Source organism: Botryllus schlosseri, chromosome 14 (assembly GCF_051294905.1).
Source record: "Botryllus schlosseri isolate E-star chromosome 14, Bs_hap1, whole genome shotgun sequence".
Taxonomy (NCBI): Eukaryota; Metazoa; Chordata; class Ascidiacea; order Stolidobranchia; family Styelidae; genus Botryllus; species Botryllus schlosseri.
This window is the reverse complement of record NC_137249.1, coordinates 11,495,314-11,556,261: the sequence shown is the minus strand read 5'-3', so window position 1 is coordinate 11,556,261 and position 60,948 is coordinate 11,495,314. Positions and strand designations below refer to the sequence as shown.

General features: G+C 40.8%; 4 protein-coding genes across 4 annotated transcripts in view; 1 reads left to right on the top strand and 3 right to left on the bottom strand.

Annotated features, from left to right (window-relative positions):
• Window positions 1-4,555: 4,555 nt before the first annotated feature.
• Window positions 4,556-15,268, bottom strand: LOC145455494 (pineal opsin-like). The gene is made up of 5 exons (XM_080333476.1): window positions 15,162-15,268; window positions 14,865-15,088; window positions 10,748-10,894; window positions 10,592-10,681; window positions 4,556-5,225 (listed from the first exon to the last, which is right to left on the bottom strand). Exons 1-5 carry the CDS (start codon window positions 15,250-15,252, stop codon window positions 5,112-5,114), a joined length of 666 nt encoding a protein of 221 aa, XP_080189602.1. The 5' UTR covers window positions 15,253-15,268; the 3' UTR covers window positions 4,556-5,111.
• Window positions 15,269-15,359: 91 nt separating this feature from the next.
• Window positions 15,360-16,037, bottom strand: LOC145455497 (red-sensitive opsin-like). The gene is made up of 2 exons (XM_080333481.1): window positions 15,840-16,037; window positions 15,360-15,705 (listed from the first exon to the last, which is right to left on the bottom strand). The coding sequence occupies exons 1-2, from the start codon at window positions 16,020-16,022 to the stop codon at window positions 15,520-15,522; spliced, it is 369 nt and encodes a 122-aa protein (XP_080189607.1). The 5' UTR covers window positions 16,023-16,037; the 3' UTR covers window positions 15,360-15,519.
• Window positions 16,038-30,952: 14,915 nt separating this feature from the next.
• LOC145456272 (pinopsin-like) lies at window positions 30,953-38,288 on the bottom strand. Its single transcript, XM_080334351.1, has 8 exons — window positions 38,069-38,288; window positions 34,702-34,904; window positions 33,455-33,617; window positions 33,078-33,182; window positions 32,789-33,012; window positions 32,543-32,689; window positions 32,389-32,478; window positions 30,953-31,448 (listed from the first exon to the last, which is right to left on the bottom strand). Exons 1-8 carry the CDS (start codon window positions 38,208-38,210, stop codon window positions 31,335-31,337), a joined length of 1,188 nt encoding a protein of 395 aa, XP_080190477.1. The 5' UTR covers window positions 38,211-38,288; the 3' UTR covers window positions 30,953-31,334.
• Window positions 38,289-58,612: 20,324 nt separating this feature from the next.
• Window positions 58,613-60,948, top strand: part of LOC145455487 (uncharacterized) — a 16,611-nt gene continuing 14,275 nt past the window's right edge. Inside the window, exons 1-2 of the mRNA XM_080333468.1 lie at window positions 58,613-58,872; window positions 58,953-59,093. Of these exons, the coding sequence (XP_080189594.1) occupies window positions 58,830-58,872; window positions 58,953-59,093 (184 nt within the window). The 5' untranslated portion in view covers window positions 58,613-58,829. The remainder of the gene's footprint in view (window positions 58,873-58,952; window positions 59,094-60,948) is intronic.

Genomic DNA, 60,948 nt, shown 5'->3' with positions numbered 1-60,948 from the left:
CCCATATGACATACGTCATCACAGTAAATATGGCCCATCATAACCTTTGAAACTACCGTTTCGTAATCTAGTATTTATCCATCATATCTTATTCTAGCAGCCCAATGGCGTGTCATAATCTGGAAAAGTGGGCTCTAACTTTTTTGAGCGTTAGACCTGTTTTAGCAGACCACCGTCAAAATTGTCTCTACAAAAGACATGAAATACATTTTCCGCATTTCTGAACTAGTATTGGTGTTTCTCGTTCAATTCGCAGCATCATTACTCGGAGTTCTAATTAGTTCCAGTTCATTTGTCCGGAGAACATACATGTTGAAGTGTAAAAGCAAGTGTAGTAGTAATGCATTTTTACGATATTTTATTAAATTTTACCAAACGCGCAAATATTAACACCGAATCCGATACAACTTCTCCGTATTGCTCTTCGACTAATCTACGGGCCTCATAATACGGGGAGGGCGCCAACCATGATCTTTTCTAAAACGGGCTGTTAAGAGTAAACAGAGGATTAGTATCGCATTTCCATATCGATACTATAATTTTCATCCCATGATGCGAACGAATGATTATGCTGTCGAAAATTGGATAACTCCTGGTATGCATCAATATGAATCAAGCTCTGCTACTTTGACATAGGCCAATTTGCAGCTTTTGACAATCCATGCGAACGAATGACGATCGTTTTCACAACTACTTACTTACTTGAGAAGAGTTAAAATCAGTCAATTCTACTTCTACTTCAAGTAGTCTTAAGTTGCTTATGAAAGAATAGTTCTAATCGTACTTGAGTAGATTTTTTTCGTCGCTACTTCCACTTCTACTCGAGTAGCTTTCTGGACTACTTTGATCACCTCTGCCAGACACACACTATGTACAGTACACTGTACAGTGCGATAAGACACAAACAATGCGATGTAATGAACAGATAGGAGGATGCCGAACCATCAGTTGCGGTGGCAGTTGCGGTCTCTGCCTAGTGTAGGGTTGCCATACGTCGAATATTTGTCGGACATGTCCGGAATTTCACTGTTAAAACTGCGTCCGGGAGGAATTTCCAAAATATGCCTAAATGTTCGGAATTTTGAAGGCTTGAAGTAAGCTCATAATTTTTTCGTAAACCAACATAAACAATATTATTTTTGGGCAGAATAATGCTACATTAAATTTTTTCTTCGCGCCGGGCGCGATTTAGTATCATATTGGTATCAATATGGGGACTACCACCCGCGCAAAGACTGCGATCAAAAATAAATAAAAAATAACATTCATTTACAAAAATAAGTCAAATTGTAATTGCAATTACAAGATGACGGTAAATTTATAGAGTTGGTTTTTAGGCCGTTTGGATGCTTTATTCAAAGATAGTGGTTCTAAACCTGGGGGTTATTTGCCTCTATTCTGGGGTTCGCGAAGATGTTGAACGTAATCAGCTTCCAAAAAAGGCCGTGAGTGAGTCTGGACAAATGTGCCGACCTTGAATTAGTAATCAGCTCATCAAATTTTGAGCTGGGCCACGGAACATTTTCAAATCGGAAATGGAGTCGCGACCATGGAATGTTGGAAACCACCGGATATGCACTGTTTATATATCTCAGTGGTGTAGTGCGTACCGGCATTAGGCGGATAAATATTATTATCTGTGTGACATGAACATGACTTAATTAACGATGTACAATTGCGCTCCTTGCATTTTCGAAGTCATCATCCTCCACCAGCTCTACCGCTAACTCTGATCATGTGGGCGGAGAGACGATCAAAATTATATGGTAATATATTGAAGAACCCATATTATTGACACAATTCAATTAAATCTTTTAACGACTAGATGCATATAGAAATCAGATTCATATAGCAACCCCCCATAAGTTGCATCGATTACCCTACGGTGAGCCCAAGATCAGTGTATTTATGGGCGGAAGGAGGCTGAAAGAATGTGGCTTCGACCCTGGTTACAACTTATAACACACAACCACATACTCCTGAACCGGATCGTGGCCAACTCCAGTCGATAAACAAAGCTTTGCTGGTGTGACGTCATATTGATCGACAATGTTCTCATGACTAATTTTGAAATCCGCTTGTGGGCTCTAAAGAGCGTCCGGAATTGTGCCGCAAAAATATGGTGACGCTAGCCTCGTGCCCGATGTCGCAGTTCTTTCTTCGATGTTTGTCTCTTTTCCGCGGCTCTTTGTTGTTCTTTCGATTTCTTGTAAGTGCGCTTTTTTCATCAGGTCTTTTTCTGGGCGTTTTGTGGCCGTAAGAACAGCGAAGCGGGGAAAACGAGCGCAGAATAATTTCCGTCGCGGAAGCAAATCCAGGACACCTATTATTATCATGCAAGCAGGACCGTAACAGCACTTCGTCCGTCAGCCCCCTACTACCCCACCCCCAAAAGAACGTTGGTCATGGTCCCCCATAGGGTGACGAACCGGCCCCCCTCAGGCTATACGCCTTTTTGCCGCTACTTTGGGTTCCGTTTAGTGGGTCAGCTCGTTTCGCCTAATCGTGCGAAGGGCGAAAAATTTCTGTAATTCATGATTGCATCGGTCATTATCATCGAGAATTCTTTATATATATATTGCTATCAATTTTTTATTCCCTCTCTGCTCACGTAATCAGATTTACCGGTAGAACTGACGAGGGTGTGTTGGAAAAGGTTGGACCCCGAAATAATATTTAAACATCTTCGGGTAGACCCGTTGGTAAAATGACTTCGTAACATAATTATATTTCATAAACTCCTATCTGCTATGTCATACGATATTGAAATCGCCCATACGTACTAAACCAGTGGTTCTTAACCTTTTTTCCTCCAGCGCCCCCTTTCAAAAATTATCGTGCTCCAGCGCCCCCCAACCTCATTGTAAGGAATGTAATAAAGACAATGAGTAAGAGGGAGGGCCGTAACAGTACTTCGTCAACCCCTAAAAACGATTGCCTTGCGCACCCATAGCGTGATAAACCAAACTTTTGAGGGCTTCGCCCACAAGAATCCCGTAGCGTGATTTCGATGGTCAGCAAAGTTTGTGTGGCCTGGTCGCCCTAGGTACCAAAATTTTCTATAATGCATGAATGAATAGGTGGCAGTTACATATATAAGCCGCTATAAATTTTTTATCCTCTCAGCCCACGAAATCAGATTTACCAGTAGCGCTAAGTGAGCTGTTGTATGGGAAAATGAAGGGCACCTAATTAATAATTAAACATATTCGGACGTGCCCGTAGGTAGCCTACAATTAGTTCGTTACCAGGGACGTAACAGCACTTCATCAGCCCCCCCAAAAACGTTGGTCTTGGGCCCCCATCGGGTGATAAACCAAACTTCCGGAGGGCTTTGCCCCCAGACCCCCATTCTGCTATCCGCTATTTGCTGATACTAGTCATCTACATTGGGTGTCCACTGTCCATTTACTGAGCCAGCTATGCTCATCTAGACGCGCGAAGCGCGAAAAGTTTCAATAATTAATGATTGAATTGGTCAATATAATCGGGAATTGCATGTATATTGATATCAATTTTTATGCTCTCTCTTCTCACGTAAACAGATTTACTGGTAGAGCTGAGTGATGTGTGATTGAAAAGGTAGGACCCCTCAATAATAATCATACATCTTCGCCCCCTATTTTGCCCCCTGAGCGTTTCCGCCCCCTTCAAAATCGCCAGCGCCCCTAGGGGGGCGCTGGAGGCAAGGTTAAGAACCACTATACCAAACGAAAAGAAGCACGCGATTTGAAATTGATATTTCTTAACTGGCAAATAATGTTCCCAGTGGGAAGGCAATTGACTTGAGGGACTCAGATTGCCAGGACAGGAACATTCGGCGCCAGCCATTTAGGCGCCTACGAACAATTAAACATATATGTATTGTGTATATATATTATTATATATAATTCACGAAAAAACTTTGGGCCCTCTTCGAGCTCGCCCCCCCCTCCATCGGGGGTTTGCGGTATGGCAGTTACCGTCCTGCATGCATGATCCTATGAACGGAGCGATGGCGAAAGTTTGGTGCGGCATTAAGGTTACCGCGGAATCGTTAGGCTTAACTCTTGCAACAGGTAACGCTAAGTAGGGTTAGAGCGCCCCTGGTCCAGCTGTTTCTTATTACCTGTTATGCTACACTAGACTTGCCATACTTACGCACACTCTACCAGTACCCTGATGTCACGTGACCGTGTAAGGCACTAAACGCCTATCTCTAATGTGACTTATACGCTATTCTGCTTACCATTATTGACTTGACTTATCCGAATATATCTCTCCGAGGAAATACTGTGAGTCATATGAATCGCGGACTGTTAGATCAATTGCAAACACTAGAGTATAGACCCAATCGACCTAGCTACTGTCAGTCGATAAATATCCGTAAGGATCCGGCTTCGTTAAACTGTTGCTGGTTATCGGACCTGACGACCTCTGTTGCAGTGGCCATATCATGATCGCCTGACTTGGACGTTGCCCATCTTCCCCTCTCCACCCAGTAATGCTTCGAACTTTGTTCAGGTGTTGGGAGCATGCGATGCGTAATGTAGAAATGTGTATATATTTTCAAGACGCATATTGTTAGAGACAGATTAATAAAACAATAACTTTTAATCAATAATCAAGTCACGACATAGTTTTGCTATATCTATATTCTAGTATATATTCTATAAACAAATCCACCAAAAGCAAACCGATCTATAAATTATGTTTCTGGTAAATTGTCAGTAGTGTGTCGTTTGTAAGGGTAGAGTTCCAGTTGCCATCCGTCAACGAGTCCAGTTAGTCTTGTATGAGGGCCGTATCCAGGGCTCAAAGAGGATCATGTCGCCCTTAAACTCAAGGTTTAGGCATTATGACCGAGTCATGCCCCATCACACGTGTCATTTAACTCATTTTTTACTAGGGCCAATCTTCATTTCCCCGCGCAACCAACGCCTACCCATCGCGCGGTGAACTTATGATCTAATGAAATCAAGCCCAAATGAAATATATAGTATCTGAGTATGTATAGCAACAGTACAGACATAGTTATAATAACTCTTTGCAATCACTTCTCCTCAGCTTGAGACTGCATTTAATAAATACTTTACTGAAGACCGATATCCATTAAACATATCATCTGGATATCACGATGCAGGTGCGGTTTTATTTGAGCTCGCTGCTGACGATAGCATGCTAGCATTGGCTTCCTCTTTTGGCAGTATACCTTTGAAGACCGTTTTCATGACGCAGTCTCGAAACTGAAGATTCAAAAGTATTTGTCAATGGTCTCATTGAAACATGCTGCATTTGTGACCTGCTATAATAATCGACTCAGTCATTAAAAGTTACAGTATTTTGAGTGCAACATTGTCAAGTTAGAGTAACAGAATTTGTGGCGTAATTGAGTCAGCTGCTATGCCTCTGCAATCTGATATTTGACATGATTGAAAGGATTGTATCACTGGAACTCGTATATTTCTAGCAACGAGTACAATAGCATAAGGAAGTCACGGGAATTCCACAATTTTACAGCAATCCTGGGACATTTGTTCTGATCTGGCATTCCATGAGCAAATCGAAGGGGTACCGTTGGAGGTCAAGACGAACACTTAACGCATAGCCAGGACCGTAACTGCTGCACCCAAACCCCCCACTTGGGGAGAAACAAGCTCGAAGGGGGTCCCAAATGTTTTTCGTGAATTAACATAAATTAGTATTTTATGTTGGTATCTGTCTCTTTTAAATCATTGTGCAAAGTGCATGGAAACTTATTAACAGAAATCCAGGTCAGGGGTTCTTAAACTTTTTTGATCGCCGAACCCTTCAAGTTTTTGGGTGACTGCGTGTACCCCTAACATTTCAAAAGCCGATGACTAAAATAAAAGAAACAATGTCATCACATCAAGCCCACAGCCAGGGCTATCGAGTCGGTAAATTTTACCACCGACTCCAACTCCGACTCTGACTACAGATATTTTGATTATACCGACTCCGACTCCGACTATTTTCTAAAGAGAACTCCGACTCCAACTGTATTACCAATTTACTTCGAAAATTATATGGCACACCGACGTTTAAATGACTATCATATAACCAATCAATATCAGACGAGATAGTAATGGTTATGCGTCCGGCTTCACGATCGGTAGGTCGTGGGTTCGATCCCCGGCCGGGTCATACCAAAGACTCTAAAATTGGTATCCGCAGCTATCCTACTAGGCGCTCAGCAATCACGGATAGCAAGGTGGAGAAAAAAAACGGGGGCGCAGACTAGATGACCTCATGGCCGTATCGCAACTCCGTCGTCAAAGCATCTCAATGGTGCAGGCGAAAAAGAATATCGTATATCTCTCTCTATCAGTGTTGGGATCACGTCACTACCTTTGAGTCACGAGTCATCTCGAGTCATTGCCCATTTTGACTCGAGTCAAGTCAGGTCAATCGATTTTCAAAGGTGACTCGAGTCAAGTCAAGTCACTCGTTTTTTGGATGTCACTCGAGTCAAGTCAAGCCAAGTCGAGTCGCGAGTCAAGTCACAATTCAAGTCAAATTGAATTTTCGAAGTGTCAGTGACGATTCAAAGTCATTACATTTTGCTAGCTGTGTGAAAGACAGAATAATTTGCAATTTATCTCGCATCAAATAAGTAATATAAAGCTTAATATACATGCAAGAAGGCGTCTATCACGCACACGTAGAACCACAAATATAATACGCGACTAACTGTATAGCTATGCTACAGTCTGTTATAATATCAGTAGGGATGGCGTGAACCTCTGAAAGGTTCAGGTTCGTGTGAACACGAACCTTTTTGAAAGGTTATGTGTGAACGCGAACGTGAACCTCATGACGTCACGTGACGTCATATTGCTAACTCCAACCCTACAATTCAGTGAAGTGATAGCCACGATACCTAGCCACGACTCGCCCCACATAATGCCACAATGCTGAAGTACATATTGACGTTTTAAACGTAACCAAATGTATCAACTGGGGCAATCAAATGATATATTAATCCCATAAAATCAAGATCTTCCGTCGCTTTGACAGCAATTTCGACGAGGATTTGCAAGGGAATATGAGCTTACGCCTTAACGGTGTATAGGCCAGACCATACAATGTATTCGGCGTTTGAGTACTGCTACCAGTGCTACGTCGGGGCCTACGAATATTGCAGGCCCCGGCTATGTTGATATTAAGCGGAGTGTAAAACGGGTTTCTATACTCGCTACCGATAATACCCCATTAACAAGTTATACAGCAGTAGCCAACACCGCAATCCCACGGATTTGGTTTTTATGATACAATAAACATATCAATTCATTGATTGGTTGAATAAGCGTCACTCGCTGACTACCTACATGTAATGTATTTCTCTCATGATGTTGTGTGATTGCGGGTCAAGCTCACAGCAGAGTGTCACTAAATATTCACAAACGGAAAGCTGGATATTTCGAGCCACCGTTTGTAACAAAGCAAGTAAAATTTCTGAGATTGCATGCTCGTTTAGTGTTGATTTTTTTTAATGCTGCCAGCGCCATGCATAGAGTAGCCCGCAGTTGAAATGCAATAAATTGCAACCAGAGATGTTATAATGAAGTGGAAATTGTAATATATGAAAAAGGTTCACAGTGCAGAACCTACCAAGGTTCGTTTGTGAACGTGAACCTTTAAATTTCGGAGGTTCACACACAGAACGCGAACGTGAACCTCACGTTCACACCATCCCTAAATATCAGCCAATAGGATCGAATACGAAGCCTCGAGAAGTTGTAAAAAATTGATATGAATTTGAATCCTTCAAGAGGGTTGGTAAAGGTGATCACTGCGCAATGTTAGCACTGAGGCGTCCAAGAAACATAGCTACGGTAATTGCTGTTGTATTCTAATTCTTCTTCCACTACTACTATACTACTACGACTACGTAACCTGTGATCATCTCGTCTGTGGTCAATATATTTGTGATGCAATAATGGAGGATCATTCAAACGTACATTCAGTGAATGCCTGGTTACTCTCACAAGTGGCACAGGCGTATCGCGAACAATACGAACATATGCACAAAATACACTGATTTGATTGATACCGTTTACTTGATGACTTGAAACTGACTCGTAAATTTTGGTGCGAGTCACGAGTCAATCCGCATTTTTGAAGCGCCGAGTCAAGTCAAGTCATTTTTGCAAAGTGACTCGAGTCAAGTCAAGTCAAACGAAAAAGTGACTCGAGTCTGACTCGAGTCAAGTCATGACTCGAGTCATCCCATCACTGTTAAACATATGCAAACATATGATTAACGGTGGCATGCAAAATTGTTTCATTGTGGCACAGCTCGAATTATCAACTATGCAATTAACATGGAAGAATGCCTTTATAAATATCCTTCCCTATTTCATATTTTAAAAGTTTTTATAATATGGACCTAATCCTAATCCTAATGTGTATAAATTGTTCAAACCTGACATATATCCATTCCTGTATAATTAAAATGTAGATAAAACAATCGAAGTGTAGCTAACTTTAACTGTATATGAGTCAGCAACTGATACAGAGATGCAATTTACTAATTTTCTCATTACACACTATACTCAATACAAGCACACACACATACACTCTCACTGCTAATAAACATTGGTCAGAAACGACATTTATGAAGTATTAAAATAGAATATAGCTAGTCCACATGCACTTACTCAAGTATTTAAGGACTAGGACCCAGTGTTGGGATGACTCGAGTTACCTTTTTCGTATGAATTGACTTGACTCGAGTCACTTTGCTAAAATGACTTGACTCGACTTGACTCGGCGTATCAAAAATGTGGTTTGAATCGTGCCTCGGAGCAAAATTCACGAGTCAATTTCAAGTCATCAAGTAATCGTGTCGATAAAAATCACTGTATCATTCGTATGTTGGGATTGTTCACGAAACGCTGCTGTAACCCGCGAGAGCGACCAATCATTCAATGATCGTGCGTTTTACTGAGCCTCCATTGTTCTCTCACTTTAACAAATATATTGACCGCAAACGAAGTCGAAGCTTACAGCTTACTTTGTCGTAAACTAGTATTATAAAGTAATTTAATAGCAAAATGTATAGTTCTCTTCTCTGTTCTTACCTTAACCAAACCTCTTGTTTTATTGAAATTGAATTCGAATATAGTTTACATATAGTCCTCACCAATTGGCGCAGGCTCGAACTGTATCATATCAATTTGTAAATGGGTGATGTATTGCATCCTATCAATCCGTTTCTCTATTCTCTATTCTCTATTTTGGATGGTAACTATGAACTGAGGCTATGCAATTACTTACGTAGTTTAGCAGTTCTATTTAGCCTATATGTGAGCGATGCAGCGCCTTCTTGCGTGTATATTTAACTGCGTGTATATTAGTTCATCGGTTCGAAATCAATGAAAACTCAACCTGTATTTCAGACAGCTAGCAAAATGCAATGACGTTATCATGCCCCATACTTGGAAAAGGCAACTTAACTTGAATTTTGACTTGACTCGTGACTTGACTTGACTTGACTTGACTCGACTTGACTCGAGTCACCTCCGAAAATCGATTGACTTGACTTGACTCGAGTCAAAATGTGCAATGACTCGAAATGACTCGTGGCTCGAAGGTAGTGACTTGATCCCAACACTGCTAGGACCCAAGCAGCTAAGCTACACTACAGATATTTTTAATTTTGTCAAGTGAGAGGCAGCGTTTGATTATATTTACATCAATTTTACAATTTCACAAAACCAGATGATGTATTCTTCTCTGTCACAGTATCATCGTAAAATCTAAAAAATCGCATCAATTTACGACTGCATGGCGAAGATGCATATTGCGATTTTCTTTCTGTGTGCAACTGAATTGTAATTTGCAAATAATGTTCAATTTTATCAATATCGTTACTAATGACAGTGATTGATGGCACATAAAATCCTATTTTAGTTATTAATATTAATTTAATGATATCTTCGAAAGAAATTGTTTTCATAATAAAGAAGTTGGAGTCGGAGTTGAGTCAGGGTCATTTTCACAAACTACGACCCCAAATCCGGTTAGCATTTTTCACGACTCTGACGCCGACTCTAAGGCGTGCTAAAAAGAGACTCCGACTCCATTAAGCAAAAATTAGCGAAACTTCGACTCCGACTCCACAGTATTGATCTCAGCTCTATCATTACGAACGCGAGCTAATGATTAAGGTAGCCGCAGTCCTAATCACGACGCGGTTATAATCTGGTTTTGTAGTTCCGTGATATGTAGTTCGACATTACCCTCTAAAACTTGTTCGTGGACCCCAGTTTAAGAAACCCTATTCTAGGCCAGGGTGCGGTGGATGATTGAAAGACTATAGGCTACTCCAAGTCGTTTCGATTACTTTCAATCTTTACATTTCATCTTCTGGTGTTTTAAAATTATGTAATAAACTGAGTTGAACGGCGCCTCGCTTTGCAGCGTCGCTTTACCATAACTGGTGGGTTAGTACGAGTGGGCGAGCCAGGTGGCATCACTAGAAAAATATTGCAAATAACTATCAAATCGCAGTCTACCCCACACCTGGGGGTCACTATAACATAACTTCGAAATCTATATGGACTGAAAAATGTACATGTCGAATCACCTGCTTATTGAGTCCAATATAAATCAGTGGGTTGTAGACAGCAGCTGACTTCGCAAAAAATGCAGGTATCGCTCCCATCTCGTAGATTTTCTGAAGAAAGTAATTCATTTCATGATTCAATGATATTCCTGGAACTTTGGACATCATGTATAGTACCTCAGTCAGAAAAACGTTAGTCATTGAAACAACAGCATAAGGAAGCCAGCACACCACAAACGCGACGACAAGAATTACAACCATCTTGGTGACTTCCTGGTCCGCACTGACATTGCTAGTACTTGTCACCATACTCGCCTTTTTCATCTGCAGTCCAAGAATGACACGTGGATAATAGTTAAGAAAAACGACTCATGGTACAACTATCGAATTCAAGAATAGTTTGAATCAGAGTTGGATCAATTACTTTAATTCAGTTCAATTACAATTACAATTACAAGTAGGCTACTCCCTTGCATGCTTCAATTACATTACAATTACAATATCAAATTACAATTACAATTTCTGGTAAACGTGTAATTCAGAGATGGGCAACTTTTTTGCTAAGCAGGGCAACATTTCGATTAGCCTACTTATGTAGCCTACGGCCGCATTCCAGTTCATAGCCGTAATGACAAACTGGACGCAAAATATGTTAAACTGTCTAATGTCCATGTCCATTTCCAGGGAACTCCGGACTAATCTACTTTTCATATCGGCCTATAATACGCACAAAAATCGTGAGTGGTAATGTTCTGACTAGTTGCTTGGAACGGGTATGGTCGCGCGGAGCGCGAGCATTTTTCAGGTTCACTAATGAATTCCGTCATTGGGTGGATACCGTCACCGGTAGAGTTGATAGAGGGAGTGCTTTCGACAATTTGGGGCAAGTTATAAATGATGAATGAATCTTCGGGTGGGCCAATTGTTATTAGTCACTTTGTAGCATGCTGTTGTTTCTTGATGCTACATCAGAATTGTCGGTATAGTGCAGTGGTCCTCAAACTTTTTTATTTAGACATGCCCCCCTTTATGCTAGTGAAAAAATTCGCGCCACCCTCCTCGTCATATGACAAAATGCAACCAGAATACTGGCAATCCCAATGGATATAGCTTGATGGCATGGAAGGTTATAACCAGGCCGTGTTATTTTTGGCATTTCAGCAGCCAGATGCCAAAACTGCCAAAAATAAAAATTTGAAAATGCCAAAAATAACACGGTCTGCCAAATAGTGTATTTCATTCATAGTGTTGTGTTAACAGGACCGCGTTACAAGCGAGAAGAGCGTTTGTGAAAGGCAGGTTTCTTAATATGGGCCCAGCCCAGCCCACCCATTAGGGGTGAAAGCATGGTGTCCTAAATGGTGTGGGTACAGCGAGATTGAATGGCAGACTGCATTTGGTTTACGTCATACTTTCTATTTGTCCAAAGGCAATTTTACGACCATTTTTGACAGGCTTGTCGAGCGCTAAATTCGATAAAACGGGTATCAATGAGAAGCTGCCGCAGTACTGATTATTAAAATATAAATTATATTCTGCTCATGGAACTGGAACCCCCAAAATCAACCACGATTTTTGCATTGTGATCGAGTTGAACATTGTGACGCAACAAACTGTCTGGCTATTTCTGAGCTGCATAGTCTCGTTTTGCCAGACAGTCTTGTTGCGTCAATGTTCTCAAACAAGCTAACCTTCCTAGGACTCTTCCATGCGAGTTCGTAATATTAAAGCCACCTGAAGTGACAAATGTCCTCCGAAAATCTATCGGTAGACTGAAGGAGAAATGATAGTCGGGCTACTAAATAGAATTTGTTGAGAGACAACACAGGAAACTCCTGGAAAAGTATCGGGAAGAAAATTCTTTCCGCGATTAGATCGATGGCACTGGCAAAGTGATCTCTTTTCATGATGCATGGAAGCCGGTTCGGCCCTCCAAAGATTTCGAAGCTCAGAAAACCTTTTGTGGATGACTGGCAACATTCTTTCCCTCAATGGCTATATACTGTTGAAGCCGATATTTCCCAGATTCGCTGGGCGAGAAATGAATTTAGGAGAAACTTAGCTGACCTGAGTTTGGAAGCACTGTTACAGTGCAAACGATTTAAGTCTATTCAACATCTGTAACAATCAGCTGTTGAGCGTGTTTGTTAGGCTTCTTTTCTCTCTTTTTTTGCTTATTATTGGCACCGATTCCGATGGATACTGCATATTTTGTGGTTTCGTTTGATATTATTAACCTATGAAATCGTTAGGTATTTTCTTCTTATTATTGTTTGTCGGCACTGATTATACGTGGATGCTGCACATTTTGTGATGTCTTTTGACAAACTAGCCCAAATAAAGCGTTTTTGTGACTAATTCGAGGCTGAAACTATCTATTTAGAGGACGATGCCAAAACTGCCAAAAATAAAAATCGAAAAATGCCAAAAATAAGTTATTTTTGGCAGTTTTGGCATATGCCAAAAATAACACGGCCTGGTTATAACTGTCGACGTGAGAATTCTTAAATATAAAATTAGGACTATAATACGGAGCAAGACTTTTGAATCAGAGGTAAATCGCGCGAAGCGCACCAAAAAATTTCTGTTGACTGCAGCTTCGCGTCCCCTCCCGATGCTTCCGTGAACCCAAGGGTACGCTCCCCTCAGTTCGAGAACCATTGAAAACATATTGGAATCGCCTAAATGTACCAAAACAAATTTCTCTCGCAACGAGCACATGATTCCCATTCCGGCTCAGATTACAAAGGGCGCTACAATATTAAAATCTAAAAACGACGAAGATAATCAAAATCTCTCAAAAAATCGGGAGTGCGTTTGTAGTTTCAATTTGTATATCGACGGGTTCCAGCACATATTAATTGAATTACGTGTCGACGGCCGCACATATTCCCTTCTACAGCCGCAGGTTGCCCACCCCTGAGATATTGATTCGGCAGAGAGGTCCTCCTTGACAACCGTAGCAACGTCATTAGCAACAATCTCAAGCCATTCATGTTTCATTCATGATACGTAGAATACCCTTTAATTGAAAAAACTCAAACGATTTCGAACTATGCCAAATCATGAGTACCGAAAAATACAAACACGGAAAAAACTTTTGGTTGTTAATAGTCGCTCCTGATAACTACGACTTAAAAAATTCTGGCTCGCATTTACATTTTTACTTGCTCAAAAACTGTTAGGTTACATTTGATGAACATTAGGGTGCGAAAAGTTTCCGGCCCCAATATATTTGGCGAAGATTGGAGTTGAGATTGGTATAACATCTCTAGAAATGCGTGATCAAATTTGATGAAGACTTGGTTGAAAACATGAATTTATTTTTACAATTGTTGCAGTGGTCAGATATATATAAAAAAATTGACCATGGTGCAGGAAATGGTTCAGCACAGGTCTCAGAAGAGTTTATTTTATTTGCTGTTCATTCATTTTTAAATATTAATATATAGTTTAGCCCAGCAGTTATCCAACTTTTTTAGACACGCCCCCCCCCCTCTTATGACAGTGACATATTCGTGTCCCCTTATCGTGATATCATACAATAAAGCCAGAAATCCTAACAGATAGTTTGATGGTATGTATTGTTATGACTGTTGATGAGAGAATTCTACTACATGAAATTAGGACTATACAAACATATGCAAACATATGATTAACGGTGGCATGCAAAATTGTTTCATTGTGGCACAGCCCGAATTATCAACTATGCAATTAACATGGAAGAATGCCTTTATAAATATCCTTCCCTATTTCATATTTTTTTTATTCGAGTCATCCCAACACTGCTATACATAGAGCAATAGCTGTGAAATGGAGGTAAATACCGCCAAGCGCGGAAAGATTTTTCAGTTTACCGGAGCTTCGCGCTCCCCTTCAGATGCTTTCATGCCTCCCAAGGGGGGGGGGGGGCATCAGTTTGAAAACCACTGGTTTAGCTTATATTGCAATTCACCAAGTTTTATCTGTTGTTGCTACTGTTGAAGTTATGGAAAAGAGTTAGGCATGGCTGAATTATCTAGTTATCGAGGCACGCACAGAACACCCATGTAAATAAGGCACGCATAGAACACCCATGTAAATAGGCTAATTATTTTATGTTGTGATTGTCGAGTCTATATAACAATGTAATTGAAAATGTAATGGGGCAAATTTTTTGTTAAATTACAATAACAATTACACAAAATAGAAAAGCTTCAATTACAATTACAATTACATGAAAAATGTAATTAATACATTCAGCTCAATTACAAATTACAATTGATCCAACTCTGGTTTGAATATTCAATCCCACCTCTCGTAGACTCATGATAAGTTTCCCATAGGACAGAAATATCGCGGAGAAAGGAAATATAAAGCAGCCAAAGAAGTATACTACTAAAAACGTTCTGGGGCCCGCCTCGGTCACCCAGTAGTTGGGGGAGCAGTTAGTCCCGAATCCTTCAGCTTCAAATCCGTTATATAGGAACATCATCGGGAAATGCCATGCAAAGGAGTACACCCATGTGAATATCACCCCTGAATGCATCGAATATAATCCGGTTACACACTGAAGTCTCGATTGACTAGTCGACAGACGATATTTGCGTACCCAAATATGCATGTCGGTCGGTAAAATGCACGGGACCGAATGGTTTACAGACCACGAAGTACCTCTCGAAAGCCATTACTGCTACTGACATCAGACCGGCAACAGCTGAAAAGGGCAGTTACAGTTAGATCATTTGCTCGCGGAACATCAATGTTACAGCGCATAGTACGGGAGAAAATTTCGATGAAGGTATGGAAATTCTATATTTAGAACTGGCGGTTTTCCGTGAGTCAAAACGATAGATGCAATTTCAAATTTGGTAACGATTTTATACTGGTATCAATGACTCCATAGCCTCGCTCTGGTTCACTGGAAGTTTAAGACTATATTTTATATAAAGCACACAATATTAGCGTACCTAGAAACATCGTTTCGACCTACCTGCAACAGACGAAGTTGCACCTTCAATAACACACATGAGCTTTCCTAGGAAAAATCCGCTTGCAATATTTGCCATGACATTCAAAGTATCTCCGCATGCTGCCCCGATGAGCTCAGCCGCCGTCAAGTTGATGACGATGTAATTGAGTGGAGTTCTCACTACCTGAATGGATGTTGCAAATTGAAGTCCATTTTCGTTTCAGTTAGCAAAGGCAATCCTGAGAAGAGCGGGAATAGCTCAGCAGTATTAGATCACCGACGGCTAATTCCACCTCTGCCTGGTCTGAAAATATTTACCCTATTCTTGTACGCTGTATAGAGCACTAAACCGTTGAAGACAATTGCCAGCACCAAAACGAAGGCCATGTAGATTCCTAGAACGCTATACACAGCCCTTGGAGCTCGTATAGCATATGGCGGGTTGAACGGATCCCACGGCGGGACCTCTGTAGTAGCAGAGGTGTTGTTGAAGACTCCCATCGATGTATTTGGAACATGATCTAAAATACAAAAATATCACTGTAATCTTTGTGAATTTATCAATTTCGTATAGCATTGCAAGTCTTGTAACGTCCCCAATAGTTCCTGTAGCATTTTTGGATTATACGATTAAATGTACTTCATCGACGGTGGGCGCAGGGTTGCGTCCTTTTGACCTTTCACTCATTGTTAGGTGGACGGCCCAAAATAGGCTTTTTGTCAACGCCTCGAAATCCTAATTATCGGTCGCGAAGTCCCGTGACAACCTTACCGTTGACATCGCTGGTCATGGGCAACCCATTTCCAAGAATGAAAGTACCAAATACCTCGGGTTCTTACTAGACTCGATCATGTGCTGGAAAAGTCACATACAGTTGCTTAAATCCAAATTATCACAACAAAGTTACCGAATGTACTCTGTGTTATCGCTACCGTTTTGGATTGTGCTGATACTCTATAAATCTTCATTCGAATCAAAGCTACCAGCTACTTGCATAATGCATTTTAACGACTGCAAAAACTACGATATCAGACTCCCGTATCATTGCCAGTGTCCCGTAAGACCGCCTGGATATGGACCAAAGTATTCGCAACACAAGAGAATTAGTGAGAGAGAGAGAGAGAGAGTCTTTATTTTCATCGAATCAAAATACATAACAAACGGCAGTGATGGTGGTACAGAAAATATGCGTGCACAGTATTCGGTATTAGATAGGAATGATCGATAAGACCGTGAAGGTCATCTAGTCTGATCACACCAGCATCAAACAGGTACACTTGACTCAGAACAGTCTGGCTGTAAAAAAATGTTTAGTTACGAAAGGAAAATAGAAAAAAAAATCAAACAATGGTAGCAAATGATCAATGAAGCGATGTCTGGGCGAGGTAGGGCAACAGTGTTAGTGTAACGACAAGAGGTGATCAAGTAGGGCTTTTTTGAATCTATTATAAGGCAATTCACGGATATGTGATGGTAATGCATTCCAGATGATAGGTCCCGAGTAGTCGATAGATCTCTTAGTTAGGTTGCTATTGGGTTGGGGTAAGTAGACGTTTCCTTTAGACGAAGATCTCGTGTAATGGGAATGGACATGTTTAGCAGGTATGAAAAAGTCATCAAACACAGGAGGGAGACTATTGGAAAAATATTTGTGAACAACTTTTGATACTTCGAAGCGATACAGTTCATCAACTCGCAAAATTCGATGCTTACGGTAGTAAGGCGATAAATTGGTACGTAAAGGTACAGATGAGATCAGCCGTATCGCGCGGTTTTGCAGGGTTCGAATTCTGCACAAAAATGTTGTACATGCATTTCCCCATACTACGATTCCATATTGCAGATGCGAGTGGAAAAGAGAGAAGTAGATGGTTCGTAGTACTGATCTGGAAACCAAAGATTGGAGACGGGTCATTATTCCCACACACCGAGCTAGTTTTGATATTGTGCATTCAATATGCTGCTTCCAAGACAATTTGGAATCAATGGTGACGCCGAGATATTTTGCTGAGTCACATATTGAGATTTGTTTATGATTGATGTTCACAGTGAAATTATGACTGGCATTATTTAAAACGAGCATCTCGGTCTTATCTGCATTCAAACTTAATTTGTTTGCTTGCAGCCATCTCGACACTTTTGGGAGTTCCCTATTCACAGATGCATGCAAATCATCGACAGTGTTGGAGGTTATGAAGAGGTGAGTATCATCAGCAAATAGCGTTGTGCGGAATAAAGATGCATTAACAATGTCGTTAATATAAATGAGGAAAAAAGTCGGTCCAAGGACTGAGCCTTGTGGCACTCCACAAGTTATATCTCTGGTAGTCGTTCTTAATGTCCCCAGTTTAACAAATTGTTTGCGGTTTGCCAGGTAGCTTTCAAGTAGAGTTGCTGCAATACCCCTGATTCCATAGTGTTCTAGCTTGTATCTTAAGATTCTGTGGTTAACTGTGTCGAAAGCTTTGCGGAGATCGATAAAAATGCTGCAGCCACTTTCTTTTTGCTTGATGGTTTTGTAATAGTCCGTTACAATTGATAGTATTGCATGGTTGGTGTTGTGGTTGGATCTGAATCCATGCTGGGTCGGAGACAGTACTGCATTCAATTCAAAAAAGTTCTTAAGTCGGCAGTCAATCAGTTTCTCAAAAACCGTGGCAAGATTTGGCAAAACAGATATTGGTCGGTAGTTAGAAATTAGCTTTTTACAGCCTTTCTTAAACACTGGCATTACTCTGGCAGTTTTCAGTGCATCTGGGAAAATGCCTAGACGTATCGACTCATTGAAGAAAATGCATATAACATCACCAATAATATTAAAGACTAGCTTCAGAAAGTGAGTTGGGATGAGATCGGGTCCTACTGCTTTGTTACTTTTCATTTCAGATAATACGATCGCAACTTCTCCTTCACTTGTCGGCTCAAGAAAAATGGATTTCTGAGGGCCAGGACTCAAGTACGAGAGAAAGTCATCGGAGGAGTTTGGTATTGAAGCTGCAAGATCCGGACCAATGTTGCAAAAATACTGATTGAACTTTTCTGCTACTGCAAGCTGGTCTTTGATGATGCTGCCATTCTCGAGTAGCTCGATGTCATCAGTACTCTTGGGAGCATTACCTTTAGTTAGGTTGATAATTTCTCCAATGGTTTTCCATGTGTTCTTGGGATCTTTGGAGCACTCTTCGAATCTTTTTTGGAAGTATGCTTTTTTGGCATTTTCTTTCATATGCGTCACTTGGTTTGCATATTTTTTGTACACTTTTTTGCCTTCGATGGGGCCTTGCAGATAGTAGTGCTTATGCATCCAATCCCTTGTTTTGCCAGACATACGAGGAAGCTGGAATTGTCTCGGTTATGTATCAGTTCCCTTGTGGTTACTGCCCCGGACAAGTCATTGACTTCTTCACTTCGGAATCTGAAGCATATATAAGCACTAAGGAACCAACATAGCGACAACACACACGCGTCCTCGTACAGTCCTGTTGTCATATGTTCAAGTTCAGCACGAATTACCGGAGAACGCTTCGCTCTATCCAGTATATGATGGACCACGACAGTGCATTGCGTGCAACTATGTTTCGCTGACAATCTGACAGTCGCCAAGCATGTCTACATTTACGTCAAAATACAAGCTGATTCTACTGAATTTATACCAGTGAGCAGTCTAGGGTTGTTCAAAAAAAACTTTTTTTTCCAAATCTCACTTGCCTACTGACTAAATCGTCAGGTTGTCCAAGAAAACGATGCACACCAAATTTGACTCAATTCCAACCAGTAAAGGCCGTGCAATCTTGAATTGAAATTTTTAAATTATTATTAAAAATAAAAAAATAAAAATTCTCAAATTTATCTGTCAACCCCATGAAATTGTTGAGCTGTCTTCAGAGACGATGCAAAACAAATTTGAGTCAATTCCGACTAGTAGAAGCGGAGTTATATGAGTTTTTCGTAGATAATTCTCGGACCATATTTTGGAAATCTGAAAACAGGACGCTTTTTCAAAATTTTCAGACTTGCAATACCGAAGGAAAATCCTGAAAAAATAGTAAATTTTTCCCACTTCATGGTCGGTTGGCTAAACAAAAAAAGTCATCTCGACTCCCCAAAAACACGCTTCTTTACCTCCCTCAACTTTTCAGCTCAAATCCCGAAACACGGTTTTCCTTTCACATTGTCCGTTGGTTGACTAAAAAGTGGTCAATTTTCCGGCTCAGCTCCCGAAATGGTCGTCGGAGCGGCATTTCAGTGCTGATTTACTGTATCTCATTCGAATTTTACCCTATATTTAAACAAAATTCGCAAAAAAGAGGACAATATCTCAAAATAGAGGACATTAAGGCGTCCTCGGAGGACACTTTCAAAAAGAGGACATATCCCTTTAAAGGAGGACTTATGGTAACCCTAAGGCAGTGGTTCTCAACCGCGGGTCCACGGACCCCTGGGGGCCCGCGAAGCATTTTCAAGGGGTCTGTGAGATCTCTAAATTTGCAAAATGACGGATAACCAATTTGCGACTTCTTTAAATTTGGGTAATCACGGAGCATTTTCGTTTCAAAACTGCTAATGCTTGAGTAAGCGCATCAACAGAATGACCGTATGAGATTAAATATTCTACTGTGTAATTTATTTGCCAAGTTGCCGATAACCTACAGATACAAACATATTGCTGTTTGTGTTTAAAGATGTTATGTTGAGGTTTTTTAAAAATAGTGATTTTTCTAGTCTGTCTCAAAAACGGGATTAAAACCTCATCACGGAATCTATCTTCACCTGTGATATACATAATCACCATTCCAGAATATCTTGAAGATGAGCTGCTATATAGAAATGACTAGTCTGGAAGTGATAACTTAATTGAAAAACCTGTTTCTCAATTTTGGTTCCATGTATGTTGCGATCGTGCTCAAAGGTGTGGTCGGAAGCGCCAGGCGTTAAGATTACATTCGCCACCAGCTACCTTTATGGAAATGGATCTTCGGCGCTCGTTCATATGAAATCGAAGACTTGAATTTTCAAGACACGACCACATATTTCAAGAAACTGCAGAGGTCCCTTCGAAATAATAGAAGTCTGCCCTTATTTCTACATACAGGATGATATTATTTTCAAGAACCGTCATTTTGTTGCTGTTTATCACTAGCCTTGAGTTGATATTTGCACAAGACAGATGACTAGGGCGATTTTTTGACTTGTAAAAAAAGTCAAAATTACGCCAAAAATGTATCGTTAAGTCAAAAAATGTCAAAATTGTTTACAAAGTTAAAACTTCTATGCAACCTGCACTTCGTTTGTATCGTAGATTTTGCACTGTCGGTGAACTTATCATTTGACATTTCACAGCTTGTAGCCTACTTCATAGGCCTAGCGTTGTAGACGGCCCATTGTCTGCTCATTGTCAATCATAAACATTCAAATGAAACAAATAGGTTGACACGGTGTTACGCTCAACGTAACGCGATATCCTAACTGAAGCATGGACATTACATGGTTATTATATGAAGAAGCGCATGATGAAACATTGTGATGTAGACACCATTGCCAGAATGAAGTCACCAGCAGTGTACGCACAACTTCAGCCGACAACTGCTGTTGTTGAACGGTCTTTCTCCATTCTTGGCAAGCTACTTAGTAAGGACAAACACTTTCTACCCGAGAATGTAGGAAAGTATCTTTCGTTGTACTACAATTTTTTTAATTATTTATACCATAATGCGTAATGTAACTACTGGAATTCTTCATAGGGCCAGATTTCGCTAAAATAAAGTTTTTTCATGTAAAAAATTGTCAGTTTATGACGCAAAAAAGTTTTATTCAGGCCAAACTACTTCGTAAGGACAGACAGTTCGAACCAGCAATGAAGATGAGTGGTACAATTCTAACATTATGTGCGAAAACACCTAATTTGCATACGTTAGGTAAAATTTGGTCAAAAGTAGAATTTTTAAAGTAAAAAATGTCAAAAGTTTGATTTTTTAGGTCAAAATCTTCCGATGTTTAGGTAAAAAAAATCGCCCTACAAATGACAGTTTCACGGTAGTTGAGCTAAATTTGAACTAACCCTTGTGGGGGTGCGCGGGGGTCCGTCACGGTCCAAAAGGGGTCCGCGAAGACAAAAAGGTTGATAACCACTGCCGTAAGATAACCGGACCTCGATCTGACATATTGTCGTCGGCTATACGCTAGTGCGCAGCGGATTGACAAATTCTCTGGTCCGACTCCGATCCTGTTTTTCAAGTCTCTGGCCCGGCTGCAATCCGGCTCCAGTGAAAGTACTGATCCGGCTCCGGTCAAATATGTAAAAGTCCGGCCGGATATCCAATCCGGCTCCGGCCCATGCTCCGCCCTACGTGACGGTACAGTAGCTCCGTGAATTTATAATTATGACTCGTTTATTTTCGCTCTGGCTTGGTGGTTACTCGCGTGTGGTTGGTAGTTATTTTGTTACAAAAGTCATGCTCATCAATAACGATTATGGCCATATCAACAAAGTACTGATCCGGATACAATCTGGCTCCGACCGCATCAGAAAAAGTACTGATCCGGCTCCGGTCAAAAATGAAAAACTCCGGTCGGATATCCAATCCGGCTTCGGTCCATGCTCCGCACTACTATACACACACGTACACACACTCGCCCCATTTCATTTCATCGCTTGTCGTTTTTATGTTGCAAGACACGCTGCGGTATGACGCTCGATTGGACTTGATGTTACATTCAGGACCGTAACTGCCGCACCCCAAACCCCTCAATTGGGGGCCCAATTCGAATAGGGCCGAAAATTATTTCGTGAATGAACATAAATTATAAAGTATTACTTTGAAAATTTATGCGACTTTATACAATTTTTTTTGCGCTACGCGGGATTTCATGTTGCCAATTATTTTAATTTTGTAATACCCTTTCCCCAAGAAAAAATACGCATGATTTATAGAATTGGGCATTTTGGCGTCGGCCATTACTGCGCCACGACGCACCAAGACATATAAAGTTTTTGGCCATATAACATGCGACTCCGAGAAGTGTACCAGAACGATCGGCATCGTGAAAATAATGGCCAAGAAGGATTGCCCTAATCCGGACCGAAAACTTCGTTATATATACATAATAATGTTTAGAGACAAGCGTAGAGACAAGTGTACCTGTTTGATGCGGGTGTGATCAGACTAGTATTGCGTACTGTCTGTACCACCATTATTGCTGTCTGCTTGCTATGTGTATCGGTTGGACCCTTTCTCTCCTCTCTCTCTCTCTCTCTTTCTCTCTCTCTCTTTCTTTCTCCCTCTCCCTCTCTCTGTCTCTATCTCTCCCTCTCTTTCTCTCTGTCTCTCTCTCTCTCTCTCGCTATCCTGTAGGGCAGGGCTGGCCAACCTTTTCGGCCGAAGGGCCACATTCGATTGACGAACTCTTGCGCGGGCCACAATCCGCGCGAAGCGCGAAAAAATTTTGAAGTTGATTGGTTAATAATATTGTCACTTGACTATGTCGCTGGGCTAAGTTTGCGATGACTGGGCTATCGCCATGGTGCATTGACATATCGATATCAAAAGCTGAGACCAACATCGTCAATCATTTCGTGCCTAGGTTTCGTATTCGACGGTCTTACTGCGAGCGAAAACGCGAGGTCGCATATGTTGAACGACACTTTGTCTCGTAATCGCGAATATAGTTAGACTCAATCTGATACATTAGGTGTTCTTCCATTTTCACAAAAGGGCAACAATAATAAAAACAAGAAATCGACTGACAATATATTGCGCTAAGCTTGTAGAAAATTTTAACCTTTGATATATCTATCGCAAATTATTCTGCTTTATTGCAGTATACGAAGATATACCAATATGTGACTGGCTGATGGATCCGTCAATGCGTCGGAACAGATATTTTAGTCATCACATATCAAGTGTTGCGGTGCAATCCATATTTTATGATATTAGAAATCTCGGAAATTACCTCGCGGGCCACTCAAAACCGTCTCGCGGGCCACATGTGGCCCGCGGGCCACGGGTTGGCCGGCGCTGCTGTAGGGGGTCTGGGGGCGAAGCCCCCCACAAGTTTGGTTTATCTCCCTATCCTGGCCCAAGACAAACGTTTTGGGGTGGGCCTGCAGCCCTGGTTACAGTTCGTGTTGTACGCACTGGCCTAGGGCCTAATGACCGCTCTGTGTTCTCATGCAATTCTGATCACACACGCATATCCAAGGAGCTTATTTTTTTATAGATTACAGATTTGCAGAACAGCCAAATAGTATCAATGAATACAGTCAGCACACGAGATTTTCGGACCATGACCTGATATATCGACCTCACATACCTAAACATGCAACCTCATTTTATCACTTGTCCTTTTCATGTTATCTTCTATAACTTTTCCTTCAGTGTACATGCCTCTTTTTTACATCGTCTAGGCCAGAGGTCTCAAACACGCGGCCCGCGACAGCATTTTCTGCGGCCCGCGACGGCATTTTGGAATTTCAAGTATTCGATAATATATGCCAGTGCCACATATCTTTTTTAGATAGGCTATAGCAGCGGTCGGGAACCTATGGCTCGCGAGCCATGTATGGCTCTTTTGGGTATAAGATATGGCTCTTTGCCAAATTTATAAATTTTTACTGAATTGCTCAATATTGCAGCAACTTGTTAGTACATTTTCATCACGACCAGAATAATTATTCTCGTGACCGTATAGACATGTCTTTGAGAGTTATAGACAGTAACGTTTTCTGGGTTAGGGGCTCGGGCAGCCCTTTTCAAAATTCTCAATTATGAGTTACTGTCGCGCCGGAGACCAATATCACTCGCGAATTCGATATACCCGACTCGAAATCTTGGGTTGCACGATACGTTGATTGATCAAAGAGAATAGCAGACATGGCGATGCCCAATGCACATGAATGACAACGGAGTTATCAAATATATCCTGATCTTCGGCGCGAAATTTACTGCCATGGAAGTGACATTCATAATTACAAACAACGCCAAAGCTATCTACGTTATTGATTTATAAGTCGCTCTGTAATACCAGCGATAAAACGTAGGCGTGTAGCGCAACATTATATGTTCTCGCCGAAACTTCGAGTATTGAGAAGTCGATCAGTATTCAGATTTCCGGAAGCAGTGCAACAGTTGCATTCAGTTCACATCAGTTATTATAAATTCTAAGCTATTTACGATGAATTGCGGTACCAATGGCGAAGATTGGCCCGTCCGAGCCTTACCTATCGCATCGGGCTGCATTTTCGAATAATAAATATGCAAGTCGCCTAATTTTGAGAGCAAAATGTTCAAAATTCAGTCATTCATTAACAGCGATAGAAAATACCATTGGTAATTGAAATTTTCTCAATTTTCATTCATTCATCCTGGCGACAGGTAACGAGCTGCCTCACTTGCCTCCCCTGACCCCATGTCACTGATGGATCACACCTCACATTGGGGGTATACTGCTGTAGTGATCATGTTTGGGTCCAATTACGCATGTGATCATGGGTTGTCGCATTTAAAAGGAGCATCACGACGAAACTACTTTCTCGTAACTGAAATTTCGCATGCTCGAATACGTTTACCAGCATGATTAGTGCTCGCAGAGAAAATGAGGCGCACACGACCAATCCCATGTGCTACCATGACGTCACGAATTTCCAATTGTTGATTGACATGTATGGCTCTTTGGGAGTTAAAATGGAAAAAATTGGGCCAATATGGCTCTTCGGACGAAAAAGGTTCCCGACCACTGGGCTATAGGAACTTGAAGTTCACCCTAAAACTACTATAAAACACTGAAATCCCAACAAACTACACTATCACATCATTTTTAAAAGCTACCATGCGGTAGAACAGGGGTCGGCAACCTTTTTCTAGTCGCGGGCCAAATTTCGGTTGTACAACTTTTTGGCGGGCCGGAATTTTTCTTAGTACTATATTTTACGCTCACTTCGGTATATTATCCTACATTGCTGCAATCTCAATCATACCAATCAAAAGACACATGTATTTACACTTCAACAACACAGAATAAATGTGACAATTGACGCAGCTTGCTTTGTGAAAGATTTTCAACTTCTGGTAACAAGTCAGATGAAACAAGAATCAGACCCTATTCAAAATGGACGTCCGGAATACGTGATCTTAGCTTGCTCTTCGTGAATTTCATCGTTCAAAACTATTGTTCACATGCGTACGTGCTTCCAAAAATCGATGCAATTTCTTTTGCATTGTTGGTCAAGCTGGGATAAAGACCAATTTCAAGAACGTACTCTTTGTCAAAGTCATGCAGCGATACGCTCTTTGTATGATATTTGTCATTCAATTCAACTGCTTCGCATTTCAGAAAGGCCCATTTGAAATTTTCAGGCAATGGCGTCCACATTAAACAAAGTACTGACTAGTCAGAATTCATTTTGTAGATAAGGAATGTCGGAAAAGCGGGTGAATATTCAGTAGTTAAATTTCGTATCACAGTTACAAATGTAGTGTTGGTACTAGGTTTTCTCTCCTCAATTATAGGAAAGTGAGCATAATTTTCTTTGTACTGTTGACATTTCCAGAGTCACAGATTTGTTTTGAATGCGCCTCAACATCTTATGTATTTAGTTGTTTTCCCTCTGAAGTTGCAAATTCAATTTGTTCAGATGTGACATGGAATATACCAGGAAAGCATGATGAGATAGGCCTACCTATTTTCGATTACAAGATTATGAGTCGGCGATATTTGTGTTTTCGAGGAAAGTTGCTATTTCATTTCTGAGTTCATACAATCGTGTAAGCATAGATGCTCGACTTGATGCGCGAACATGACAGATATAGGCCTACATGACATCGCCATATTGATTCTCTGCTTCTAGTAATATCTGGCGTAACTGATTCAGTTAATGAGACAAAAATCATATTAACAGTTTTCACCATTGTGGCCAAAACACTATTCAGGTTTTTTTGTCTTGGCACACAATGCCTTCTGGAAAATTAAACTATAGATATAGGCTAACTAAGTAACTAACATACGGAGGCTAGTTATCTATAATTGAACAGTTTGAGATTCCGTCATTGCGTCTGAGATGTTCCAAGCGTTTTTGAAGCAAAGGAAGATCACCTTTATTGTCCCACCCCATTAGAGTGGTGAACCCTTTAAAAAAGTATGGAACACCTTCGGTTGCGAGATACACCCGATTGATAAGCACTAATCCAGTCTAGTCTATTTCCATCTCCTACTTCAACCACCTTCGTTTTATGGCGTAACAATAGACTAATACGATGTCGGCTACCATTATATCGTAGCAATGCCGCATTTTTTCATGCAGTGCTGCACTGCAGATTGAAACTCATTATGAAACGGCGAGCCGTATTCTTGTGGTAACTAATTATTATGTCGCGGGCCGGACGATTTCGCTTGGCGGGCCGTAGGTTGCCGACCCTTGCGGTAGAAGATCAGCTATTACGTCACATTTCTAGTTCATGATGATATAACATGACCCGTTGATGATTCATGACTGAAAATTGTGATTTGGCTTTGTGCGATCTTTCGTAAAATTACTCGATTTCGGATTGAATAAAATGACTCGAGTTGAGTCGAGTCAAACGTTAAAATCAGAGCAGGACTTGCGACTCGGAACGGTGACTGGGCAATCCTACGGATGCAACAATCTATGAAACTGTCATGGGGAATAGTAATATATCAAAAGGTCATAGCTTGCGTTGCGTAGGGTATATATAGCTATCTAACCAGGTCAGTATGGCAACCATCGGTATTATGTGACCCCTGTGACATATAGTTGGTTACATGCTATAGGTTTTGTCTGATCTCTTCATCCATGATATTATCGGTGGTGAGTAAGGTAGTAGTACGCTCCACAGCTGTAACACCAATGAATTCATCGGCGATTGGACATTTCTATTCCAGGGGTTCTTAACCAGGGTCCGTAGACCCTTTCGGGGTGCGGAGCACAACATCATGGCGTACGAAGTGCATTGTGGATTTAGGCTCATATGCTGTGGAATCAGGGATATCTAGACTCTTAGACTTCTAGATATCCCTGTGTGGAATATTTTCTTTACCAATTTATTAAACTGGAAAATGGTCTTCGCGCTACGCGCGATTTTACGTGTACGGTCTTTCTAATTTTAATATAGGTACAATCAGAAATTGTGTTGAAAATGAACAGGGGCTACGAGAAATCTTATTGGAAGCACGAGGGGTACGATCGCTAAGGTCAAGAAACAATGCTATTGCTAGGGCTCAATCATGATTATATTCAAGTTGTGACTGATATGTTCCAATATTAATCGAAGGCACAATCTGACGCTGATTTAATTTGACTTTGGCAATGACATAGTAACAATAGTCTACTTATGACGACTATCATAAGCCGGATTAGGCTACACCACTCAAATGCTCTGATATCAGATCAATCTTCAGCAGATTTTAAAATATTCTACATAAAATTGTGGCACGTCAAAGGTCCACTAGCTGCAATATTATAACCCGACAGTTTGACGATGTCATGATGAATGTTCCCTCTAATTTTTGGCGCATCTGCGCACACTCACCAACTCATTGCGCAGACCCTTGGACAACAGTGCGTAACGACTAAAAAAAAGGTCGTCACTTCGGATTTTTTGTGCGCAACTTAAATTTTCTGTGCGCAGAGACCTAGTCAGCACTGCGCATTTGCGCACGTGTGCAGCTTAGAGGGAACATTAGTTATGATGAATCCTCTCGCATGATGTCTGTAACTCATTATTTGAACAAATAATGCCTGGCATAAAAACAATTTTATTCAAATATTTGAAAATATGATTTTTTTCTGTGTCAAGCGTGAATAGTACAATAGTAAATTACATTTTCATGATGTCTGTGGAATGCCTGTCTTTAAGCTCCTGTCAAATAAGGCCTACTTGGAAATTCATCCTTGAATATCCCTATTACTTGTGGTGCGGCCCGCGGCGTCATCAAGACTAAGGAATTGGCCCGCGAGCACATTTGAGTTTGAGACCTCTGGTCTAGGCCCAAAAGGGTGTCTCATTTCAAAGACTACTTGAAGTCGTTTCTACACCCTTCTATCTGTTCATTGTATCGCAATCTTGTGGTGTATTGATCTGATGAAAATATTAATAATAAACTAATACTGGTGTTATCTCCTGTTACTTTTAATTCAGTGTGCACGCCTCTGATTTATATGTTCTATGTCAAGGTGTCTGATTTAAGCACTACTCCATGTATTTTCGACTCCTTCATATCCTATCCTTTCCACCATTTTATCGCAATCATGCGTTGTTTTGAACTGATGCAAATATTAATAAACGATGAATGAATTGATCCAGGAGGATCCTTACCCTTAACTGGCCTTAACCTTACATTCATATATTGGAGATTTGCGATAGTTTGTGTATATATCGGGGCTTTAATGACAGGTGACATTTCTTGTCACGTATGAGGCTCAAATTTCGTTTTGAATGAGTAGGGACGGGAGATTAAATACTATATGGACTAAGTTTACCAGAAATGGGAGGACTCATCGTGGCCGTATCCAAAGCCGCAATTGGAGAGGCTCAAGTCCGAAGGGGGCTCAAAATGATTTCTAAATTTAATTTAAATCGAGTATCTTATTATATTTTATTTCTCCGATTCGAACATTTTCTCTGCGCTTCTCGTGATTTACTATCGCAATCAATTTTGACTTTCGTGAGGACGCCTATATCCTCCAGTAACTGAACTGAACGGCATTGCCAAGATGAAATGTAGTGGTATTAAGCTATATATGGTTCATAAAAATATATGAAACCTGCAGTATTGTGGCGGTGATTGACGGTGAATCCCCCCAGAAGGTATGTTGAGTATCATATTGAGGTCCCACGATCAAGATTTTGTAGGGAACCGATATAATTCTGTTACGGTTCTACTACTATTGTATCGTTGCATGAGACATCTTAAAACTATGATTTTCCCCCACGGTCAGGTATGGACTGTAGGTAGTTATGGCTAGTATCCCTTGCTTCAATTTTATTTAGATTGCCTACCCCAATTCAACCTGCAATCTTGACAGTCGATTGCGACATGAAAATTTCTTCAAGCGTGCATCGCCGCTGACGAGGAAAAATCGGTAGCTTCGTGGAATTCGAATCTTTATTATTGTAACTAAATTTACAAAACATTAGAAGACCAAAGGTCCCAACAAATGAATGGGGCCTCATTTTCCAAATATGTTTGTTCCGCAATAGTCTTTGTTTATATCCTGTATATTCGATGTATGTCTTAAGTATAGGCTAGGTCAAATAGGCCTACTTTCGACTTTCCACGTCACGTACCATTACTGATTTCTCCCAACATATCCGTAAGAATTGTCCTGTCCAGTTGAGGTGACATATTTTCAACTTTCTGCAGGTGATTAGTGTACCAATTATTCATACTGAAGTAACTGTGAAATATCGAATCCTCGCACGATAATATATCTTCTCAAATATGAATACCAATATTATACCATATTCTAAATATCAGAAGGAACGAAAGAAATACCTCGTCTCAATTTTAACAAATTCACCCAAGCAATATAGTTTACTGAAGCGGTCTCAGATTCTATGATTGATGATAGATCACATATACGGATAGCGTTTTGTTCCAAGAGATTATTATAAATATAGTACGACCAACTACCTCGGCAGTATATATAAATGAAACTATCGGAAGTGGTGTTATTTCTTATAGAGATCCTGTGACCAGAAGCGCAATAACACACTATTGCTTTTCTGTGATCACAACATCTGTGCTATTTCAAACGATTTTCTACTTATACGGACTCAAATTGATAATCGAAGTTGGTTCGAAAAGATTTAATAATTAAATCGATGCGATCATCCGATATACTGAATATTACACTCATGGTCGGTGCGCATCTTTTTGAATTCTACAGAATCGTGATGGCATTGTGATAACAGTCGGATTTAATATGATCAACGCACTGCTATCGCATCGATTTTATGGATGGGTTTGCGCATTTGCGTGGGATATTTTGAGAGAATGGGCGTCCTCGTTAATTGGGTTCGACATAACTGAAGTTGTTGATTATCTCGTGAAATGTAACGGGCAGACTTCATCCTTACAATAAGGAACCGCTTGGGAAAAGGTATGCATAAGATATTCCACGAAGATAATGGCTCTCACATTGTCAGTCATACCACCGCACAATAGGCCGATATCATCTTGCCCGGGTGGTATTCTAAGTTAGTAACCTTCAAACCAGAGGAAATTTGCTCATTCAGTGACAAGGTCCATGCCGAATCCCTGTGACGTCGTAATCCAACTGAAATAGTTACGCGCACATACACGTAAGTCAGCAAAAGAACAGTACAGTCAGTCATCGATAAGAGTAGGCTACTAATATAATGTGTGTTTATCCGTATTTACGACGATCGAGTGTGCTTATAATTGGTATAGTAAGACATTTGATAAGTCCGCATATCAGGGACCAAAATATGGTCTTTTTACCCCCCCCCCCGTTTGAGGTTTAAGGCATTGCAGCGCGATGTTCCTTCTAGCCTGGCAATTATATTTCACTCAAGCCGATCTTCATTTCGTCGACGCTCCTGACGCCCACTCTTGGCAACTTAGTCCATCGTAAACTGAACTTGTGTAAAACACATAAACCAAGCCAATATCACACGTATAGTATCAGAGTATGTAGCATCATGACAGACATAGTTATTATAAATCTTTGCAGCCACATTCACATAAAAGTCAACGCCGATTGCTAATTTGAGATTTCCTTAGATATATACTTTACTGAAGACTACATGGGATCCATAAAATATGCCATCCGGATATCACGACGCTGGTGCAGTTTTATTGGAACTCGCTGCTGACGATAGCATGCTAGCATTGGCTTCTTCTTTTGGCAGTATGCCCTTGAAGACGGTTTTCATGACGCAGTCTCGAAACTGAAGATTCAAAGTATTTGTCAACAATAATGGAATTAGCCGTTAGGCCTATGTAAAATTATATAGTAGCATCGAAGGAATTGTATTATTTGATCCCGTATATATGCACCAACGAGTAGGCTATACCAGCATGAGAGAATCACGCGACTCCCATCAGTAAATAGTAATCCTTGCATAGCGCTGCAGTTGTTGTTACTGTTATTTTTTAAACCAAAAGATTTGGCGGTTATCGCCTGACGGCCACGTCACCCCGGTCAATTAAACTGACATATACGAAGAAAGGAGGTCGTATGAATTAACATTTATTATGATCACTTTCTGTAGTTAGGCACATGTGGATGATATCAGCACGACGATTTCCCATGAACTGTTGGAAAACAGGAGTGCGCGAGACATGTGATATCAACAGAACAGTGCATTTCTATGAACCTCATAAACAGTCGGGTTCCAAGTTGCTATGCGTAAAATAAGTCAATTTCACTTTTATAATTTTGACTCGAAGAGTCAAGTCGAGTCGTTTTCAATTCACCACCGAGTCAAGTTCGAGTCCAAGTCGGCGAGAAGAGTCGAGTCCAAGTAAAGGACTGGAAGCACGTTGCAAAACATAACATTATTATGGTCTCGAATAGCCAAAGAACTATTTGTACTTATGTAACTAATCGAATAAACTTGCGTGTGGCGACAGCATGCGGCACCACCACTGCGGTTATCGAAGCGTACAGTGTTTTCTCTTATTTTCATGTCGCTTTATATATAAAGCTATTGATTGTGCTTTTGGTCAGTTCGCTCAAGTGCTGCTTACAATAAACTTGTTGCCCGCTTAATGCGAATGATTATGAGGCCTGACACAATACCCGGTGGGGTGGGTGAAGCAGCCCACCTGAAACCGTTGAGGCCCAAATTACATGACATTGAAATCTAGTTGAATATGTTGAATCACCTGCTTATTGAGTCCAATATAAATCAGTGGATTGTAGACAGCAGCTGACTTCGCGAAAAATGCAGGTATTGCTCCCATCTCGTAGATTTTCTGAAAAAAGTCATTCATTTCACGATTGAAGGATATCCCTCGTATTTGGAACCTCACGTAGTACCTCGGTGAGAAATACGTTTGTCATGGCCACAGTCGCGTAAGGGAACCAGCACACGGCAAACGCAAGGACAAGAACTACAACCATCTTGGTGACTTCCTGGTCCGCACTGACATTGCTAGTACTTGTCACCATACTCGCCTTTTTCATCTGTAGTCCAGGAATGATTGGTGGATAATAGTTAAGAAAAACTACTTATATGGTGCATTTTTCGAATTCAAGAAAAATGGGTTGAATATTCAATCCTACCTCTCGTAGGCTCATGATAAGTTTTCCATAGGACAGGAATATCGCGGTGTAAGGAAATATAAAGCAGGTAAAGAAGTATACTACTAAAAATACTCTGGGACCCGTCTCGGTCAACCAATAATTTGGGGCACAGTTAGTCCCGAATCCTTCAGCTTCGAATCCGTTATATAGGAACATCATCGGTATATGCCACGCGAAGGAGTACACCCATGTGAATATTACCCCTGAATGTATAGAATGCCATCTGGTTACGTATTGAAGTTCGATGGAACATCACGGACGCATATACCCAAATAGGCATGTCGATCGGTAAAATGCACGGGACCGAACGGTTTGCAGACCACGAAGTACCTCTCAAAAGCCATTACCGCTACTGACATCAGACCAGCAACACCTAAAAAGTGTAGATCATAGGTTTACGGAACATCCATGTCACAACATCTAGAATCTTTGATTCTTTGAAATAACGATCAATTATCACTTTCTGCAGTTAGTCACTTGTGGATGATAACAGCACGACGATTTCCCATGAACTGTGCGAGAGACGGGTGATATCAACAGAACAGTGCATTTCTATGAACCTAATGGGCAATCGGGTTCAAAGTTGCGGCGTGTAAAAGCAAGTCTATTTCACTTTTATAATTTATAAATATTTCTTCGTCCTACCTGCAACAGACGCAGTTGCACCTTCAATCACACACATGGGTTTTCCGAGAAAAAATCCGCTGGCAATATTTGCCATGACATTCAAGGTGTTTCCACATACTGCTCCAATGAGGTCAGCCGCCGTCAAGTTTATGACAATGTAATTTAGTGGAGTTCTCACTACCTGAATGGATGCCGCGATACAAGAGATCGTTTTGGTTACAGTTAGCAACGCCATTCCTGAGAGGAGGCAGATTCATCCATCAGTGAGATGTTTCAATAATTTCTACATAAATAAGTAATGTCTAATGACTTCTGAGTAACAAGTGTTCATAGGCCTGTCTCCGTACAAGGATCATGTAGTCGTTGTTTAAGTATCAATGGTGTTTTGACTACATAGCAGAGGTCGTCTGAGTATAGTCATCATCGGTTCTCAAGTAGAATTAGAACTTTCTACACAGCTAGACCTAGAAGTAGCAAATTACAATTAAAAAATAGTATTCTAAGCCTAGTATTGCCTGGAAAACTGAAAACTGTCATGGAGAAGTAGAAGTATAGTCTAAATCATAACCACCTAAGCAAGTAATGCAAGTATACAAAGAAGTATTTCGTTATTGACCACCGCTGCGCTGCTACATAGCAACTTACGCTAGGCCGATAGTCTAGCTAATCTTTCTTATGATTCCTTATCTCTTTAATATCGGTATCGCGGCCTAGGTTTGATGTACGATTTTGTAAAACACCGCTTACACGGATCGGGTGGCGAGGACGAGCCTATAAATACCTCTCCTACACTTCGATAGGAATTCTGGAGTCGATCTTGGTCGGACTCAAAATCTATTGGAGGTGTGGCAGTGAGATTTATGATCGCGTGATCTAGTCACTCGCTGCAGCTGCATTTATTGATAGATAAAAAAGACAACGATGATCCAACGCATAGTGAATACTATACTGCACAAAAGGAAAGGTTGAAAGTATTTGAAAAACGTCCCGTGGTCAGCATTTTACTGTATTGCTCTTCCCCTAATGCTGTAACTCCAGATTATGTCTGGGAATTCACGATCGACTTCAAGAACTCTTGAGCATTTTTCTACAGCTAGTTGGTACTGCAAAAACGAGATAAACTGACCCAGTTTGAATGAAATCAGACTAGGATGCATGCGGTATTTAACGTAGTATCTCTGGTACACGGTCCCGGCTTACAGCCCTTGGCTGCTACCTATTTACTGATGGATAATTCCGCCTCTGCTCTTTTAGAAAATATTTACCCTATTCTTGTACGCTGTATAGAGCACCAAACCGTTGAAGACAATTGCCAGCACCAACACAAAAGACATATAGATTCCTATAATGCTGTACACTGCCCTTGGAACTCGTATAGCATATGGCGGGTTGAACGGATCCCACGGAGTGGCCTCTGTAGTTGCGAAGGTGGTGTTGAAGACTCCCATTGACGTATTTGGTACATCATCTAAAGCACAAAAATACGACAATGGTGTTTGTGAATTCTCACAATTGCGTGTTGCATTACGAGTAAAAGTCTTGTAATATGGCCTACATTGCCTGTAATATTTTTTTTTTTAAGTGTACTACAATATTACAATATTACAACATTACAAGATTACAATAAATTAAAATATAATAAAAATACTATAGTGTAGCAAAAAACATTAAGTGGAAGTGCAAAGGTTTTACTTCTTCGCTCCACCGCAAAGCCAGCAATTAAGACACTGTCAGAGCAAGCACAAGCTAATCCCTCACATTAACTGAATATGTAATAACTGATTGATACACTATCATGTTAATTGTGTGTTACATTTGTACATTTGATCATTCTAACTACCGGTTAGGCCTACTAAATCAGATTATTAATTAAAATAACTTTTCTTAAGGCCTTCAAATGGTTGAAGAAAATTGGAGAGCCATTTTACACGGTGTAAAAATATTTGAGGAGCCCTGCCATACAATACAACGTCCCGTCGCTTCGTTGAGGATATGATTTTGACTCATCCAAATATTCAGTTTGGCCATGGGCGCGATCAACAGTGTCGCGTCCCATCCCTGCAAGTATTGCCGGTGGTCTATGGGGTCTATAATGCATATTAGCACTCACCAACTTTTGGAAATTCCGACAAATTATGCTTATATCGGGGATTGAGCATGGACTGGGATGTATTTCTCATTAAGTAAGAGTAGAAAGTTAGGTTTTAAATTATTCGGGTTGGTGATTCAATACTACATACGGAGTATAGAGGCAAATATACCACAAATTTGACTACTAATTGGGGCCGTAAATTCCACACCCCAAACGCCGAAAATCCACTTCAAAACCAGTATTTAATGCGCGAATTACTGCCACAATAATTTTGAACTTTCCTAAACTTTGCCATGATAGGTCGATTACGTTGTATTTATATAACTCAGTCCATTGCAAAGTCGCAATGTAACGAACTTTATATTTTATCCCATATCTTACATACTCGAATCCTCTGCGATAACGAAAATTATTCGATTTGCCTGGATAGGAGGCATGGATAGCGAAACACCCACCAACATTTTGTACGTGGCCGACATAATTATGCAATAGCCCTTGCTATCAATGTATTGATCATTGAGACGTCTCGGATCTATAACACTGGTAAACACAACTTTTGTTGACTTGGATCAGACATTGGATTTCGACAAACTTTTGGACTCTGAATTAAAAAATTACTTCCTTTTTTCTTTGTCGCGTCAAGTTTTCATAGTATAGGTACCCACCCCGTTGTCTCATAACCCACTTAAAGGTACTGCTTTCAATATATTGTGTATATAGTATAGGCTACAACGTTTCGAAAACCACAAGCAGTCGAAAGCAAATCAACATGATCCAACTAAGCATTTGCACTGTTTTATTTGGTTCATTTAAACAGATATTGCTTCAGCAGGACAAATATAGTGCGAGTTGTAGGGTCCAAATTTACGCTAATAACTCCTAAAACTGTGGGCTGTCTCGTTTGGTAGTAGAGCAATAGTCAGCCAATATATGTAAGCTCCAATCGACTCAGGTATCTTACCCCCATCATATTCGGATATTGGGGGGGGGTGCTTTCTCCTTGCCCATCGGTGACTATGCCAAGGTTTTACGGAAAATGATTTAGTTATTTTATCTTTTTTGAATGTCTACTGTCCGACATAAACATTTGGAAGTGATACATGTGTATCAGGGTTATATATGCATTCTTATTGTCTGACCATTAAGATAACACAATATTTCAAAGCTGACGTATTTGAATGATCCAATCCCAACCGTGCTTGTGATATAGCAACAATTCGATGTTTTTATGTTATTCTCAATGTTTCTGTACTATTCACGAATTCTAACTGAGTGTGCCATTGTTGCTGCACCTAAGACATTGCCATTTTGGACAATGTCACACTTTAAGGCCCATTTTGAGCTACCAATAGACATTTGCCACTCAGTTGAGTTGTAAATCGGGATTCCTACCTCCTCCACAAACCCATGGTAACACTATCATGTCAATGCCAGTACCACGGCAATACACAAAGCTACCGTAAGTTGCCTAGCGATGAAAACGCCGTTTCTCATGATCGAAAGTGAGATATCTTCGCTCTCTTGCCAAGTAATCTATTTTTAATTCGCAAGGATGCTAAAAGTTCCGAATGTTTCACTTCCAGGTCCCACAAACTATGTCATATCATTTAACTTGTGTCGATGGACTACTCTACGTTCTGATTCATCTTCGATTTCAGAATCTTTATCATTAGTCCTTCAACCGCTAAAATATTCATCTTATAGGTGTTTCAAGTTACACTGGATAAGCTGAATGGGGCATTGTACCTATAGCTGATAGTAAATGTAACGTTTATTTTTCCTGCCATATCCTGCAGTTTGCATCAAAAATATATCTGAGATATCCTCGGATTATTGCATCCTCTGACCAAAATGAGTGAAAGCATCGGCCTCGATCGATACCAGTACCTTTTTCCCTAATAATTCAATTGACGCCTTGGCTTATTATATGATAAAGGTGTGGATTTCTATATGGTATGGAAAAGTAATATGGCTAAATTCTTATAAATTTGCATATTTCGGGCATATGTCGTAGAGAAAAAACTTGAAGTGATAGAAGAAAACCAGCGGGATTTTTCGAATAGCATAACAAAATTAGCCTAAATCAAGTTCAAAATCAAAAACATATTGTACATTTAAAATTGTTGACCAGTGTAATCCTTTTCCGCATAACCCACGGTCTGGTATGGACTGTAGATAGTTACGGCTGGTATTCCGTGCTACATTTTCATTTCAATTACATGATTCAACGGGAAATCTTTACAGTCCGTCAGTGCTATCGCTACGAAAATTCTCAATTCGCTTCGCTTGCGCATCATCTTATGTGCAACATTAATTCGTGGTTGCAGCATGGTAATTCTGTTATGGGTACACCCCCCCCCCACACACACACACACACACACACCAGTATAATACTAAACGGTCAACCAATTATCTGGTTCGGCCTCATTTTTTTAAATAAATATATCTGTTCGATAATGGTCTATGACTATGCCCGTAGTTCATCTATATGTTTCCGGTACAGGCTACTTCAAATACTTCCGATTTTCCACATCACGTACCATTGCCAATTTCTCCCAACATATCCGAAAGTATTGACTCGCCAAGCAGCGGTGACTGGTTTTCAACTGCGTGCAGATTATTTGTGTACCAATTATTCATACTGAAGCAACTGCGAAGTATCAAGACCATGCACAATAACATATTAAATCAAACCCCACGTGGTCGAATTCGTGATATCACCTCGTAGAATTACACAATTTTGATCCGTATATAGCCGAAGATGAATTATATTTTACAATGACTTATACTAGTAGGTAATTACAGACTGTGGCTCACCAGGCCCTTACGGGAGATAAGCGCCACTACTGCTTTTTACCATACTAATATTAATATTAATATTTATTCATATATATATATACAAATAACATATCACATGCAAAATATCAAAAGGAAATAATGAAATAATTCGTCTCATCCACTCAAACAAAATAATTTACTGAAGCGGTCCAGGATGCTAGGATTTTCGTGAGATCAGTAGTTAGGTCCTACGCACAACGTTTTCGTTTAGAAGGATTATTACAAAAGTAGTATACTACCTACTACCTCAACAGTAATTATAAATGAAACTATCTAAGGGCGATGCTATTTCTTATAGCGATCCAGTTGCCAGAAACGTAATAATGACTGTTGCATTTCTGTGATCAACAACACCTGTGCTTATTCAATCCCCTTTCTACTTATACGGACTCAAAATCATCATCGTCGTAGATTCGAAGAGATTTACTAATCAAATCGATATATCATCCGATATACTTAATATTGCAATCACGAGAGCTTCAATTGTTTTTGAATTCGGCAAAATCGTAATGACAGGATGATAAAAGTTGGATTTAGTAAGAGATCAACGCTGTGGTTTCGGATCGATTTTTACTAATGCATTCGTATATTCGTGTGGGATATTTAGAAAGAGACAGGCCTCCTCGTTCATGGGGTATCTACATAATTGGTATATTTGATTTACCCATAAAAATATAACTGGTGGATCTCGCCTATACAATTGTGAACGACTTGGTCAAAGCTTCGCGAGTGACATTGCATGAATATACCGCCTCTCTGCAATTGCTCATGCGATGTTTGGACCATGGGTTCCGATAGATATCAGTTAACCTTATAAGATGACTAAACCTTGCCCAGATTGAATTACAAACCTTCAAGCCAGATCAAAATACTCATTTAGTAACAACGACTTTGTCAAATCACTATGATGTCGATATACCGAAACAGTTACACACTCATAGCACGTTCGCAAATGATAAAATAGAACAATAAATCATCGATAAAATTACTACATACTATAATGGGTGTTTATCCGTATTTGCAAAATTTGACGCACAAAGTCATAGTTGTTGAGCGTCAAACTATCCCCCATATCCATCCACACGTTCGCACACGCCCCCAGCGATAAAAATTCAACATGTACTGGGATGTGTTTTTATTCGATTTCTGTATCGATAAATTTATAAATTTCACATCCTAAACGTCCCCTTCTTAATTATATTCGCACGCATGGATGCTATGGATTATATGTAATCGTATTTGAGAATTCAACATGAAATCTTCAGTTTATGGTGTCCCGCCCAGGAGTTAAAATATCACGCAGAGTTGAACACTCGATGCTTCGTGCTTTTTCGAGGTTACCCGACGACACCGTGCTGTCGTTGCCCTCGTCCTTCGACCGGATTCTTTTGAAAAATGTCTGGAAGAAATGCAGTCTCGAAACTGAAGATTAACTTCGTAGGTCACGCAAAGGATTCGAATTAGGTTCGCGACAAGATATCAGCGAAATCAATCATGTGCTCACTTCGAGATAGACTGCCAGGCTCGAAATACAGATTAAACTACATTGGTATAATTTCGACTTGTTTCACGTGTTTTCGTGGGCTCACGTTTTTTTAAGTGCCCACGCGGGGGATATGAGGGGCCGCCTCGTGGTCGAAAATAGGATACATTCGGGGAATGGCCGCGCAGCTACATGTGTGATGTTACCTCATTGTGATGCAGACAACAGCTGTGTTTATTTCGCTTTCGCTGCGTTGAATCGCACACGTTCGTTCCGTGACCATCGTCACTTTCCATATCCCCGTTGGTGCGGAGTGCCAACGAGCAGTATAGGTACTGCGGCTGTTCCACAAAGTTTCCCTTGTGAGATACAAAATATGTGCAACAGGATGACGAACAGGGTCCGTGGACATATGAGCATGCGAAAGTACAGCATGCGACACATGAGCATGTAGGTTAAATTACGGGTTAGGGGAAGGTTAGGGTTGGATTTATGGTTGGGTTAGGGTTAGGCTTTAGGTTAGGATATATATAAGGGTTAATTTTAGGGCTATGTTTCGGGTTAGGGCAGGGCTGGCCAACCTTTTTAGCCAAAGGGCCACATTCCATTGACGAACTTTCGGGCGGGCCACTATCCGCGCGAAGCGCGAAAATTTTTTGAACTTCATAGGCCATTAATATTGTCACTTGACCTGCTGTATATCGCTGGGCCAAGTTTGCGAGGACTGGGCTATTCGGCGCATGGACATATCGGTATCGAAAGCTGCGACCAACATGCGTCAATCATATCGTGCCTAGGTTTCATAGTCGACAGTCTTACTGCGAGCGCGAATGCACGGTCGCATATGTTGAACGACACTTTGTCTCGTAATCGCGAATATAGTTAGACTCAATATGATGCATTAGGTGTTCTTCCATTTTCGCAAATGGGCAACAATATTAAAAACAAGAAATCGAGTGACAACATATTGCGCTAAACTTGTAGAAAATTTTCAACTTTGATAAATTTATCGCAAATTATTCTGCTTTATTGTAGTGTACGAAGATATACCAATATGTGAATGGCTGATGGATCTGTCAATGCTTCGGAACTGATATTTTAGTCATCACATCTCAAGTGTTGCGGCCAGACTAATCAAATTTTTGGTTGGCCTTGCAAGTTCACAATCTGTGCAATCCATTTTGATGATATTAGAAATTTCGGAAATTACCTCGCGGGCCACTCAAAACCTTCTTGCGGGCCAGATGTGGCCCGCGGGCCACGGGTTGGCCTGCCCTGGGTTAGGGTAAGTTTTTGGGTTATATAGTCACATGCTCAAGTGACTATATAACTGTCGTTTTCCATTGTGTCGCATGCTCATATGTCGGGCAACCCACGAACAGATGGAACGATCGAACATGCAGTAGAACAAAAATCCACGGTTGACTGCGTGCGAGTCATAATTACATCAGCAAAAAGAAAAAAGCTGCGACGCGTTGGTCTCCCGAAAAATAATGAACGAACCAGGGCGACCACTTAGTTAATGAGTACACGTTCAATACAGAACGCTAACAATAATGCACTCGCTACTTTTAAGGACTTACTACGATTACGTATGTTACAGTAATCAGTATCAGTAAGGTTGCTGCACCCATATTCTTGTTTATATTTAAGCTTAGGCTTTTTTTGCTGTCTCTTTCTGCTTGGATGTACAAGCTTGATCAAAATACTCTACTATAAAATAGCTTGATGTTTAGGATTATATAAACTGAGATCCAAATAAAATAAAACCCTTAAAATAGCTAAGCATTCTTTACCGACCCGGAATCGAAGGCAGGTCTGCCTCGCCGTTAGCATTGCTTATAGCACTAAACCAGAGGCATTCAAAGTAGTCATCGGTGGTACTCAAGTAGAAGTATAACATCATGAATTTCTAATAGTAGCTATTCCCAGGTAGCCTATATGAAAATGTAAGTATTCTAGGCCTAGTTTTGTATGAAAATAGGAAAACTGATACGTAAAAGTAGTTGAAAATCAAAACCCCCGTTAGCAGGAATTAGCAGGATGAAAGGTAGGTATTGATTTCTAACATAATTGCCCAATTTTGATGTGGCAATTATGCTACGCTATGGTCAATGCAGTAATTGGTTTCATCGTCACATGTGCTTATTTAGCGGTTATTCCGTTCAGTTCATTTTATTATTAAAATTTCGTAATTTCAAAACACCACAAGACTGCGATACAATGAAAGGATAAGGTGTTGAAACGACCTGGAGTAGTCTTTGAAATCAGATACCCACCTCGGCCTAGGCGAGGTAAAAAGGAGGCATGAATGGAAAGTAAAATAAGGTAATATAAAAGAACAAGAGACAAATTGAGGTGGCATGTGATGGTATAGGCGAGATCGATATGTCAGACAGTGGTCCGGTAAAATAGAGCATTCAGTGCGTTTTCAAGTGACACATATGGTTGTCTGCATGCCTTATTTTAGATATTTATATAGCGCGTTTCCGAATTTCCGAAACGGCACAGCACATGTGAATCTGTGGCGGCACAGAATTTTTGGAATCACTGGTCTACGTAGTTATCGCACAGATTTGAAACCTACGAAAAGTTGTGGCATTCATTTGCCGTGGTTTATCAGAATTATTAGTAAAGTAAATTTCCAGTGAACTATTGGAATGATACCACTCGATATTTCTGCTGCGCTCCAATAGAGCCCCAGCATCCGAGTAGACCTGGGGTTGGGAAACTATACGGCTCGCGAGGCAGATGTGGCTCTTTCGGTGTTGGCTTATGGCTCTCGGAAAAACTGAAGATGGCAATTATTAGCTAAAGCGGCGTTTCTTAAGCAAAACTCTCTCGTACACAAAACTTTCACGTACCCCGTGTCCAAAATCGGAACATCACGTTGTCATATTCGTTTCTATCGGTGTACCACGAATTTGCTGTCTTACACGCGCACAGCATGACATTTTTCTAATGTTTATGAATGAGTAATGAGTATATATAGTTTATAATATTGGTACTTCCATATATTATAGGGTTACCATATTTTTGTGGCACAAATTCCGGACGCTCTTTAGTGCCTACTACCGGATTTCAAAATGAGGTATAAGCACATTGTCGATCGATATGACGTCACACCAGTAAAGGTTTGTCCATCGACTAGAGGTGGTCACGATCCGGTTCAGGAGTATGTGGTTGTGTGTTGTAAGATTGTAACCAGGACCGAAGCCACATTTTGCAGCCCCCTCCCGCCCAAATAAACACTGCTCTTGAGTCCACCGTAGGGTAATCGATGCAACTTCCGGGGGTTTACTGTATGCCTCTGGTCGTTAAAGGATTTTATTGAATTATGTCAATAATATTGGTTCTTCCATATATTACTATATAATCTTGATCCTCTCTCCACCCACATGTTTAGAGGCGAAAATGGCTCTGCGCTATTGGCGGCAGGCTACTCGGGGGCAGCAAATGTCAGGTGATGACCTTTTTCGACAAGATTTCCAGTAACTATAATTGAATAGATCGAAACTATTTCAAAATTTGGGCGGCCTTTTCAGCGAAAGCCATGGGCGGCAGGAGCGTAATTGTACATCATTTAAGTCAGAGGTCTCAAACTCAAATGTGCTCGCGGGCCAATTTTCCAGTTTTGACGACGCCGCGGGCCGCAGCATCTATAGGGGGATTCTATGTCTTTCCAAGTAGACTAGGTCTTATTTGACGGGATGAAATTGTCCTATTCCAAAGTGAGCCGACTTACCAGACTGACATTCAACACACATCGTAAAAATCTCATTTAGTTTTGTAGCAATTTAGACCTGACACGAAAAAAATAATCACATTTATAACTATTTGAATCGAATCGCCGTTGTGCTTGATAGATAATAATTATAAGATATAGACACCATGCGAGCGGACAAATGCATGATGTCATCATAAAAGCTATCCCGTTATAATTTTGCAGCCACTATGAAGATTATGAATTTAACAGATTGATACGGTATTGATATGATATCACAGAATTTAGGGTCGAGCAGTGTAACCCAATCCAGGATTCGGGTATACCCCTGATAACTGGGCTATTTATCTTATGATTGTCCTCGGTCAAATACCTTGGAATATTGGGGCATATAGATAGCAATATATATATTATTGAATGTGGCATAGTAATAAAAATGTCGGAACGCCGAACATCGTTACATCGTTGGAGCGTACCACTGCGGTATTTCGTACCTTTGAGTGGCCTTAATAACATGTGTATGTAGGGACCCAAGATGTAACTAACAGATTGCCAATGGTTGCCATAACGACTTGCTTAGATAGCGGAATACCAAGCTATTACCTTCCGATCTATTACTATTCCCCATGACACGTGAATAGTTTGTTGCATCCATATGGCTGTAACCAAGTTACCGCGTTTCACTTGAGTCATTTCCATTTTGTCATCGAGTCAGCCGGAGTCCGAGTAATTCTGCGAAAGTTCGCGTCCAAGTCACAACTTACAAATTTCATTCACAAATCATCGAAGGGTCCAGTTTTATCATTGTGAATTGGAAATGTGACTAAATAGTGAATCTTCTATACTGCATGGTAGCGTTTCTAATAGTTCTAATAGTTTTCTAATAGTTTCAGGATTTCAGAGCAATTTCAGAGGAATCTCAACTTTTAAACCTGAAAAGATATATCTGGCACTTATATATTATCAAATATTTGAAAATCCAAATTGTCATCGCGGGCCGTACAAAATGCTCTGTCGGGCCGCGTGTTTGAGACCTCTGGTTTAAGTCATGTTCATGTCCCACCGATAATATTATTTATCAGTATAATCAATGTTCCCTCTAATCTGCGTGTGCGCAATTGCGCAGTGCTGACACGGTCTCTGCGCACAGAAAATCTAAGCTGCGCACAAACAATCCGAGGTGATGACCTTTTTTTAGTCGTTACGCACTGTTGTCAAAGGAACCGCGCAGTGAGTTGGTTCGCGACAAAATAGAGGGAACATTGACTATAATGCAGGCGCGCACTGCACCACTGAGCTATCTAAACACTGCACATTCGGTGGTCCCCAACCTTTTATGGTCGCGACTCCATTTCCAGTTTGAAAATGCTCCGTGGCTCAGCTCAAAATTTGATGAGGTGATTACTAATGTCCGTATATTTGCCCAGACTTATTCACGGCCTATTTTAGAAGCTGCATGATTACGTTCAACATCTTCGCGAACCCCAGAATAAAGGCAGACTACCCCAGGTTTAGACTCAGTGAAACTACCGTTATCTTGTAATTGCGATTACAATTAGACTTGAAATGAATGTCATTTCTATTTATTTTTGATCGCAGTTTTTGTGAGGGTGGTAGTCCCCATATTAAAACCGATATGTGTGATACTAAATCGAGCGCAGCGCGAAAAAAATCATGTAGCATAGATCTGCCCCAAAATATATTATCTATATTGATTTACGAAAAAGTTATGAGCTTACTTCAAGACTTCTAAATTCCGGACATTAGAGCATATTTTAGAAATTTCTCCCGGACGCAGTTTCAACAGTGAAATTCCGGACATGTCCGGGAAATTCCGGACGTATGGCAATGGCAACCCTAATATATTAGCCTACACTTGATTGTTCATCCTCTGTCAGTTGACATGATCAAAGTTACAGGGAGAGCTGATGGGGTTGATGACTTCGAGAATTTAGGGCACGACATTGTACCATTTTAGCCATGTTCAATTGTCCATGCCACATGGTTAAGGCTAGTCATGAGTTTCTTGCGGGTTAGCTTCGAGTGGGCACGCATGTTAGTGTTGAAGCAAGGTGATATTCCAGAAACGTCAGGGAAAACCTTCGCTACTCAAAAGATAATGGTCGCTCACACATACCTGACCAGGCGAGATAGCGTTGTGGTATAATCCGCAGCTGCAACACCCATGGGTTGGTTGCGGGTTCGAGTCTGATCGAGGTCGACTCCAGAATTCCTGCCCAAGTGTTGGAGGTTTATCAAGGCTCCTTCTCGCCATCTCATCCGTGTAAGCGCCTAAGCGGTATCTTATAAAAGCCCAGAAGTGGCCACGCTAATAGTCGGCAGCTGCGGAATAAAAATCACGAAAATTGACATGGTGCAAATGACCATAGTGGTCGACAACCAAAATCATCAACAACAACAACGACAACGTACCTGGCCACACTAAAATAAAAGCTCTCTTTCTAATCCAGATTCAAAATAAAGGCAATGGGACAAAGTATGAGCAGCAATTGAAGTCACAAGAAATCTCTCTTTCCATATAGTTTAGTTCATACTTTCTCTGTTGTCATTGTAAAATTACGCATTATACGGTACGTGTTTCTAATTGTTACGTGATACATTTCCAAATCCTTAATTCGTAAAACAAGTCAATCAGTGCTCGCGATTACTATATGACTCACGACTCATCATATCTATCACCCATAAAGGATCAACAGGCAAGCCAAAAAATGAAATCGAAAACTGAAATTCGAAGAAGTTTCAGGTTTAGACTTTAGAGCACTAAACATTTGTATAATGGAGTCAGGGGTAAACCCGTCCTTTTAGTTTTTGCCGAGCATGTCGCCGAGATTAAGGATTTCAATTAAAGTCGGTCTTATGACAAAATCACGAAACACTCGGTCAAGGGAGGGTGACGTTCAGAAAATCTGAAAGCTTCGCTCAACATATATGCTATTTAAGCTGCGCACTTCTCGTAAGGCAGCGGCCAATAAAACAAGCTTTTAGCGATTGCATATACGTTTCAGTGCAGTGGTTCTCGAACTGGGAGCGTGAAAGCATCAGAAGGGTGGCGCAAAGCCGAAGTTTAATGAAAAAAATTCGCGCTCTGCGCTACTTACATCCACCATTGAGTTTTTGCTCTGTGTATTGTCCGACTTGGATGTTTCAGTATTCGCTCATCAACAGCCAGAACCTTCCATGCCATCAAACTATCCGTTGGAATTGCTAGCATTCTGGTTGCAATTTTTGATAATTTGTAACATATGATAAGTGGGTGCGAAATTTTCCACTATCATAAAGGGTGGCGTGCCTAAAAAAGCTTGAGAATCACTGTTTTTAATATAGTAGAGCCCTTCGCAATCTGATCCCCATAGAACAGATGCGAACAAAATAGTATAAGATGATGCGCCTCATATGGAAATTCTAACTAGGAATCGTGCGCTACTCACGGAAGAAATATGTTTCTGGTATGTTTGGGCGATTGCAATATCTTTCCACCATACCGACAATCTTGATGGGAGGTCAATAAATAACAGCATCCAACTAATGACATACCAAAGTAATAACAATTGGCCCACCCGAAAATGCATTGTCATGTATAACTTGACCTAAATTTTTCGAAAACACTCCCTCCATCATATCTATCAGTGAATCTGATCACATGGGCTAAAAACGATAAATATTTGATAGTGATATGTGAAACCACTAATATTAATGACGAAACTCATTCGTAAATCTAAAAAAAAATTCGCGCCGCCGTTTTTGTTCATAATATGACCACTCACGATTTCGGTGCTTACAGTTATCCGATATGTAATAGTAGATTAGCCCGGATTTCAGCGGAAATGGACATAATGAGTTTAACATGGCTATTTGGCGTCCAGTTAAGTTCATTACGGCTATATGTCCTAGAATGCGGCCGTGGGCTACATAAGTAATCGAAATGCGGCCGTCAATCGCAAAACGGTTGGCCATCCCTGATGTAGCTGATACATTGCGGCGTTTGCATGGTAATGAACGTTGTCCATCGTGACTTAACTATAAGGAGACACCTGGTGTAAGCTCGGGTTACTGTAGTGGTGCAGTTGTATGATATAAGGTTAGCGTTTTGCTACTAAACCAGTGGTGGCCAACCTTTTTGCTATTCAGTACCGCATTTCAGTTACTTATGTAGCCCACGGCCGCATTCCAGGGCATAGCCGTAATGAACTAGGTGGACGCCAAATACCCATGTTAGACTGTCCATGTCGATTTCTGGTGAACTCCGTACTCATCTATATACGCACCGAAATTGCGAGTGCTCAAGTCATGAACAGATACTGGGATTCGTTATGGTCGCGCGAAGCGCGAAACGTTTTTCAGATTTACGAATTAATTTCGTCATAATTAATATTAGTTTCACATATTTATATCGAATATTTATCCTTTCTCGGTCCGTGCGATCAGATTAAACGGTAGAGTTGATGGTTGATGGAGGTACTGTTTTCGATAATTTAGGACAAGTTATAAATGACGATGCATCTACGGGTGGGCCATTTGGTATTGGTCACTTTATTGCATGCTGTTATTTCTTGACCTGCCATCCCGATTGTGGGTATAGTGGTAAGATATTTAAATCCCCCAAACCCACCAAAAACAAATTTCATTCGTGACGAGTACATGATTCCACGTTGATATTTCTGTATGCGGCGCATAATTTTCTTCTGCTGTTCGCATCTACACTGCGGAGCTCGGATTGCAAACGGTGCTACTATATTAAATCGAACGAAGAAGACGCATTGAATCGCGACGAAAATTTCAAGATTAAATAAAATACTACATACTGATTGAATTACGTGTCGATGGCTACAGGTTGGCCACCCTCTGTACTGAACAGTTTTAACATTTGAAAGTTTGGAGTCCTCTTCAGCCTTGATCCGTGGGTACTAGCTCCTTTCCCCAACGAAGAATGTTTGTTATGTAGCTCACGTACCACACTTTGTGATGTAACCAGGCATTGTTAGGTTGAAGCAACGCTATTCAGTGACGGCCAACCTGCGTCCGTATAAAAATAAGAATAATTGTTATGCGGACGATCACACGTAATTCAATTCGCATGTGTTGGCGGCCGTCAACAGGCAATTTGAATTTACGAATGGGCTCCCGATTTTTGAGCTATGTAAACTCAACTTAAAACTTTTCTTCGCGCTTCGCGGGATTCGCAGGGCGACTTGCTTATTCGATTTTAATACAGTAATATCTTTGCAATGTAACCCCCACAGTAGAAATGTGAACCGGAGAGGAAAGTAATGTGTCTAATCTTGTGATTGTCGCGAAAGACGTTTTTACAGGTACCTTTGCGCTATTCCAACATATTTTGACTATACCGACAATCCTCATTGAAGGTCAAGAAACAAATACATGCAGCTAGGTGATAACATTAATACTTGCAATTTCGGTGCACAAAGTAAAAAAATAGCTGAGTCCGGAGTTCACGGTAACCTTTTCCGGCGCCTACGAGAATATCGTAATCTATAGAGGCCTATACAATCTAGAACGGAGACAGATAGTGATGTTTCCCGACGACGCCAAAATTCTTCCTGTAAGTCTTTTGTGCCCGAGAAAGGCGTCGCCCTGTGTATGTGATTATCATCAATTTATTAAGAATTTTGTCAAATCAATACACCACATCACGATTGCGATATATTGAAAAGATATAGACGGGTGCCGAAACGACATGGAGTAGTCTTTTGATCAAGACAACAACCTTGGCGTACACTCACAACACGTGAATATCCACACTGGATATAAGAAAGGATAACATAAACGTAAGTGACAAAAATTAATGCTGCATGTGTCGGTACGCGAGGCCGATATGTCAGTTTGGGGTTAGGTAATATTGAGGGCGTATACCACTTTGATATGCAAGGTGCGATGCGACGTCCCCAGCAGCCAATTTAAAATGGATATTTGTCATCTATACGATTCTCGGCTGGAATGCGGCCGTACGTCATACAAGTAATTGAAATGCGACCGCATGGCACCCCTGCAGTATAGCTTGTCGGAGATACATATTCGTAATCTATTTAGTAATATAATGGATACTTTCGATATTTCAATACAACTAGCTTGCTATCTAACGAATTAGAAACATGAGCATACAGTCGTATATGTAGGGTTACGATATCGGGAAAGGATGACATTTTTTCAGAATTTCCAAACTTGGAATACCGGAGGAAAATCTTGTAAAATCGTAAATTTTTCCCACTTCGTGGTCGTTTGACTTAAAAAAACGTCAACTTTCTCGCTCAGCGCCCTAAATACTGTTATACTGTTACACATTTTCAGGTGGTTGATTCTAGAACTCTGTCGAATTTTGCCCTAAGTTTAACCAAAATTCTAAAAAATGAGGACAAAATCTCAAAATGAGGACATTTTGGCGACCTCGGAGGACATTTTCAAAAATCAGAAAACTGAGGACATATCCTCCTAAAGGAGGACGTATATGGTAACCCTACGTATATGTCGGGTATTTAGTGGATAGTGGAGTTCTGTCAGCAGGTAGGCTTTCTTATCTACTGTATTTTCAATTCTAAAATTCGTTGCTGGCTGCGTATTCCTTACTAGAGAAATGAGTCCTTGAAGTGCGTGAACAATCTGAACATACTGAACAACTTCTGAGTCAACTCATCACAAGATTACGCACTGACATCAGCTGCAACACAAAAGTTATACGAAGAAGTGGGTAGGTTTTCAACCCATGAGAGCAAACGCTCTTATTCTTTTGGCGTTGGAAATACCGGAAATTTATTATAGGTGATGGTGAAGCGTTGCCGATATTATTCATATTTCCCCTTTGATATGACATGACAAACGAATATTACGTGGGAGCTGTTGCTAGGACGGATACATACACACGATTCAAAAGCTTCGTTAATTGCGTTATGGCTTCATCATGTAGGAGATTTCGCTGCACGATCTTCTCTTTATGCTTTTTCTGCTCCTAACCAGCAATTTGCTGTTGCTTCTCAAGAAATTTCAATACGCAGGATTCCATGATGCATGTTCCCCACAGAAATTACTAATGAATCCGACTCCTGAAACGAGTTGCTATGTTCTACTACTGGAACAACAAATGGATATGACGAATTGCTAATATAAATCGAATGTATTAGGTATGGATACACCACGACAAAGGTGACGATTCTCTTGACACCTAGTTTCATGCCCGCGTTCAGCAAGTCATGTGCATTTACCAATAACATAGTTGTTCAAACCGAACCACGCATATCAGTTTATCAAGGAAGCTATCACGAAAATAACATATCGAACAGCCACATGAGCCAGGCAAGTGCCCCGGGTTGACCAACGCTATCATAGTCTATCTGATCTGAGTGATTCTGAAAGTATGATTTGTACTACATCAATCGCTACTTTAATGTGCAATCGATCAATACATCAGTGATGGTATTTCCCTTTCATCTGCTGATCAACAAGCCAGGTGCGACCGTTTCTCATAATCAAAACCGTGGGAATAGGATAGGATAATTGAATATGACATATTGGATATGTTTCGGAGAGATGTGAATAAACTAGTACGTGAGTGTGAAATGTATAATCGTGTATTCCAACTCGTGACCTTGTCGTAGGGACTCTCCTATTGTCAACCAGAAGCGATTGTGCAAAACGATGAAAAGTTTCGTCAAGGCTTTTTGTAATATCTACGATATTGTAGGTCCCGCTTCACCATCACGCTATCTTGTCGGGACCGGGGACATTTTAAAACATATTATGCGGAATGGCGAACCTGCAAAATCAAAATTACCCAAAATGAAATTACGACAAATGTATGCAACTCAAAGAAATTATTATTTACCGAGATGGTCTGGTCTGTAGGATTGTAGGATTTTCGAGAGATCATAGTAGGGTGGTGCTTGAAAACGAATTTTGGAAAGTTGTTGGTCTGACCCTGCCAAAATGTTCCCTTTCGTTAAAAAAAAAACACAATGTAAAATTTTATTGATATTCATTAATGTTTAGAGGTGGCTCAATGGATCCGAATTTTACCTATATCAGCTATGAAGCATATCTAGTAAATTCATAGTTGCTATTGGGTCAATGCTGGAAAGCCTTGATTACCTCGTCTGGTTAATAGCTGATCATTGGTGGGGGTACCATGATGACCAATATTAATTTATATTGCAGATTTAAGTAAGCTCTGTTTGATGGTGTTGGGGCACATTTTTGGAGGTCAGCAACAACCCTAAATGCAAACTGCAGTTGCTCCTCGTTTTTTTTTGTGAGATTGCATAAACATCCTGAAGCATTGCGTTGGACGTTCTGTGTGTCGTAATATACTTGCTAGACTTCATATGTGTCCTCATTACCCTATATACTATAGCTAATTATTTGATTGAGATGAATAGTATTATCGGCGACCGATCGCTTAGCGTCAACTAATGCCAATACTACGTATATGCGAGTGTTAGTCTTGATATCCATTATCCGTTGTATTATATTCCTCGCCTTAGCTCAGCCCCTGTACGTACACCTCGTGGTCGTAGGTTTCGTTAAAGGTTCTGATTTGCATCATATCTTGGGAAGTTGGTTAATTTTAGATTGGTGTGGCATCGTAATGTGGAACAGTGGTGTGCCTGTGTATCGTACAACCTTTTTGACAGGTGGGCCATAATTGCGGGACTCACATAGGCTACATCAGGTGTAGGAAAATAGCGCCAAGCACGAACATATTCTCAGGTGATGGAGAAGTTTTGTCGAAAATGTTCATGTGCTGTTTCAGCATATGTATATTTTGGTGTTTTTGGCTCGGTTAATAATCCACCATACCTTGCTCAATTGTATGTCACACCAATCGAAATGGACACGAAGACCTCATTTAGCCCGCTGGCGCACATAGCCGCACAATGTAGACTGATTAGGAGAGCATGCCGCACAGTTGTACACCGGGCTGTGGAGTCGGAGTCGGAGTTTGACTAATTTTCGCTTGATGGAGTCGGAGTCGGAGTCAGAGTCGTGAAGACTATAATGGCTGGAGTCGGGGTCGGAGTCGTGGAAAAAATACTGACTGGAGTTGGAGTCGGACTTTGTCGAAATTACCTTGACTCCGACTCCGACTCCAACTTTTTATCATGAAAACAATTGCTTCCAAAAGATTGTCAATAGGATTTTTATACCATCAATCACGGTTATTAACAGCGATACAGATCTGGTGCGGCCAACCCGTGGCCCGCAGACCAAATGTGACCCACGAGAAAGTTTTGTGTGGCCTGCGAGGTAATTCTCGAAATTAAAAATTATTTACAACTTCGGGAAAAATTGCACAAAGCCGACCAAAATTTGATTAGCCTGAGCGCAAAATTTAATGATGACAAAAACATCAGTTCTGACCCATTGGCGTAACCAGGGGCCAGTCACATTGATTCGTAGATCTTTTTATATGACCATAAAGTAGAATAGTTCGTAGCAGATTTATTTGACTTGAAATTTTTCTCAGCACTTCGCGTGATTTGTTGTCACTAGATTTCTTGCATTCAATATTGCAGCCCCCACTGAAAATTATAAATACGCGGTATCTACAGAATTGAGTCCAACTATATTCGCAATTAGGAGATAACGTGTCGTCCAACATGCGTCTTCGCTTGTGCGTCGCAGCGAGATCGTCGGCGATGAAGCGTTTGCACAAAATGATAGAGGTATGTTCACCTAAACCGTCGATATTGCTATGTCTAAACGCCGAATAATCCTGTCCTTGCCAAATGAGCCCAGTGGTGTACAGATGCTACCCCCAATATATATGTCAGTAACATATTTATTGATAGAATTCATTCATAACCTATAAATAATTTTCGCACTTCACCCGACCAGGTCATGACTGCACACTGCACAGTTGCACGAGATAATTGTCATCAATTTCAAAGCGTAGTAATATAGGTCTTGTTTGCGATGATACCTAATTTGGTGCGTCCCTATTGGATGAATAATAAAAAGGTTATCAATATTCCAGATGCCAGTGTATTGGTTCGTAAATCGCATGTGTCCTTTTGACCGAAAAGGTTGGCTACCCCTGATATACATAAAATAGGACATTATTTGCAAATTACAATTCAGTTGCATTGAGGAAGAAAATCACAATATGTATCCTCGAGATGCAGCCATAAATTGATGTAGTGATCCTGTGACAGAGCAAATGCCTCAAAAAATGCTTCCCACTTGACAAGATTGAAAAGATTTGTGGTGTAGCTTAGCTGCTTGGGTCGAACAGATGATTAAGACTGACTGCAAGTCTTAGTCATTGAATACTTGACTAAGTACATGAAGACTAGACATAGGCTATGCTATTTGACTATACTTCCCAAATTTCAATAATGACCAATGTCTATTAGTAGTAAGAGTGTGTGTTCTTTTAATCAGTGTAGTGTGTAATGAGATAATTAGTAAGTTAAATCTCTGTGTTAGTTGCTTACTCATATATACAAGAGCTACACTTCGATTTAGAAAGGCATTCCTAATTGTTAATCATGTTAATTGCATAGCGAATAATTCGAGCTATGCCACAATGAAGCAAGTTTGCACACCACCGTTAATCAGATGTTGCATATGCCTAATGGTTATATGATAGTCATTTAACCGTCACTGTGGCATATAATTTTCGAAGTAAATTGGCAATACTGTTGGAGTCGGAGTCGGAGTCGGTATATTGAAAATGTGTGGAGTCGGAGTCGGAGCCGGAGTTGGTGGTAACATTTACCGACTCCACAGCCCTGGTTGTACTGTACACTGTACTGTTGTATACTAGTGCGGAGCGGATCGACAAATTCTGTGGTCCGGCTCCGATCCGGCTCCGGCCGTATCAGGAAAACGTACTGATCCGGCTGCGATCCTGCTCCGGTAAAAAATGAAAAAGTCCTGCCGGAAATCCGGCCCAACACGGTACGGTGGTTCCGTGAATTTTAAAATATGGCTCGTTTCTTTTCGCACTGGCTTGGCGGTTACTTGCGTGTTGTTGGTCGGTAGTTATTTAGTTACAAACCTCGTGCTTATCCATAAAGATTCTCGCCTTATCAAAAAAGTACTGATCCGGCTCCGATCCAGTCCGGCCAAAATTGAAAACATACGGCTGGATATCCAATCCGGCCCCGTGCCACTCTCCGCACTGTTGTATACCCGTAGTCTAGAGATGTCGATATGGGTTTAAATGACAGTGATCTCTGTTGCTTCGATTCGTTGACATGATGCATACAGTCTGCTTGTATCGTTGAATTTACCCGTGTAAAGCGTGTATCAATCGTCAATCTGTATTTGAAATGCATTAGCCATACGATTTCAAGGGTAACTTGAATTGTTGTTGGTTGTTATAACCTTGCTAGGATTTCGATTTTGCCCAGAGCTCGTATTAATTTATGCGGCTCGCCTCGAATTGCGTAACAACGTTTCATGCGATATGGTAGGGGTGCTGCCATGTTGCCGCTGCTCTTATTTGTAGGCGAGATTACACATCTTTACAATATCACCCACGAATTTGTTGTACCAGCATAGCTCATCTTAGTATCTCAATTATAAGGATTGCACGATGTGTTGATTGATCCTAGAGCAAAGTAGGCTGGGCGGTGCTTCATTGTTTTTAATCCCCATTGTCTTTCTAATCATCAACAAGAAATGAAGTCGTTTCCAAGTGACGTTCGCATTAAAGAAAACCGAATTACAGACATACATTTCAACCTTTGCTACGGCTAGGTAATAGCTTACTGGTACTGTCGTTAGTTTACGCTCGTCGCGCAACGCCATTACCGCCGAAGCAGTCACGGAATGAATGGCAAAGTTAACAAAATGCTATCTGCCATTCTCGGTAATTAAATTAATTATCCCCGTAGAAACAACCGCTTGAATCGCGAGTAACTGCCAGTAGAACACTTGAGAAATGGAATGGCGATCCCGCGCGTGCAATAGCCTACTTTGAGAAAAGTAGGCTATTCATTCAAGCACGCCACTGTTTTATTTAGCAGCGATCGCGTCTGACCTCTTCTGTGCCATTGTTAACTATATCGACAATACGGACGTGAACAGTTTTTCGTGACACAGCATATGATTGACGCAATAACGCGCACCACGATGTCTCTACGACGTAATAACGACGACAATTTAACGCAATAACGCGCACCACGATGTCTCTACGACGTAATAACGACGACAATTGTAAATCAACGTGAACTCTGGATATGTCCTTGATGGTGACAATGGCATATCGACTTATTCGTCGCATGTGAATCGTCTGATAGAGGATTTAGCGGACTTATGATAAACTTCAACCCATGCTTTTCTTACAGAGAACACACAACGAGTTATGCAAAAATCGAAGAGCCGAACGAGTGCCACGGACGCAAAGCAAACGGCTATGATTGCTTTTGCTCACGGTTCAAAGAAACATAGTCCGTCGGATCCCAGTCAAATACAAATAAGTAATTGCATAGCAAATTTTGTAGCTGGTACTCTACAATCCCTTTCCATTGTGGAATCGGCAAGCTATGATTCACACAATTGATCCGAAAGTCATAATACCGAGTCGCAAACATCTTTCGATGACGCAGTTGTTTATAGGCTTACCATTTGTCCTCTTTTTTTGACTTTTTTGAAAGTGTCCTCGGAGGACGGCCTTTTGTCCTCTTTTTTGAGATTTTGTCCTCTTTTTTGAAAATGTAGGTCAGATGTAGCGCAAATTGCCAGCGATATGCCGTAAATTAGTGCAGAAGTGACGCTCCAGAGGGTGAAAAACGCTATATTGAGCTCCGAGCGGAAAGATGACTTTTTTTTTTTTTAGTCATCCACCTAGCAATGCGGAGAAAAAAACGGTATTTTGAGCACTAATCGCGGAGAGATGACCTTTTTTTTCAGTCAACCGGTCACAAAGTGGGAAAAATTCACCGGTTTTTGAAAATTCTACTCCGGTTTTGCAAGTCTCAAATTTCTGAGAAAGTGTCCTCTTTTTAGATTTCCAAAATATGGTAAGCTCACAGTTGAATGACATGGCAAGTAAAATCAATCAAAAATTTATGGAGAAACTGAATGAAGTTCACGAGATTTCTCTCACAGTAGATATCTGGTCAAACTGCAGCCACATTGGAGTTACGGCCCACTACATATCGGATTGGGAGCTGCATGCTACAATGTTGCCATATAAGCGATTCACTGGTCGTCACACTCAAGAAAATATAATGAACCAATATGAGGAAGTAGTTGGTACTTTTGGCATTTCCAGTAAAGTAGCAAATATCGCTACTGACAATGCATCTAACATGTTAACAGCCTTCGCATTGCCCGGCTTTGAACATGACCGACACTTTGCTGAAAGTGAAATTGACTCTTCTGATTCTGAAGATGGAACTGTCGTCGACTCGGTGAATGGAAACAATAATTTGTTCGATTTTTTGCCCAAGCATAATGGCTGCTTTGCGCATACTCTGCAACTCATGATAAAATATGGCATGAAGGAAGCATCCAATTTGATTAAAGTAATGTTTACAGCGTCCAACATTGTGGCACACGTCCGTAAATCAACGCACGCCACCGAACGATTGAAAGACTTCAAAAAGCTCCAAACAGCAAATGCAACGAGATGGAATTTCGAACTAAGAATGATCAAATCGGTTCTAGAAGTTCCCCATGACGTTGTGGACGATTTAGAAACCCATCATAAGCTTATACCGCACATGAAAGCAACCTTCTCAGCTGTTTATGCGAAAGTTTAAGTCCGTTTGAGACGGCAACTGATAAAACGGAAGGAGATAAAATATTCACCTCAAGTTTTGTCATACCTTGCATTCGAGAATAGCAATCAGAGCTTGATGAGATTCATGCGAAATATTACAACAATAGTAACTTCAACCGTATCATTAGAACTTATCGGCATTCGTTTAAGCTGCGATTCGAGGCTTATGACAATGAGAGGGTCTTTCGATTAGCTACAATACTTGATCCGCGCTTTGAAGACGCGTGGTGCAAAGATGGCGAGTTGTCTGCGCTGCATAAACTGATCAAGGGCGAAATGTCTCGTATGACATCAAACAACAGTCAACCAGTGGTGGACACGTCCACTGACACTGATGTTCCGGTTAAAAGATGCAAACTATTTAGTTACATGGGTTGCAGATCTTCGAACAGTGCCTGCACCTCTCGCGGCTCAACAATCGACGAAGAAGTGAGTAAGTATCTAGCCGAGTCTTGCTTATCGGACGAGTCGAATCCCTTGATATTTTGGAAAATTCATGAAGCATCGATACCAACGCTGGCGAAATTAGCCATGCTATATTTGCCGGTGCCTGCAACGTTGTCGCCTAGCAGATAAGCGATTTGAAACGCCTATGTTTTTCAGATGCAATAAAGGTATTTAAAGGTCTGTGCTACATGCTACATCCAGATATATCTAGATATCCCTGGCTACGTCGTTGTAACATTTCGTTTGAACACGTCAATACAAGGACACAAAATAACTGTAATCGTATGTAATCGTGATTACTTTTGTGTTGTAATCGTAATCGATTACCTGGGGATTTCCCTGACATCGTAATCGTAATCGAGTGGGTAGGAAGTAATTGTAATGGCAATCGATTACATTAGCGAAGTAATCACCCCATGTCTGCTTTCAACCAGATTTGTTTGAGTCATGTGGCCGACCAGTATGTCGGATGCACTGCAATTTATACCGACGGGTCTAAATCAAACGTCGGAGGAGGAGCGGCTTTTTAGATCCCGTCGCTCGCAGTGTCAGAAGTAGAATCGTGCCTTGGCGAAAAATCGATCTTTTCCGTGGAGTTGATTGTGATTCAACAGGCTGTCATCTGGACTTCCAGAAGATCTGTGGAAGTTGTGCATCGAAAATCGCTGTTATTAACCTTTGATCTACTACTCAGCAATCAATGCGCATCTGCTACTCGCAATCAAAACCATGAAGGGGATGCAATAACTGAAAATGGCGTATTGGATATGTAAATCTGAATCAACTGAAATGTCAATCACAAGCGATTGTGCTTCGTTTCGCCAAACGGGCATCACTGCAATAATGTGTCAATGCACTTACAAAATACCTACTGCCGCCAGCCGCCATACAGAAGATTCGATGGGCCTCGGGCAATTTTACAAACATGTTCCTCCAGTATTTTAGCTGACAGACTTGTCGCTGTGCGCGAATCGAATTTGCGTGGAGTCGGTACATCAGCAACGAGCGAATGGTTGTGAATATAGCGAGATTCACGGCAGAATAAGGATGCATATATTATCGTTATTCGTATTGCTGTTAATGCATGAATGTAAGTAGTACGGCTGTTAACTTACTTCTACTTCGAGGAACAATGAACATATTCCTACGTATTTTCGATGAACGTTGAAGGTTCCATGTCGCAACAGTGTCAAGACGTGGGAGGCAGTTTGTTTTGCCAGGACGTTTTGCGGAGAAATGGTGGATCATGCAATGGCATTAGATCCGAGGAATTAGCACAATGCAGGAAGACATGCGGGTGTAAGAATTCAGGTACATACATATCATAGCATTCTTCAATTGAATCGGAAATCACTGAGTAACAGTAATTTTGGCTGGCTCATTTTTTGATGCCATGCACTTTAAACCAACTTGGAATCAATAATTAAAATATGTCAGTTATAGCAAACCGCTTGACACCAGCTTTTATAGTGTACGTTACTTCCCTATTTTCGTGTTGACAAAATTACGCTAGAAATATTCGAAATTAATGTCACACATGACTGACTTTGAAAGCTATTGGGTGCTAAACCTGGTTTTGGCCGATGAATTTATTTGATTGGGTTAAGCCCGCGGCACACTAGTGTGCCAATTGGACTGCTCAGGTGTGCCGCGAGGAAATGTGGTAAACTATGTCGAAGTGTAACAAAAATCCCAATTTTGAGTGTGTCATTGTTGGTTTTTCTATTGAATTTACCCGATCAAGACACGCGATGCACAATCCGATGCAGTGAACAGATATAAGAATGCCGAGGTGACCGTAGTTACGGTATCTCAATCTAGTATTTCAATTTGGCATCCCCATTAGGTCATGGATTGGGTTTTTCTTTCTCTGGGCTTTTTATTGTAAAGACGCTCTGAGCACAGCAACGTATAGGGGCGGGGAATCTAATAAATCTGCAACGCTTTGTAACTTACTACTGCACTGCCATGAATCAAACTGGGGCCTCCGCCGTCAATGGGTGTGATATGCTAGTTTGCCCACATAGTAGCATTTAGGACGGTGATAACTAAACTCGGGTAATTGGACCGTGATATTGAGGTCTGGCCGAAATGTTCACCTCTTACTTGTCACCTTTTTATGTTTCTGTTTGTAGTCGTATTCTTGCCATGTCTTCGTCATCGATGATCATTTTACACCATGCCGATATTACATATTTTGATTCCTGAGATGCCAACTTATAACACGGCCCACTTTTTGTAAGACACTGCTTTTGCAGATCGGAGGACGAGTAGGAGCCTACATAAACCTCCAACACCTACAAAGACATTCTCACCATCGAGAAATGAACTCATTTGAGAGTGATGTTCACGTTTAAAAATTAGAATTGCCAACACAGCCTTTCACGTTGCGATTGTTAGGTAGCGTGCCAGCACTGCAGGTAAAATGTAGGCTCAATGCGCAATGTTATGTTGCAGGCGATAAATTCGAGAATTGAGAAGTAAAGTTGATCAAATTATGTCAGTTACAAATTTCCCCGCCGCCGAGGTTTATTATCCCGATTTGTTGGACCTACAATTGAACTGCGGGTGGCTGCCAGTAACACTAGGTATACCAACCTATCCTATCCTATTGCACGATCTGCGTGGAAATGCGTTTCGCATCCATGTATATTGTAAAATAAACCTCTACGCCTCTGTATTTGTTAGTGGCGATCGTGATTGGACTCTTCGATGCGACAATGCGGTAGTGGGCAGACTTTATTGTCAAGTCAATCTTATGAAATTAAGCGGAACCTGAAGTTTAAACGAGATCTCAGCAGGCCAGTTATGTGGTAATAGAGGTAATAGCTGATAATTCAAAACCTCACACGGAAACGGAGAAAGCTCTTCTTCCGTCCTGCAATAAAATTGTGAAAAAAAAGTTTGGAAAGAATTGAAAACGATTCCCATGTCAAATGATACCATTCGTAGACGTATTTGTGAGATGTCCGCAGAGATAAAAGAAAACTCAAGCAGAGAAAAGCCTATTTGAGTGCTCCGAAAAGGTAGCAGTACTTCGTCAGTGACCACCTTTGTAATACTATGGTTGCTGCTATACGCAATTTGGTAGTTTGCCTGTGCCGTAAGCCAAAAGAGTTCGGAACCACTGTGCTAGTGTGCCGCGAACTATTTTTAATTCAAAGTG

Excerpts from the sequence above, each read along its gene's own strand:
- LOC145455497 (XM_080333481.1), bottom strand. The coding sequence starts at position 16,022 with ATGGGAGTCTTCAACAACACCTCTGCTACTACAGAGGTCCCGCCGTGG. Across the intron at positions 15,706-15,839 it reads ATACAGCGTACAAGAATAGG|GTAGTGAGAACTCCACTCAA; the intron begins GTAAATATTTTC and ends ACATCCATTCAG.
- LOC145455494 (XM_080333476.1), bottom strand. The coding sequence starts at position 15,252 with ATGTCAGTAGCAGTAATGGCTTTCGAGAGGTACTTCGTGGTCTGTAAA. Across the intron at positions 15,089-15,161 it reads CGACCGACATGCATATTTGG|GGGTGATATTCACATGGGTG; the intron begins GTACGCAAATAT and ends CGATGCATTCAG. Across the intron at positions 5,226-10,591 it reads ATATTGGACTCAATAAGCAG|TTTCGAGACTGCGTCATGAA; the intron begins GTGATTCGACAT and ends TTGAATCTTCAG.
- LOC145456272 (XM_080334351.1), bottom strand. The coding sequence starts at position 38,210 with ATGTTATTGTGCATGGTCTTGATACTTCGCAGTTGCTTCAGTATGAAT. Across the intron at positions 34,905-38,068 it reads GTTGGGAGAAATTGGCAATG|ATGATGTACCAAATACGTCA; the intron begins GTACGTGATGTG and ends TTTGTGCTTTAG. Across the intron at positions 33,618-34,701 it reads ATACAGCGTACAAGAATAGG|GTAGTGAGAACTCCACTAAA; the intron begins GTAAATATTTTC and ends GCATCCATTCAG.